The sequence below is a fragment of the Rhineura floridana genome, chromosome 5 (assembly GCF_030035675.1).
Source record: "Rhineura floridana isolate rRhiFlo1 chromosome 5, rRhiFlo1.hap2, whole genome shotgun sequence".
Lineage (NCBI taxonomy): Eukaryota > Metazoa > Chordata > Lepidosauria > Squamata > Rhineuridae > Rhineura > Rhineura floridana.
The window spans coordinates 19,977,767-20,049,855 of NC_084484.1; positions in this window are offsets into that span (position 1 = coordinate 19,977,767).

The window sequence follows — 72,089 nt, forward strand, 5'->3', positions numbered from 1 at the left end:
GCACAGTATATGTTTTGTTTCTGTTATTTGGGCTGATTGCAGGTGTTGCCAGAACTCACCATATGCTCAGAGGCACATGTTACCAAATTCTTCCAAGCTGCACAGGAAGTGGATTGGACTGTGAAAGACCAACCCAAATTGTCTTTGCATTTTTACAAATTTGTAGAGCCTCGGAATATCTCAGAGAGGAGGTCAAGTCTCCTGCTCCCCTGGTGCATTCGCTATAGCTGCCAAATTTCCCTGCTTTTTAAAGTTTGATAGAAATATATGTTGGCTATAGGTACATTCTTAAATGGCAAGGTGGTTTTTTTTTTGCCTGTTAGTGAATTTAAATAAATGTAGTAAACTACTATTATTCCCATTCATAGTTTTAGGGATATATGCACATTTATTGGACTGAATTTTAACATTTTATAAACATGTCCTTTTGTATGTCTCTTCATATTGTAATGGTCATTGGTTTAAAACAACAGTAAAGAAAGAAGAATACAAACAGATCTTTTGAATGAAACTTCGTGCTATTATCCTGAAAAACCAACAGTAGTACCATAAGTGCGGTGGGAGTATTTGTTGACCTGTCATGAGGTCAACCTCGTGGAAGACATTCTTTCAAAAATGCTGCAGTACCTGACAAGTCCAGCACATGTGATAATGGGTTCCAGACTCACCACACTCTCTCCAACATTGAGACGAGGTTGAACAAGTGATTCTAAAGAGAGCATGCAGAGTCAAATATAACCTGTGGACGGGTTTGTAAATGTTTTCCCTTAATTTTGCAGGCGCAGGACATAGAAACTTGCCCTAAATCCTGTCCCTTTTGACTGGTTCAATTTCCTTACCTATATCCATTTCTCAAATATGTCGTAAACTATCCAAATTTCCCATAGTTTCTTTTAGCAACGATTTATACTATGACAACTGCCCCTCATCCGTATAAATAGTTTTTGAATGGTGTCAACAGCTTTGTTCCCTACACTATTACAGATGGAATCCAAAGGAAATGGTGCACCTGGTGAACCTGATCCCAACCACAAGCAAATGGTTGCAATTTGTCCTGAATTTTCTGCAAGTGGGGAGGAAATAAAAAACAAGTCTCTGAGAATATACAACCGCCGTAGACTCCCAGTCATGGAAATCTTTAAATAAATTTGTATAATAAAATAATGGATAGTGATGGAAAGACATAATTGTGGAATCCAAGGAGATTAGTTGCCTCTTCCAATTCCTCCTCCATAAAGGGGTTATTTAGCAAGCAGAGATTTTTTTACATTTTATTTTAAAGGGAAGAGCCCTAATTTTTGAGTCCCAATGGTAAGCAGTAAAGTTTGCCATCTTAATTTCTCTGGTGGTATAGCAATTGGTATAGTTCTGAACAACAAAAGTAACTTTAGCAGGAACATCATTTTTGTGGGCTCCACTCACCCTAACCACGTTGTTTCCACTCTATGAGGAGCTGTTTTATTCTTTTAATTACAGGATCATAATTAAGGAACTGTTTTGGGTGTAGACTTTCTTGGGATCACAACCCCTACATACTTGAAGTAACCAGGATTTAGTTTCAGATACATCTGTTTTTGAATTATTGTTTGCAAATTTGGGGCCAAATTCAAGTACATCATTTCAGACTTATCAAAATCAATCTATAGACCAACCAAATTTCCATACTCTGTAATGATTTCAATTAGCTTTCGGATTGCTTGAACAGGATTAGTAACCATCGCTGCAATGTCATCCACAAAGAAGTTTAATAGATGAATCACACCCCTCATACACAATAGATACTTCACTTCTCAGAATACATCCCAAAGGTTCCATTGCCAGGGCAAAAAACAGAGGCGACAATGGACATCCCTGCTTGGTGTGCTTGGTGCTCTGCCTGATGTCCAACCACAAGGAGTTCTCCCCATTAACGCCAACACAACCTCAAGGACCCTTATACCTTGAATTGTGGTGACAAACTGTTTACCCAAGTTCATTTTATGAAGCACAGAAAACAAAAATCCCCAGAAGAGTCCATCAAAGGTCTTACTTGCACTAAGAGGCCCCTGCTGGGAGGAAGGGAGGGATATAAATCAAATAATAAATAAATAAAGAGAAAGAATTGCCAGGGGTTGCTTCACACATTTGCTGTAGCGGATTGCATTGAACAAACACCATGCTCTGGTAACCTCACGTTTGGACTACTGCAACGCGCTCTACGTAGGGCTACCTCTGAAGACGGTTTGGAAGCTACAGCTAGTGCAAAATGCGGTGGCCAGACTGCTAACAAGAACCAAGAGGTTTGAGCATATAACACCTGTTCTGGCTCGCCTGCACTGGCTTCCAATATGCTTCCGGGCCAGATTGAAAGTGTTGGTACTAACCTATAAAGCCTTATACGGTGCGGGACCACGATATCTGCTGGAACGCCTCTTCCGATACGAACCGGCTCGTACACTATGGTCTACTACGAAGGTCCTCCTCCGGGTCCCGACCCATAGGGAGGCCCGGAGGGTAGTAACAAGATCTAGGGCCTTCTCAGTGGTGGCCCCCAAATTGTGGAATAGTCTCCCCGAGGAGGTATGCCTGGCGCTGACACTATTATCCTTTCGGCGCCAGGTTAAAACCTTTCTCTTCTCTGAGGCATTTTAATCTAAGTTAATTTGAGTAAATGTTGTAATTTTATTTTAGATGGCGTACTTTTATATACTTGTTGTATTAGATCCTCTAATTTTATTATTGTATATGTTTTTATGTTCACCGCCCAGAGAGCTGTTTGCTAGTCGGGCGGTATATAAGCTTAATAAAATAAATAAAATAAAAAATAAAATAGTTCTCCTTATGCAACCAACTTGATCTGGATGCAAGTACTTGGACACCATCTCTTTGCTAATACTGCTGTAAACAATTTTGCCTCACTGTTAATTAAAGAGATTTGTCAATATGACCCTACCACTTCTCCATCCTTAGGTTTAAGGACAACTGCTATTTAAGGACTGTTTCCAAGTATCCGGAGTGGGACCTCCCACCAAAATATCATTAAATAGCATCAGCAAAAATGGAGTCAACTCAACACAGAATGTTTTATATATATATATATATATATATATAAAGTAATGTAGCCATCAGTTCCAACTGATTTTCCAAGCTTTCAATTTTTTATTACCTCCTCAATTTCTTCAGCTGTGATTGGTTCGATAAGCATTCTTGTGTGCTCTACCAAGACAGCTCCCATTTGTGCTGTCTCTGAATAATCCCATATACATTCTGAAGGTACAATGAAGCATGCAATGATGTATAGAAATCCTGGAAGCATCACCTTACTGCATCTCTAGCAAAAGTTCTACTTCCGCCCCATCAGTTATGACAGAGGAGACCACATTTAGTCTCTTTTGTTTCTAGTCTATTGGCAAGGTTTAGAATTTTTATTATCAAATTCATAATAATATTGATTATTGAACTGTAAAGAGGTAAGAAAGACTCGTACTTAGAGCCTGATATTCTGCCTTTTTCCATGTCAAAATCCTGTAGACCCTATTGCTATTGCTTCATTTAAATCTCGGTTCTAAACAAGATATTTCTTCTAAAAACAGGTTTTGAGTCTCTCTTAATAGTTTTAAGCCTATTTCAGTTTTAAGCCTATTTCAGATATAAAGGAAACCCCAAGGACTGCCTCTAAAGTACATCAAGGCAAGGCAGATGAGCATCAATTTGTATAATTTACTACAGAAAATGAACTGTTTGTACCCTGCATTTTGTCCCTAGAGTGTTCTCCGACAATAAAGGGTTCAAATGCCATATATAGGATTGTGGCTTAGATGGTGACAGTTCTAAAGCTATATGTACCGGAGCATGATCTGAATTTAAGATCAGTCCTATATCAGCAAATTTCAAAAACAAAGTAAAAGAATCATAGAGTAGAGTTGGAAGAGGCCTATAAGGCCATTGAGTCCAATCCCCTGCTCAATGCAGGAATCAAAGCCTACCCAACAGGTGGCTGTCCAGATGTCTCTTGAATGCCTCCAGTGTTGGAGATCCCACCACCTCCCTAGGTAATTGGTTCCATTGTCATACTGCTCTAACAGGAGTTTTTTCCCCTAGTGTTCAGTTGAAATGTGGCTTCCTGTAAGTTGAACCCATTATTCCATGTCCTGCACTCTGGGATGATCGATAAGAGTTCCTGGCCCTCTTCAAAGTGACAACCTTTCAAATACTTAAAGAGTGCTATCATATCTCTCCTAAGTCTTCTCTTCTCAAAGCTAAACATGTCCAGTTCTTTCAGTCTCTCCTCATAGGCTTTTTTCTCAGTCCCATGATCATCCTGGTTGCCCTCCTCTGAACCTGTTCCAGTTTGTCATGAATTGTCTTCAGCATGGAAGATATTAAGACATAATCTGTTCTAATATGAACTGTTTTTCACTGTGAAATGTGTGATCTTTATCATTGATCTAGATACCAAGCATCAATATAGTCATATTCTGAAAAAAGAGTTGTAAAGTTAAGTCCTAGTGAATAAGATTTTTTAAATCCATTTTCCATATCAATTTGGATAAGTGTTAAGTTAAAGCCACCCCAAGTTAAAATGAACTCTTCTTAAAATCATTTAGTTCTTTGAAGAGTTTTCACAGAAAATACAATTGATTAATATTTGTAGAATAAATTGTTCCCAAAGTATATGCTGACCTCCCCAACTAAAAGAGCATTTTAAGATAAGGTGCCTCCCTTGTGGAACCTTCAAAGTATCTTTCAGTACAAAGTCCAACTCATTATTAACACATGTAGCTATTGCAGTGCATAGCCGGGAAATGAAGAGGCAAGACAAAATGAAGTGTGGGTAAATCAAGGGCCACATTTATTTAAATAAAGGCAATTAAATGCTTGATTGCATAATAAATGATCTGCAGAGACAAGTGCGGAACCTAACTCTTACCCAATCGGGCGAGGGCACCCTGCCATGGGAAAGGGGGTGGTCCAAGCCCAATCGCCTCTTCCAGACCCCATCCCCGCAGAGTGGTTAGGGAGGCCTTCCTGCTCCACTCCCCCCAGGGGCACACAACCTCTGAGTGGGTGTTACAGGTTAGCCCCAAAGGTGAACCTTATCCTGCCAACTGGCTGCACAACCTGGAAGGCAGGCTTCAGAACCCACCGATCACCTTAAAGGGTGCCTAAGGGTGGTCACCAAACCCTATCCTGTGAAATTCCTGCACCTATTCGCCAAACGTGACCAGATGAACCTATTTACAATATTAAACTACCAGGCCAGGCAACAAATTAGCCGAATAACATTAAGCCAGAATAGCCAAATAAGCAAGAGCCAATCAGCCGAATTAGAACAACAGTACAGGGTAGGCAAAAACCTTGTCAGCAAACAAAGGCTGACGAGCTAAAAATTCCTACCCAGCCCCAAGGCGACCAGTCAAACTTGTACTGCCCTAAGGGAGGGAGGGTGGGAGTCGTGTCAGGACAGAAAGAGGCCAAGGGGAGGTGGAGCAGGGCTTAAATAGCCACCCTGCTCCACTCCCTATGTGACATGCATGTGTGGCCATGCCACACCCAAAAGGGGAGGGGCGTTGAAGCCATGCCAGGTCTTCCCCAGCATGACTGCAAAGGCCCACCATTGCCAGAGCTCTTGGGTCTGACAATGGTGGGAATTCCCTTAGATTATGATGTTCCAGGTGCTTCATATCATTGCAGCCCTAACAGCAACAATAAACTGTGCCTTATTTTTCTGATGTGTCTCCTGTACAAAATTAATGTTGCAATTTCTATGTTTAAGGAGTTCCCAACGTTTCTACATTTTATAGCCATACCTAGCCCCCTGACATTCCATGTGATCATCCGCAATTCAGGAATTGTCATAGTTTTCAAAAATCAAGTAATTTTCTAGAGATATCTCATCATGGTGTTGAGTGAGAATTTGGTAAGTATTCATGTGCAACCTTAGCAATCCATAGGGAAAATGTAAAAAGAAAAACATATCAAAAGAATCAGAACCAAAAAGACCATAAGGACAATCACATCCAAAAAATAAATACACATCACATCTTCAGAGTATTTTGAAAAGGGGTGGCCCCACATGGAGTATTATACTCATCTCCACCAAGAAGGACATGAAACCAGGTAGGTGAATTCCTAACCCCCCTCCTCCCCACAAGCCAACTCTACCTCTTAGCATTAGATTACATCCAACCTAACTGTTATTAATAAAACAAATAGTAACATTAATAAAACACAACATTAAACAAGCACACTTATCCCATCTCTGTGGTTAAGGTTTCTTAAGGTTTCCTAATGATTATTTATTTATTTGCTAATTAGATTTATATCCCTCCCTTTCTCCCAGTAGGATTCCAATTCTTCATTGACTTCTTAGCTGAATTTCTTCAGTTCTTGTGCAATTTGCAAATTTATCACCTTAAGTTCCTCTGACATAGGGTGGCCACTTGCGGCCGAGGGTTGAAATAATAGATAGACACAGCAAGCTGGGTTGAACAAAGAGCCACTTTAGACTTCAAACAAACCCCTTAAACTAAACCTGCAATGGGGAAACATAGGTGTGGGAACTGTCTATAAGCAATCAGTTGCAATACAGCTATCAGGTGACCAGCCCCTGCTGGGGCAAGGGCAAGCCATTCTGCTTACACCACACCCTGTAGGTGAGCAGAGGTGCCTTCCCATGTCACCACCCCCTGGGCCCTACAGCTCCAGACAGATAAGGTAAGTTGGCCCCAAAAGCAGCCCATATACTGTCCCCAGGCCCTACAGCCCTGGCTTGCAGGCCTCCGGATCCACCAATCATCTCGAAAGGTGCTTAAAGAGGGCATCTAGCTGTCCTTACCTACTTCCCTTTCCGCACCTTGCCACCCAAGTGACCAGACAGCCTAAACCAATTCAGGGAATTAACCTTAACATTGTTGAATTAGCCAAATTAGCCAAAATAACCACTGTGCCCCCTAACCTAGTTCCATCCAACAGCCTTAGTGAGGAGTAGGCAAAATCTGCCCACTGACAAGGGTAAGCAGGATAAAAACTCCTACTCGGCCCCGAAGTGACCTGATCACATCATAGCATCAGGAGGGCAGGGTGGGCATCATGCACCAAAATCAAGCTTAGAGGGGGCACTGTGGGCTTAAATAAGCCCCGACGCCCTGCCCCCATGTGCCCAGGACAGATTTAAGGTTACGGGCCATGAAGGCAAACCATGGCCCAGTGTATGGGATCTGAATACCAAAAGAAAAACCCTGCAACAAAAAAGTGCCTCCCCAGAAGCTGGGTAACCTGTAAGTAGGGTCTGTAATACCTCCAGTTTAACCAGGTAGGGACCCTTTTCCTTGACCAGCTGTTGGGGGCTGCTTCTTACCCCCTTGGTGGTCCCTGATTCCACCCCTGAGTGGCCTGCCCTGAGGGCAGTTAGTGCACAAGTGCAAGAAACCACATATGGAGCACTCATACCTGAAATAGCAGAAGCCCCTGGAGCTAAATTCCCAGCATAGCAGCTAATGCTGAACAGGGGAAGGGCAGCTGTTGACTGCCTGCTCAATAAATGCCCGCTGTCACTCCTATCTCCCCTTATGGCCTGGACCGTTGCCATAAACTGCAGCCATAACTCCAGTTCCTTTTTGTCCTATGGCAGGACTCTATCAAATGCTGCCCTCATATGGAAGACCTCATCATATGATATCTATTCCAGGCCAGAAAACTCTGTGTAACCCCTGTATACTATGTCTAAGTATTTCAAAAGCAGTGCACCCCTCCATTTTCCATTATGTTTTTTTTCCATTATGACCCCCGCATAAATCAAGTAGGCCAGCAACCAATTGGCCCATGTCCGCTCAACTTTCTTGCACCTGGGGCTATCCTGACCCTTATCATCTCCCTTCTCCTTATTCTTTTTTGGGGGTTACCGATAAAGGAGGGAAAACAAAACCATGTACTCCCCACTCCAAATTTTCACTTTTCTCGCAGGGAGTAGATAGAAGCCAAGCATGGCTGACATTTCCCTGAAGGGGCTGGCATTCGCAGCAATTGTCTCCTGGTGGAGACAACCACTGCTGCCAAAACAGTCTCAGTAGATGCCGCTGGCGCTGTGGGATGACCTGCATCTGTGGCAGCTACAGCCTCTGACCAGATACCAGGGGCTGCCAAACTTGGTCACATGCTGGCAGAAGTGGATGCTGGTGATTGCATAGGTAACCTGCAGCTCCCTGCCCCACCCTAGTGCCAAAATTGCTTCCACTCCAAAGACCTGGAAAAATGGCCACTCCTGGCTTGGAGCCTAAAACCCCCAAGGTGACATTCTCCAACCTGTTCATCCACTCCACTAAGTGAGCAATACAAACTCACTCGCCACAGCAGTCTGCCCCCAAATCTCCACAGTCCATCCATCCATCCATAGCCAGTGTCATCCTCATCTCTCCATTAGGCGCGGGAACATCCACCTCCCTCTGTGGAGCCACCAATGGAGCTGAGCTATTTCTGGCCTCCAGGGCATCCAACTAGGCTAGAATCAAAGCAACAGCACTCTGGTTAGCACTCTTTCCACTGCCCCATAATTTCCATGGCCCCACTGGTGATGTGGGATGCAATTGGTCCTGCCCTCCAGAGTGGGCCCATCACTGCTCCAGTTCATCTATGCTCTACAAATTTAAAGACCCCAGGGGGGAGAGAAATAAGAGGACTGAAAATGGTTATAAAGGCCCTAAGGTGATTATGCATCCCAGGGGGGAGGTGGGAAGGGAAGAAAGTGAAAGGTCCGAAGGCCTAGACCTCCATGTAAAGGTCACTCCAAATGCCTGCTGCCCCCAAGGCTGCAATCCCCCAAGGGAGGCCTAAAACATCAGGCCACGATCATGAAAGGGAGGCCTGACATCCAAACTTTCCCCAGCCATGCAACCCACCAAGCTGTCAAACGTGGGGCTGCAGAGAGGCAAGCCACTAATTAACAGATACCAGCCGCAGGCCAGACCATAAATCTGCCAGAGAGCATGTTACCATTTGGGAAGTGCCAAAGGGGAATGCAGAGAGTCAAGTCCTTAAGGTAGTCCAATGTTCATAAACCAAGAGATTCCAATCAGGCAGGGCAGGGTCCAAAAGTACGGCTTGCCAGGAGAGCTAGAGTAATGTCTGCAGCAAGGCTTGATGTTGACTCTAGCAAGGAGTCTCCCTTTCCTTCCAGTCTTATACTTTTCAGGCTTACAAGGCCCAGGTGCTCACAATCAGCCTGTGTTCTTGCAAGCTCAACTGCTCCTTAATCACGCAGATTGCCTTTGTTGCTGCAACACCTGTTGGTATCTTCTCTCTGCTGGGGAAGGGGCAGCCTCTTGGTCACTTCCTGACTCTGACAGGTGGGCTCCCTCAGGGGCTTGTCCCTGGTCTGGCAAAACGTCCTGGGCTATCTCCCTGCTTGTCCCCTCTCCTGGGTCTGCAGTCTCCCATTCCTCTTCCTCCTTGGATGAGTGCCTGATGGCACCGAACCCCAAAACCCTGGACAACTTCTCCCAGCAGTTTCATGTAGATGTTGAATAACATGGGGGACAAAACGGAACCCTGAGGGACCCCATAGGTCAATGGCGAAGGGGTTGAGCAGGAGTCCCCCAGTACCACCTTCTGGGTTCGGTCCTCCAGGAAAGATTGGAGCCACTGTAACACAGTGCCCCCAAGTCCCATCTCGGCAAGGCGGCCCAGAAGGATACCATGATCGATGGTATCGAAAGCCACTGAAAGGTCCAGTAGAACCAGCAGAGACACACTCCCCCTGTCCAGTTCTCTGCGTAGGTCATCCACCAAGGCGACCAAAGCCGTCTCTGTCCCATAGCCAGGCCTGAAACCAGATTGAAATGGATCCAGATAATCCATATCATCCAGGAATCTCTGGAGTTGGGTGACCACCACACGCTCTATTATCTTGCTTAAAAATGGAATATTGGAGACTGGCTGGTAGTTACCTAGTAAAGAGGGATCCAGGGAGGGCTTTTTCAGCAGTGGTCTTATAACTGCCTCCTTTAAGCATGATGGAATTCTGCCTTGTTGTAGAGAGGCATTAACTACTCCCCTGACCCAATCGACCAGTCCCCCTCCGGTACTTCTAATGAGGCAGGAAGGGCAAGGGTCCAGTACACACGTGGTGGCATGTGCCGCTCCAAGGATCTTGTCCACATCCTCGGGTAGAACAAGTTGAAAATAATCCATTTTAATTGGACAAACAGGCGCCGAAGTTACATCCTCAGAGACTGTATCAATTTTAGCATCCAAGTTACAGCGAATCTGAGTGACTTTGTCCACAAAGTGCCGTGCAAATTCTTGACAGCGGTCTGCTGAGTGGTCAGAATTACCCTCAAGGGGGCTGGAACTTAAAAGCCCCCTAACCACTCGAAACAGTTCCGCTGGACGGCTCCCACCAGATGCAATGGAGGCCAAGAAGAAAGATTTCTTCTTAACCCGTACTGCCTCGGAGTAGGCCTTCAAATAGGCTCTAGCCCAAGATCGATCAGCTTCGCTCCGAGTCTTCTGCGAATGTTGCTCTAGTCCCCATCTGACACACTTCATCACCACCAGCTCCTTGGAAAACCATGGAGCCGGTTTGGCTCCACTCCGAAAGAGGGGATGCTTGGGAGTGATCGTGTCCACCGCCCTGGTCATTTCTCTATTCCAGAGATCAACCAGGGCTTTGACAGGATCGCCTGCCAAGGTGACAGGAAAATCTCCAAGAGCCATTAGGAAACCATCCGGATCCATCAGCCTCTCGGGACGGACCATTCTAATTGGTCCCCCACCCCTGCAGAGGGTCTGAGTCCCAGTGAGTCTAAACCCGACCAGGTAGTGATCAGTCCATGACAACGGAACCACCGCAAGTTCTTCCACACCAAGATCACCGTCATCCCGACCAACACAGAAAACAAGGTCGAGGGTGTGACCAGCAACATGAGTGGGGCCAGATACTACTTGGACCCATGGTTGTCATGGAGGCCATGAAGTCCTGAGCCACTCCCAACAGAGCAGTCTCAGCGTGGATGTTGAAGTCACCCAATACCACAAGCCGAGGGGACTCCAACACCAACACCGAGACTACCCCAGTTAGCTCAGGTAGGGAGACTGTGGAGCAGCGGGTTGGGCGGTACACCAACAGAATCCCTATTCTGTCCTGGCCACCTAACTTCAAGTACACACACTCGAACCCTGAGAACTGTGGGAGAGGGCACCTGGTCAGGGGGATAGTATCACGATAGACCACTGTGACCCCACCTCCCCGTCCCCCAGGTCTCGGCTGCTGCTGTACTGAAAAACCAGGTGGACAAAGCTGGGAGAGATTAACCCCCCCAGGTTCATCCAACCAGGTTTCCGTAATACAGGCCAGGTCAGCATGCTCATCGAGGACCAAATCCTGAATGAGCATCGATTTTCCATTCACCGACCTGGCATTCACCAGCAGCAGTTTTAACCCAGGGGGACTGTCACCGAGGCCATCCAGGTTGTTTGAGTGGGAAGACAGCTTGGGGGTTATCAACAGTCGGTTACACTCTACCCTCCCTTGATAGCATGGCTGTCTCCCTACTTCATATCTCCCTCTGCCTTCAACAACATTAATGGCAGCCCCTTGGATTCCCTCCTTCACCCCATGGATCCCCTCCTTTGCCCACTTATCCACAAACTTAAATGACCATTTTAAACCAGGGGAGTGGGTCAGAGGCAGTCAGGGAGAAGGAAAGGTATGTGTCAGCCTACAAACATTAGAGGGAGAACACTTCAGAGGAGCTAGCAAATTTAACGGAACCAGTCCTCAACAACTAGCTGACGACCCCTGTTCTGTATTCTCCAAGTCAGACCAAGATGAGTTGAAACTGGTGTTCAAAGATACCCTATGAGAACAGACACTAGACAGGGTAGGGGTGGAATGAGCAGTCTCAATATAGTTCTCAGATGAAAAAGGATTAGTCAAGTTCGTAAGGGTAGTTTTCAAGGATGACAGCCGTGACAGGATCTCACGTTGTTCCTGTTCGGGAAGCGCACCAAAGCTGTCAATGAGCAGAAGTTCTTCGGGATAAAAATTCCCAGAGCCGAGGATCGACACACTCTCAAGATGGCTCTCTCTGCCTTGCTCGGCCCTGAAGTTCAGAGATCCTATATTATCTGGGCCAGAGTTAACTGCTGGTGATTTCAGGGGTAAGTTAAAACTAGGCACGGAGACTCCTATATTGGACTTCTCCGATCTTAAAATTGAAGAGGCAGAGCGTTCCCTCATGCTACGTGTGACCAAAGGCACGGGAGGAGGAACGTCTCTAAAGTGTCTTTTAACCTCTATTCCTTTGCCTAGAAACACCTCCTTACACGAGTAAACAAAGTCCACAATAGAGGCTGAGGCAAACGTTACCAGGGCACGGGCCGTGTTTGAATTGTAAAAAAGATATTCAATCTTCGAGAATGCGTCAAGTTTCAAGGAAGGCTTGACCATAGAGGACAGTAACTTTAATAGATGTATTTTGTGATCCCTCTGTGACAACCAACCGTATGGTTTGGGGTAGTTGGTAAAAACCAAAACCCTATCTTCTAGCTGGAGGCACCACCTTTTACTTTCCAGAGTTGGTGGCTGCAAGTCCTCTTTATACATCTCTACTCAGAAGTAAGTTTCTTTGTGTTCGACTTGGCCTACTTCCAGTAGGTAGGTGGGAGAAGCCCCTAGTGTTGCTATACTTTTGTACGCTGCCTTGGGATTTCATATGAAAGGTGGTATAAAAATAGCTAAATAAATAAATAAACTGAGATCAAATACTACACTATTTTCAGTATTTCCTTCAATTTAGATATAAAACCAGGTATGGCTTCTCAGACATCTACAGTGAAGGTAAGGTGACTGAAGGTTTTGAACAGCTGAGCCTCCACCAACCCGTACATAGTTCTCACCTGGTAGAACAGAGCCTCATTTCCTCCCATCCTGCCAATTTACTTTACATCATTTTGAAACTTTGACCTTACAGAACTTGTAATCTTTATAGTGATGACATAATGCTTTCTTTCTGTAGAGAGAATTTTAATGAGATAAACAAATGATGGGTATTGCCTGCCACAACTGAGGCATAAAAAATCAGTAATAAATGGAAATAATCACATGTACTATATATTTTGAAAAATGAGCTTCAACAAGCCCTTTAATAAAGTCATTATTCCCCCTTTCCATAAATCACAAAAGCTTATTTTTGTCCAGTAGATTTGAAGCAGTCAAGGACAACTCTTTTAAATTTGTCCTTGTATATAATCTATGGCACTAGAAGTGTCTTCCAATTTTTCATTAAAGAAGATATGAATAATATGTGTGTTCTATGTTGTTATTATCATGTGTAAATGCTTTTTATAGGATACAAAGTTGTAGCTCCTTATGTAGAAAAGAATGCCCTATTTAATTGCCAGCCTAGTAATGGTGCTAAAATACCATGAGGTGTTTTTTTCCCCAGTGGTGGATGCACATACAGTAGGGCCCCGCTTTATGGCGTTTCGCTTTACAGTGCTTTGCTAATGCGGCAGTCTCAATTAGATGCAATTAGACTAAAGCCCCACTCATACGGTGCTTGTTCTGCTTTTATGGCTGTTTTCGGGTGTCGTGAGCCATTCTATTCAATGAGTTCCACTTTTCAGCGGGGGTCCGGAACGTAACCCGCCATATGAGTGGGGCTCTACTGTATAGAAAAATAATAAAAACAGCTCTCCAGTCAGGCATCCTGCAGCCCACATAGTGTTCTTGCAGTGCTGGGTGATGGTAAGAGGGCATGGACATGGATGTACACATATTACTGAGCACCTTTTAAATGTTTGAGATTGATCTGTGTCTCTTAAGAATGGAACACATACATTCTTATGGACATTCTACATGGCTGACCCAGAATTATGGAAATTCTTTCCCCAGCAGATTTGCCGAAGTCTTATCCTGAGAATCTTCTGAAAACACATCTGGCTGGATTTAACAGAATGTGTTAACTCTAGAGTGTGTTATTCTATGCCCTTGAATAGCCTAACCAGAGGATGCCTTTCCAGTTATGGTTCATAAGATGCAATGTTATCTGTTCTTATTTAGGCCTGTGTCATTTATTTCTGCCTAACATCTGAAATTCCGCCCACCGTATCTACTCTGAGAACCACAATTGAGAAATGGCACTTAAAAAGTAGGGTTAAGAGGCTAGGCTAGCAACATAGCTACTTTTGAGGCAAAAAGGAAACCAAGGGAACATTTGGCTCCACTTTAGTTACCCTACTTCTCTGTGATGTCAGTGGGATATCAAATTTTGTGCCAATGTGCCTCATGATACAGCCATTCCAAGCACTTATATATTGGCAGATGAAATCTAAGTTCAGGTTGTGAGTGTGTTGTTATGAAGAACACACTTCCAAACACAAAAGAATATATGGGGTGAAGTCAAAAGTAACCTCTCCTGTTCTTCAAGCTGTACATATCACAATCTAATAATTTATAGCAAGAATATGAATTAAATCAAAATTATGTAAAATATTAAGCAGAGAACAAAGAAAAAGATCCATCTTGGAATGCATGTCTTATATAAATTATCATAATGTGCAGGTTTTAGCACGTGGTTTCATCCAAGTTTCTTGTGACAGGCAGGCAGGCAGGCAGGCAAGATAGATAGATAGATAGATAGATAGATAGATAGATAGATAAGCTGTGGGACATAATTAAATGTTTATTCCTAATTTTCCAGGACATAATAATTGTCTGTAGAATATGCTACGTCTCACTACAAACAAATCTTTCTGATTATGAAAGTTCATATCATGAGCTATGAAAACAGGCCATTATTGAATCTCTGAGGGTTGTTTCTTTCAGTTAATATAGAATCCCAAGTACAAAACAACCCTCACTCTGTAAACTTGTGAACAACAGCTATGTACCTCAATAACTTATAATAATAAACTTTAATTTGTTAGTCGCCTATCTGTCCAATTTTTGGACACTCTAGGCGACTTACAGCAGCAACAAATACAATATACAATTCAATAAATACATTACACACTACAATAAATAACCATATTCATCAATTTAAAACTAGCATCAAAACATCAGTTAAAACATTACAACTAATCTAGCTCGAATTCATGTAGGCCTGCCTGAAGAGCCAGGTCTTTAACGCTCGTCGAAAGCTCATCAGGGAGGAGGCATGTCGAAGATCGTAGGGGAGGGAATTCCAGAGGGTGGGAGCCACTACTGAGAATGCCCTCTCTCTGGTCCGCACCAGCCGAGCTGTTTTGGCCGGTGGGACCGAGAGGAGATCCTGCGTGGCTGATCTTGTAAGGCGGCTCAATTGGTGATACTGGAGGCGGTCCTTTAGATAAACAGGGCCGAAATCATATAGGGTTTTAAAGGTCAATACCAACACCTTGAATTGGTATTGAACTTCCCTTTAAGATGCATAGAAAAGGTAACAAGGAAAAGATTGCTAGTTCACATCCATGTATTTTAAAGCGGTGTGTGCTTTAGAAAACAATGAGGGATTTCAGTTCTTCAGCAAATAGTGCAGAATCCTAAATGGCTCTGGAACAGATCAGGTCCAAACACAGCACCCAGTGAGAGCACATCATAATTGGGGTATCACCATCTAAAAGCCCCATATTGTCAACTTTCCTCATCCCTTCGGACTGGGAAGCCTGGAGAAGGGCCTCTGTCTTAAGGCATATATGATATATGGGACAAGGTAATCCTTCAGATAACCATTTACCTCCAAGCCATTTATTAGGCCTTTGAAGGTTAATACTTTGAATAGGCCTGGAGATGGACTAGAAGTCAATGCAGGTGACAAAGAACTGGAGTGATACTCTCATATCTACTGGCCCCGATTGTTGCCCTATTTTTGGCCAGCTGGCATTTCTGGACTGTTTTTAAAGGCAGCCCCACATACAACACATTACTGTAATCCATTTGGGAGATTATCAGAACACGGATAACTGTCATAAGGTTATCTCTGTCCAGATAGGATTGCAGTTGGTACATCAACCAAAGTTGATAAAGGACACTTATGCCACTGAGGCTACCTGTGCCCCCAGTTACAATGCTAGATCTAGCAGCATTCACCAAATATGAACCTACTCTTTTAGGGAGATTGCAACCCCAGCCAAAACAGGCTAAAAACTAACTACCCACAAACAGTAACTGCCTTGTCTGAACTGAACACAGTTTACTGGCCTCCATCTGGTGCATTACTGAGTGCAAGTTTAGAACATCCACTGTCTCATTTCAACTTGATGAAAAGGAAAAGCAGATATGAACATCATCCTGTGATTAATCCAGAACAGTTACTACTCTATCTCCATGGAATCCCATTTCAAGCACAAACATGTTTTTTGACCTCCTATATATTTCAGGTTCTTAACTGGAGTGATAAAATATGCAAACCCCTCCCCCAACTTGCATCAGGACAGTCCATGCATTCACTTATAATAAAGAACTCATTTGTATTTGTGTGTTTGTGTGTGTGTGTGTGAATGCTTCATTTTGAAGATTTCACACAATTAGACCTGAATTAAACAGAAATAAAACACTTTTAACTGTACAACATCTACTTTAAGTTGATGCAGCAGTTAAGGTAAGGAGCTGTTAAGCATTCAGTACTTTTATCTGCACCTCTGGGAGATTTTGTGTTGAAGAAAAAGATGTGTGAATACGATACCACAAGAATTAACATTAAGCTTCATTACAGATGCAAGATACATTCTTGTATGCTTGTATTCCTTGTCTATAAACAATCATTGTTACTAACATTTAATATATTTAAACTGGAGTCATTGTCAAATACATCAAATCTGTTTTTAAAAGTATTTGAAATTATGACTAACTTGGGATCCATTAGACCTCAATATCCTATTTTACACTCACCAAAAAAGGTTTAAAGTACAATTCTATATCTGTCTACTTAGAAGTAAATCCCACTGAGTTTAGTGGAACATAGGATTGAAGCCTAAGAACCGGGCAATCTGTGTAGCCTTTTAAAATTCTTAAACTCAGTTCATATGTTACAGAGAATGAAATATACTATGATGTACAGTAACATACGGTAATGTATAGAGTTTCTCATCATGACATTCTTTTCCACAGCACCGACACCAGCAGGGTGAGGAAGAAGCATACAAATAAAAGAAATAAAACTCTGCCATTGGCTTACATTAGACTGGCAAAGAACTACTTTAACTCCATTTCAGTTAATACTCTTGTCTTTTCTATGCTATTATGAAGAACAGGAAATAAAAATTTGCTCATATCAGGTTTTGTAGCCAAAATTGCATATCCAAATAAGGATTCATATTTCAGGTGCCAGGATGCAAGGAAGGCAGCCCCCTTGGACTACAGTTCGGAAACTACAGCTAGTGCAAAACGCAGCAGCTAGACTGTTGACGAGGACTAGGCGGTCCACACATATAACACCTGTTCTGGCTCATCTGCACTGGCTACCTATCTGTTTCCGGGCCAAATTCAAAGTGCTAGTTTTGACTTATAAAGCCTTACACGGCGCGGGACCACAATACCTAGCGGAACGCCTCTCCCGATATGAACCTACCTGTTCACTACATTCAACATCTAAGGCCCTCCTCCGAGTTCCGACTCACAAAGAAGCTCGGAGGGTCGTAACAAGATCTAGGGCCTTTTCGGTGGTTGCCCCCGAATTATGGAACAGGCTCTCCGATGAGGTGCGCCTGGCGCCTACACTTTTATCTTTTTGGTGCCAGGTTAAAACCTTTTTATTCTCCCAGGCATTTTAATTCTATCTTTTAGCTTTTAATGTATATCAGGTTGTTTAATTGTTTAATATGTATGCTTTTACTGTTTTTGTGATTCTATTGTATTTTATCTATGTTGTGCACCGCCTTGAGAGCCTTCAGGCTGTGGGCGGTATAGAAATCGAATAAAATAAATAAATAAATAAATACACATCTTCATTTTCATCTTCATATTTTTTCCTATTGTTGTTATTGTTGTTACACAGCTAGGTGCTGTACAAAATTACCGCCCCCCAAAAAAGGGGGTATGCCCAAAATAGGGTTGCCAGGCTCAGGGCCTGAGACTGATCCTGTATCTTTAGGAGAAGAGAAAGTCAGTCAAGTGCAGGTGTTCTTGCAACCCTGTAATGGGAAAAACCACAAGGTGGAATTCTCCCTTCCCCCTGCAGAACTTTTAAAGATACAGAAGAAGTTGCCAGGCCCAGCCTCCGAGAGGTCTTCTGTATCTTTAAAAGTTGTGCAGGGGGAAGGGAGAATTCCACCTTGTGGTTTTTCCCATTACAGGGTTGCAAGAATACCTGCACTTGGCTGACTTTCTCTTCTCCTAAAGATACAGGATCAGTCTCAGGCCCTGCACCTGGCAACCCTAGCCTAAAAGCTTTAAACTGAATAAATAACATAATATAAAAAGAGACAGAAAAGGAGGTATGGAAAATGAAAATAGGAGAAAGATCTTCTCTCAGATATAAATAACTGAAACAAATGCATTCTAAAATGTTTCTTAAAGGCAGATGTGCCAGGTTTTATTTGCAGCATACTGAAAACAAACAGAAAACAAAACAAAGAGATTGTGGAGGAGAATACCACAAAAACAGAGAAGATACAAGGGAGCCACGGAATGGATCCCCTTCAACTTTAATAATCACATGTTGATCTGAATATGGAAGGGACATGGCAGCCAACGAAAAGAATGCAGCAAAAGCATGATAGGTGCACACCACATAAGCAAACAGAAAAGCAAAAAACAGAAATAAGAAACCTAAGATGAGATAAAAGCAAGCTAATGTGCAAAGAACTGAAATAACTCTACTGATTTTTTTTTAAAAAAAATCAAACACTGATGAGCACTGTCAACAAAAAGCAAACAACAAATCTTACAGATTAAGGACCTAAAAATAACAGCAATGGGATTTTATGGGCTGAAAACGAAAGGGAAGAATGTAATTAGTTTACCCAAATTTCTAGCAGAGGAAGAAAGGTACTAGTAGCCAACAGCGGAACAGGAAAGTGCAGACAAAAATGACTGTCACAGCTAAATTAAGTTTCAGAAAATGAGAAGACAACCAAGAGGGAACAGGCAAGCAGAAAGATTAGTAAATGATGCAGGAGAGGTAAGAGGGAGAGAGAAGTCTCACTCGATGTCTTTAGCCTACAGGCATTAATCAAAACCAAAAGGAGGACCAAGAAGATGAAGATACAAAATAAACAACTGGGAACCAAGAACTCAAGACTAACACAGAAAGCAGAGAACAGAGTTGAGAAGGAATGCCATCTGTAAATATATGAAATATGAAACCAGGGTGATGAGAATAAAATCAAGAATGAATAGGACTAGGGGTATGCATTTGGGAAATCCAAAAGGAAAATAAATACACAAGAGACCCCGTTGTTAGAGATGTAAGAAGGCATCTATTTTCATCCCAACCTATGTTTGTTGCATGCAGTGCTGTTTCAATTTCGCTGCTGTTTGACTTATTTGTCTTGCTGTCCGCTGTGGTGGAATTTTACATTATTATCATGTTATTACTACATTATTACAGACCATTCATTTCAGTACAAAAGTAACACAATGCAGATGGGGGAGTCATCAGTTAGGGATCATTTGTGAACTGAAAACAACACTAAATACCTATAATATTTGCAGAATTGATTTCCATTCCTGACATGGAACAAATATGCAAACATCAACAATTTCTGCTCCCCGTTCGATTGGAATTCTCTGGCATCTCTACCTATTGGTATTTATTTCAGATTTAATAAATGTGAAGTAAAAGTTCTCCAAATTAATGAATATCAAATGAATTGTTTCTTTCTTTTGGGTTTCTCTTTCTTTTGGATTTATTTAGTTTTGCACACACTTCACATTTTGGAGACAGGCAGCTGCATATTTTCATGGTTGACAAATTGAAACTATGGGCTGTATTCAATGTAGCGCAATGGTACACTTCACCTCCTCCTGCCCCCATTCTGCGGTTTTCCCCAACTGGAGCAGATTTGGGGATGGCAGGGGGCAGAGGAGGGGGAGGAGAAGGGGAGAAAGTCATGTTGCATATGTGGAAGAGTCTGCTCACGCAGCTGTTTAGTTAAATACCACCCTATGTGGCCAATTTTCAGTGAGAGGAAGTTAAAAACTCAACAAACAATCTTCATTGGTTTCCAATGGGGAAAAGAAGAAGGGTGTGCAGGAAAATGATTGGAGGGGAAGAAATTACATCCTTTGTCAAGAGCCTTTGGGGTAACAGGGACCAAGCTGGAGTGAGTTCTTGCTTGTGGGGTCCTTTTTCTATCCATCAGCTGATGAGGGTCTGCAGGCTTTAAAAAAGAGCTTATGCGGCCCTGGGCTTCTCTGGGGGAAAGAACATTACTCTTATTATTACTATTATTTTAATGAAAAAGGCATCTGCTTATTTGCATAGGGGTAGTTACAGCATCAAAATTGTCTGTAAGGAGGGAAATCTCCATTCCCCACCAAGGAGTCTTGGGACAAAAGGGTCCTTGTTCGGGTGTGATATTTCCCTCTACCACCCAATTTTGGAGTGCAGCTTTCCTTCTCTGTAATGAAACACAAATTGAAATCCAAACTTTGAATGAACTGAATATAAATTTTAAAAATATAGATAAAAGTTTTCAAAGGAAATAAATTAGGAAAATAATATGAAATCCAAAGCACAGAAAAAATGCATTTTTTCTTTTTACATTCCTAAATAGGACCAGAAAACCTTAACATCAGATAGGGGGAAAAAAGAGTGTGAACAACACTATCAAATGCAAACAAAAGATCAAGAAAAACAAGAAAAGATAAATTAGGTCGCATATTTATTAAGTGTCATCCTTGTCTCCTTCTGGGAGGAATGGCTTTCCCACCTTAGAGTGGGTGTGGGTTTCCCCTCACCCCATATGGTTGGAGAAGGCTCCGGAGGTCTACTCCCGATTGGTTGAGGGAGTGGGGTGAGGCCATGTCATGCCTCAGTGGGAGAGAGGGGAGTGGTAGTATTTAATACCGCTCCGCCTCCCTAACTCTTGTCCTCGTGTTTGTTGGCGGCGAGTGAGTGTGTGTGCGAACAAGGTGTACACAAGGCTGGTGCTGGGTCTGCGTTGTGTGATTGATGGTGGTGGCAGCGGCGGCAGTGGCAGCAGCGGTGGCAGGCTTCCTACCCTGTGGCTCAGCTGGTTTGCGGTTGGGCGGCACTTGCCTCCCCCTCTCTTCCATTTTGTTGCCCAGGTGCTCCCCCCCCATTTGACACACATGGCTCAGCTGGTTGGAGGTGAGGTGGCACTTGTCCCCCCCCATTTCCGTGCTAGCCAAGTGCTTTCCCCCATTCTTGCTGAACAGCTGGTTCGCGGTGGGGGATGCGATCTTTGGGCAGCCTCCCCCCCCGCGTTCTGGCATTTGTTGAGCCCGGGCCCTCTCCCGATTCGGCGCTTGTCCCACCTGTTTCTCCTTCGGCCTAGTAGCATTGGGGGTTTGGGTGACCTCACCCTTGTGGGGCCCTGCCTGTCATGCACACCCAGCTCACATGCACGCACATTTCTCAGGCTTGACCTTTTAGGTCACATCACACCTCTTTGGTTACCCCCTTCATTGTTGGGTTGTGGCTTCTGGGGGTCATTGTGTCACCCCCCTGTTGTCCCCCCTCCTTCCCCAGCACAGCTTTCAAGTGGGTAGCCTGTTGTCATTGGGCCTCTCAGGCCTGTTACATGTGGCCTTAATAATAAATAAATAAATAAATATTAAAAAGAGGCTGTGACATGCTTCTAGAGTCCTCCTCCCCTTGTGCTTCAGCCTGTTGCTGGTTAGCCCAGTTTATTTGTGCCCCTGGTATATCCTTGAGCCCCCCCTTTAAAAAAAGTTTCTTTTGCTGTTCCCCTTATTGAAGTTTAAAAGATATTCTGTCAAGTGTTGACTGGTTGATTTGCCATCTGTTTTTCATTTTGCAGGTGTCCTGTGTTATTGATCATGCCTCCTAGGAAGGCCAAACAGAAGAAAGGTGTTCAGGCGGTTAAGCGGCCTGCCATGCACCCACCCAGAGCCTCACTCTTCAGATGAAGAGTCAGATATGGGCTCCATGTGGGCACTTATTGCCAGGATTAAGGCTTTAGAGCAGCAACACTCAGCCCCAAATGATCCAGGCTCTGGCCCTAGTGTGCCTACTCCACACGAAAGGTCAGCTAGGCTGATGTCCAAAGCTAATCTTATGGGCTCTTTCCTGGCTAGGGTCTGTGCTGTGGAAACAGGTGCTGCCAGCTCCTGCCACTGTGTTTCGACTCCTCCTGTTTATCTGGCTCCTGTTCCAGCAGTAGGATCAGCTGGGTTGGTCAAAGAAGTGCAGTCTGCACCCACACCATTGGTGCCCTTGGCGATTCCGATGCCTTCCACCTCAGCTGCAGACCCATTAGCCCCACAAGATCCGGCGGTCATTGTTTCCCCATCGGTTTTTCCAGGTGAGTCAGCCAGCACACAGGTTCCAGGGCCCCTAGGGGTGGCTTCTGAGACTCCTGGTGCTACCACATCCTCTTCACATTACACTTATATGGGGGGAGTTTTGGTGTCAACCTGGCCACAACTTCCTTGGCAGGCAGCAACTATCGCCCCCTGGCAGCCATCAGGTCCTAATTCCTCTTCTGCAGATGCCTTGCCTCTCCCCCAGGGTGTTTATCCCCAAGGTGATAGTTCTCTCCCTCTCGGGGATCATTTCCTCCAGTCTACTAAAGAGAAGATTTGAAGGGGTGAATACGCACATATATTCACTCTCTTGTTTCGTGAACCCGAGTCCAAGGATAAAAACGGGAAAGTGGCTAAGGATATGGAGGCCGCAAAAAAGAAAAAGGTGGATATGGTTTGGCCTAATTGGTTAAACACCTTACGGTTTATGTCGGCGTAATGACTCCGGCCTACTCTTCAAGGACAATGTCCATGATTAAATATCAGGACATCATACATAGGGCCTTTAAGGATTTTGCCGGAATGGCATGGCTGCACTGTGATGAAAATTTTTGCCAGTGGGTGGCCCTCAATCCCACCATGCATTGGGATGTGAAACATCAGGACATGTGGCTTTGCTGTATGACTCTGGTCTGGCCACTTCAGGGGGAAAGGATGGACAGTGGCCACCTTTTGTCCAAGGTGCAGGTGACAGCTTCAGTAGCCAGGGGCCACAGTGGGTTCATTCCCACCAGGTGTGTTGGGCTATAATAGCTGTAGATGCTGCACCCGGTGTCCATGCCATTTCAAACACACCTGTGGGACATGTGGTGGTGGGCATCCCAGCTCAGCCTGTTCTAGAGTACAACAGGGCAAACCCAATGGCCCGGATCAGCAACAGCCCCATAGGTCAGCAAGTGGCGGACATGGTGCGCCACAAGGCCAATAGACCAGTTTGTGTTGCCCCATTGGCACACCTTTTGGCTAGATATCCAAACAGGGATGCTGTTGCTTACCTCCTTGTGGGTTTTAAGGAGGGATTTAGGATCCCTTATGAGGGACCCAGGGTTTCCACGTGGGCACCTAACCAGGCTTCAGTACGAATCTTGGATGAGGTGGTGGCCAGGAAGCTAGACAAAGAGATAGCTGCAGGCAGGATTTCTGGTCCCTTTTCTTCCCCCCTTGCCAGACCTCCGCATTTCACCCCTTGGCATAGTACCCCAAAAAAAGCAAGGTGAGTACCGGCTCATTCATAATCTCTCCTTTCCAAAGGAGAGTTCTGTGAATAACAGCATCCCCCCAGACATTGCCTCGGTAGGGTACACTTCTTTTGACGAAGCTGTCAGGGTGGTGAGAAGAGCCGGAAAGGGGGCCTTGATGGCAAAGTGCAGCATCAAGTCGGCCTTTTGTCTCCTGCCTGTTAACCCAAGGGACATTGACCTTTTAGGATTTCAGTTTCACGGTCAATACTATGTGGATCGGGTTATGCCTATGGGCTGTTCCATATCATGTTCCACTTTTGAAGTGTTCAGTACCTTCTTAGAGTGGGCCGTTAGGGACAGGACTGGTTCTGCTTTAACGGCCCATTACTTGGATGATTTTCTGTTCATTGGCTCTCCTGATTCTGGGTGCTGTGCCTGTTTAGTGTCAGCCTTCACACCTCTATCAAATTATTTGGGGGTCCCTCTGGCCCCTCTACTTGCCTTACTTTTTGGGGTATTGAACTGGACACTGACGCTCAGTATTCCAGGCTCCCGCTCCTGAAAATCCAGGCACTGAGGGACAGGCTGTGGGCAGCTGTGAGTCTGAAGAAACTCATGTTGCTCCAATTACAGGAGATTGTAGGCCATTTGGTCTTCGCCTCTAAGGTAATCTTGCCTGGCAGGGCGTTCCTTAGGTGCCTCTGTGATGCCATGAAGGGCTTTAAGTGTAGATTCCATTAAGTCAGGATGTCTGCCGGCATGAGAGCAGACCTCCAGACTTGGCTGCCTTTCCTTGACGATTTCAACAGGGTCTCATTTTGGCGTCAGGAGATGCTATTGGAGGCAGAGCTCCAGGTCCATTCTGACGCAGCCGGTGGCTCGGAATTTGGGCTCATGTTCCTCAATGAATGGTGTGCTGAGAGGTGGCCCGCAGACTGGCATGAGAAGGGGGTTACATCTGATTTAAGTTTCTTGGAATTTTTCCCCATGGTAGTGGCAATTCACATTTGGCCTCTTGCATTCTGGGACTGCACAGTGCGGTTTTGGTGTGACAATCAGGCTACCATGCAGGTTATTAACTCTCAGACTTCTCTGTCGGCATGGGTGATGTGTCTGGTGCTGGTCTGGTGCTGGTCTGGTGTTTTGCAGTGCTTACGTTTTAACATTCTTTTTGTGGCCAGGTATGCTCCTGGCCTGCAGAATAGCATTGCTGATGCGCTTTCTTGCTTCCAGATGTAGCATTTCTGGAAGTTGGTTCCCGGTGCTTCACCTGTGCCGACACAGATTCCCCCCAGTCTTTGGAGCCTTGGCAGTTAGAAGCAAGTGTTGCTATGGCTTCAGCATTGGCACCCAGCACCCAGAAGGCATATCAGTATGATGGTACTGACATCTGGAAATTTTGAGTGGATGCCGGCCTACCACTTTTTGGTTGCTTTGCGGGCTACAGGTAAGGTGGTCAGCACTCTTACTGGCCAGTTGTCGGCTCTGGCCTTTCAGTCCAAAGCCAGGGGCCTTCCTGAGTTCACAGCAGACTTCTGAATATGGAAGATGCTAGCGGGTTGGGCCAGAATCTCCCCCATGATACCTGATAGGAGGCAGCCATTTACCCCAGATCTGATTGGGCAGTTGCTCCTGCAATTTCAGGGCCTTTGTTCCTCTTCATTTGAGGTGACACTATTCACTGCTGTTGTTCTTGTCACCTTTTATAGTGCATTTTGCCCTAGTGAGCTGTTGGCTGCCTCGAAGGGTGACTGTTCTGTCAGGGCCCTGCAGTTCATGGACTGTGTTCTATCAGAATTAGCAGCCTGTATTATGCTACGACTCTCCAAGACGGATCAGAAGGCCAAGGGAAAAAAGGTCATGTTAGGCCCTTGCCCTATTCCTCATTTGTGCCCTGTTGCTGCATTGCGGGCTTCTTTGGCACTCCGCCCCGAAGGGATTAGCTACCTCTTTATTCATGACGATGGGTCCTCCCTCCCTCAGTTTCAATTCTGGGCAGTGGTCAAAAGGGCTTTGTTGTCATCAGGCCATGACCCAGCGGTCTTTGGCCTTCATTCTTTCCAAATAGAGGTGGCTACTGCGGCGGCACGGATGGGCTTTTCATCACCTGATATACAGTCTATTGACAGATGGTGATCTGCAGCATTTAAAGCATACATACGGTACTGATGGTGTTGCATCTAAGCTGGAGTGCATATACGGCACCCAGGGACAGATAGCGACCTGCAATTGTTTGCACAGTTTGCAGTTGGAGTGCATGTACAGCACCCAAGGACAGATAGTGATCTGCATGGTCGTGCTGGTTGTTAGTTACAGTTACAGTTGGTCTGTCATTAATTGTTTCTTCTTCCCTTCCCCAGGTATCGGGATGTGACCGGAACCAGCAAGCATCTTGCTATGTGGGCATTCCATCCTGTTTCGGACTCTGAGGAGGGTGTCCTCCACTGATATGGGGACTCAGCTTCATCTTTCTGCCAGGGCCACTTTGCATTGGCGGGCTAGAAGGAGCATGTTATGGGGTGAACTTCTTCCTATCCTATGCTGGGAATTTTTGGCTGGCCCTCCTGCCCACATCCTAGTAGTTCACTTGCATGAGAATGACCTCATCCAGTGCCCTGGTTTGGATCCATTTTATAGAGTGGTGAGAGATTGAGAGTGGGTCAGAAGTACTTTCCCCCATCTTCTAGTTGTTTGGTCTGCCCTATTGGAGCAGTGAGTTTGGAGAGGAGAGGTTCACCCTACTAAATTTGATAGAGCCAGGTGTGGGGTGAACCGGAGGATCATGAAGTTTGTACTGAGAATGGGTGGGGCTACATTCCGCATCCGAGGACTGGTGTTGGTTCTCCTCACCTCTTTAAGGAGGATGGTGTTCACCTCTCTGAACTTGGGTGTGACATGTTCTTAGAGGATCTACAGAAGGGGCTGGCAGAGTTGTTGGAGTTTGTGGGGCGAGGTGTATAAGCATGAGCTATACACCTCTTGTGGCATTGAGTTCAAGCAGGTGAGGAATTTGGTGGAGGGCAAGGTAGGTATTCTAAGGCATTATTGGATAAGGACGCACCTCAGGAATCATGCAGGACTCCGGTCTGCAGATGACTGGCGGGTGCCAGTGTGGATTGTCATGCACATTGGGGTGAACGCATGTACAGTGGGGCCAGAATGCACAAGGCAAACCACTCCCAAGGTTCACTGGACAAGGAGGGAGTCTTACCCCATATCCTTGCATGTGAACCCACAGCTATCAGCTGTGTTACATGCCCAGGAAACTGGGAGGATTCCATGCCCACCAGAATAGTGCAATTTCTCACCTGCCTGCAGGTTATAAGCAATTATCAATTACGATTGGATATGTTTGAATTCTGATTTGAATTATGTTATATTTATTAAATATAACATTTAAACCAATGCCACGTCTCACAAGCCTTCTTGGTGGGTGTGGGGGCAATGGTGAGATATAAATTTAATAAATAAATAAATAATAAGTCCCATTTAGTGCACCTTACTCCTTAGTGCACCTTACTCCCAGGTAAATGAGGCTTGGATTTCAGCCGGGCAGTAAGGGATCCCCATAGGCCACCATGGGAATATATTTACTGCTCCAGCATATTACCCAGCAGAATTCTCATGGGGATTGGGACCCAGCGGAGTGCTCTGAGTGGGACTTGGAAGTCACATATGTCCCCCCATGGCTCCTCCCCTGCCATGCCTCTGGAACACCCTGTGTTGTGGGCTGCTGCTGGTTTCTGATGGCTCTCTGTCTGCAGGGCTGACTGTTCTTGGTGGATCCCTGGTGGTGCCAGCAGGGTGATGGTGGTGCAGTGGCTCAGTCATGGCAGGGGGCTTCTGTTGGTGAGCCTGTCAGCGCCAGGAGCCTGCCAGCTTAGCTGGGGGTCCGCTGCATCCAACTCCCCACATCTCATCAGAAATATCAGTTGCATTGTGCCCTTAGTGAATGAAAGTAAAGCCGTCTCCTTGGATTGAAAAGAATGAGCACCCCGTTGAAAAGGGTCAAGATCAGTGTTAGTAGATCTGAGAAAAGACAAACCATTCTAAAAGCTAAAAAGGGAAGGAAAGAAGAGAAACTGGATTAAAAATGTGTATGATAAAAAGGTATGGAAAATTAGAAGAAGAAGTAGCAGGAAGTAGCAAATGTGATCACCATTCATCTAGTGGATTTACATTTTTGTCCTGTTTTAGATAGAGGAAAGAAACTCATGACTAGAGAGAGAAACAAAGGGCAGATTATCATTGCACTGCTGCCAAAACTGGGACCCATTTCTCAGTTCTCTATTCCCCCTCCTTTAATGTTTACTTATTTTGTGGTATCATCTTGCTGCTTGTTTTCCTTCTGTCATGAACAGCATGATGGGGTGATCTTCCATCCTCTAAAACAGGGCCAGTATATGAGAGCACTGAGTCACAGCAGCATCATGCAAGGAGGTGAGCTAACAATACCTGTTGCATGTCACAAAAGTTCCTTTGCATTTTGATGGTTTCCTAGTAGGGAAGGAAAGATATTGAGAATGTCTTCTCTCCCCTAAAAGGCAGTCTGGTGCTTTTGACAGCCCACTCATAAACTGTGTGGCAACTGGATAATCCAGCATAATATAGCAAAGGGTTTGATAAACACTTTGAATTATGGAGTGACTACTTTTGTAAAGGACTTAGCAGGCAGACAGGCATTCCTATCTCTTCCTATAGTTTTTTGTATTTCTGAAATAGTTTGGGAATGATTAAGAATGTACAGAACTACTAATCATCATAGCAGATATTGATTACAAGTAGATTGTCATTGCCCTCAAGTAGGATGGGAGAGAAAGATGATGCAGTTTGTATTGAAAGGCATGTTATCTACTTCACTCTTTCCGAAACAATATGAGAACCAAAACACAGCCATCCTTTGAAATTCCCAGTTCCCTGAATTTTGCAATGCAATTCTCCAACCAAGTAATGTGTATAAAAGTACATATACTAGGGCAAAGTGAGTATAAAATGCATATATTAGTGAAAATAACAAACCAAAGTACATTATATTAGTGAAAATTGCTTTGCAAAAATGTGTATATTGGTGAAAATTGCATACAAAAATATGTATATTAGGAGGAGTTCACCTGAAAATACAGATGAACTTTCATGAGGACTTAAAACACAAACACAAACTGATGTGGAAATGTTGAGAACTTCATTTAAGATTGAAAAATGAGAAACTGAGAGAAAGCAGAATTGCCATGTTTGCCCAGTGTTGTTGCCAAAAATGGGAGCTCTGTGTTCAGTTCTCCCCCCAATCCCATGTAATGTTTAGATTCGTGTACCTATGTTGTGATATCATATTGTGCATTTTCCTTCTCTAATCAACAGCAACTAATTATATGGAATAGGAATGAAGAAAAACCCATTGTGATACTATCATAACACACACAGAAAGCATCCCTGAACATTATAGAACAGAACAGAAGGGAGAATATGACATGAGGCTGCCATTTTCTGCAGCATCCCTGTGGCAAATGTAACACTGTGGCAGGCACAATACAGGCATACCCCACTTAACGTTGCTTCACTTAACGTCTCCTCGCTATAACGTACATGCTCCATATGTCCCCATACCCAGCTTAAAGTTTGAGCGCTTCACAATAACGTGCATTTTATTGGCATGATGCCGCTGCCATCTAGTGGTGATTGTGTGCAGTACAAGTGAAGACAATTGCTTCACTTAAAGTATACTCTCCGGTCCCATTGCAAACGTTAAAGCGGGGTATGCCTGTATCTAGTTCTGCCATTACTTTTGCCCCACTTATTCATCATATTGGCATTATGAATGGATGAACTGAAGATGGACATAAGTGAACACATTGAGGCAATCAGGACAAGAAGAACGTTATGTTGGAGGATGTTGTTGATGTAATCTAATTTCCCACTTTTGAGTGAATCTCAGGCCTGTGTTACGCATGCAGCAGAATGATGTATATGACATAGCCTGCTATGCTATGTCTGGTTGTTTTTAACACCGGGAAGCATTCAAAAATGTTACCCCACCTGCCTTATGAAATGGTGTAGTCCATTCTATCACCACCTGATTTTACCACTTCATTTATCAGCATGTGCAATCCAGCTCTTATATGCACTTTCTGGTTTACTGGACTATGCACTTTAGGGATGCTTCTAGACACTCAGCTGTTTCAGGATTCCGAGATGTAGAGGTTGTTGTACAAAAGAAAACTCCTTTCCAATAGAAGATGAATATGGAAATTGTTTTCCTTTCAGATGTAAACATCCAAGAAAACTTCAGCATGACAGCAAAGGTCTGTTCTTATTGTTAGACATCCTTAGATTGTGAGCTTCACAGGTAAAAACTATATAAATGTTTGACTTTGTATACTGTTTCGACATAATTTTGTCGGCTTCAGATGCTTCAAAATAAAGAAAGCTTTTGAGGTTTCATAAGCAGTGCTACAGGATTGTAAATGCTTTTCTCTATTAAAATGAAAATAGGCAGAGATGCCATAATTTGTGTTTCATAAAGTGCACAATTTCAGACTAATTCAACTTCTAAATGTACCAAGTGGCACAGTCACAGTCATCTAGATCTCTTGATATACAAGCTGAAAGTAATTAAGCTATCTATCTATCATGTTATGAATAGAGAAATACAAAGACAAGGATTGACTACTCTGAATTACCTTACAGTTCAATACCAAACAACAGCACTAATACAAAATTTAAGTGTTACCTGGCAGGTATTGTTGCTGCCACTTCCATATTTCCTTTCATGCTACTCCAGTCATATGCTAAACTTCCACATATATGGAATGACACAATGGTAGTTTATTTCCTTATCTACCAGGAGTGTGGAACCTTTGGACCTCCAGATATTGCTGAACTACAACTCCCATCAGCCCCAGCAAGCATGGCCAATGCCCTGGAATTATAGGAGTTGTAGTTCAGCAACATCTGGAGGGCCAAAGGTTCCCCACACCAGTTATACACCATACTTCCAGGAGCCATCAAATTGGTGGATATGATATCCAACTATAGAATCTTTCCTAACCACATGGGTAGAAGGTTTCCACATTACAAAATAGTGTGGGGAAAAACCCAGAAGGTAGCTGCAACACTACTTGTTAATCCCTTCATAGAAGGCTCTCCAATTCCTTATACACGCAGTCAATCACTGCACTGTGCTGGTAAGGGCCTTCTGCAGATACCATCTCATCAGGCGGTCTGTTCTGCACAATAGGAAATGGACCTTTAGTGTTGTGGCATCACCCATTGGAATTCCCTCCATTTAAACAGTAGACAGGCACTGCCTCAGCTGTCTTTTGGGCAGCTATTGAAGACCTTCTTCTTTTAACAAGCTTTTTAAGTAGAGACCTTATCCCAGTCTGCATCCATTTTGTAATTGTTCCGCAGATGTTTTGTTTTTACGATTTTTTTATTGAGTGTTTTATCATGGTTTTTTGCCATCCTAGGCTCCCTTTGAGAGGAAGGGCAGGATATAAGTTTAATAAATAAACCTAGATACCGCTTTATATCTTGGATAATGGTATGTTTGAGGTGGAAATGTGGTTGATACACTGTTGTCTCTCACTTGGCTCACAAACTACATATTCTGGAGCAGTCTAGTTGATTTTTCTTAGTCTGTTCAAAACTGCATTCATACACAATAAAAAAGAGATATAGCTGATGTTTGGCCTTCATCTCTCTTGCACACATCTGTCTATCTTGGATATTGAGGCTCGAGTTGAGCCAAAGTTTCTCAAAAGACCATTTTTTTCTGAGACAATACCTGCGATTTCTTCTTTTTCTGAGCCCCTTGAAAAAAGACTAATTGCAGTCTTTTTGTAGTATCTGCCATTTTTCCTTCACCCACCCCCCACCAAACACACACAATGCCCCAGAACAGCAATAGATCTGGGACATCATGGAGGATGCAAAATGATGGTCAGACCATCAGCACAGTGCTGCTGTCAGCTGCTGCTTTGCAGCAAAACAAAGAAAAAACCCCGAACCTTAAAAATAATAAAGAAGCTATGCTACTACTCATAGTAAACCCTGCCCCTGTGGAAAAGTTGGAGAAATTCTGCACATCCCAGAAAAATTTGATGAAATGATCCTGCTAATTCCTTTGTCCACAAAAAGGGTGGAACATTTTGGCAGACTATTTGCACACAGCTCTAACAAAGAATAATTTCCCACAGGAAGGGAGCAGGGTAAAACAAAGACCATCCCATCCCTGTGCCTGTATGAACTGACCATATAGTTTAATTCAAAACTTTAAGTGAGCTGAAAGTTTGATTATTTTATTTCTTCATCCTCCCCCTAGTTATTGAGAATTCCATATACCCCTGGATAATATCAATTCAAAATGACTGCCATCTAGGGTTGCCAGGTTCATGGCCTGAGACTGATCCTGTATCTTTATAAGAAGAGAAAGTCAGCCACATGCAGCTGTTCTTGCAACACTGTAATGAGAAAAACCACAAGGTGGAATTCTCCCTCCCCCCTGCACAACTTTTAAAGATACAGAAGACCTCTTGGAGGCTGGGCCTGGCAACCAAGAGGTCTTCTGTATCTTTAAAAGTTGTGCAGGGGGGAGGGAGAATTCCACCTTGTGGTTTTTCCCATAATAGTGTTGCAAGAACACCTGCACTTGGCTGACTTTCTCTCCTCCTAAAGATACAGGATCAGTCTCAGGCCATGAACCTGGCAACCCTACTGCCATCCCTCCAGCTTAGTTGCCTGTACCTGGTATGGAGAATTTTGGGAGGCCATCTACATTCAACCCTAGCTTCAGCCAGTGGGCTATTACATAAGTGGGCATTACATAAGATGTATCACACCACCAACCCAGCAATGATCTTATGGGAAAAGAATGAGAAAAGATAAAAGACAGAAGTGTGTGTGTGTGTGTGTGTGTGTGTGTAAGACACACACACACACACACACACACAGAGAAGGAATGATCTCTATAGACATAGTAAGTGATTAGATGAGGCTGCAATAAGTGTGAATTCCATAAGATTGTACTTGTAGAAAAACAGGAAGCTGCTGGATTAAATAATGAACAACACACCCAAAGGTGTCCATGGGGGGGGGATTGTCCCCTTTGAATTCTATATGTAATGGTGTGTCAGTGGGTTGTAAGTAGGGATGGAAAGTTCTGTCAATTTCTGTTCTCTCAGTTTCTCATTTTTCCAATCTTAAATTCACTTCTTGACATTTCTGCAGCAATTTATTATTTTTTAAAAAAATAATCCTCATGAAAATTCTTCAGCATTTTAGTGCGAATTTCTCCTAATAAACACATTTTTGGAGGAAGTTTTGACTAATGTACACATTTTTGCAAATGATTCCTCATCATATACTGAATTTGTGTATATTATTTTCACTCGTATATTCATTTTTATGCACACTTCCCCTAGCATATACATTTTTGTAAACATTGTTCGGTTGGTGAACTGCAATGCAAAATTTGATTAAGTGCAAATTGTGGAGGATGGCCATGTTTCAGTTCTCATATTGTATCGGAAACTGAAAGTTCAGCTTGAAATGTGAAGTGCATCTAATTTCTCGCCCATCCCTAGTTGCCAGTGACCTGTAGTAACAATTCATAGACCAATATTTGTGTGGACACTCTTGATCACATCTTAAGTGCCAGTCACTGTCTGAATCATGGAGTCACTTTGCAAGTTTGTTGACCCACAGAAACATGAAGAGGAATATTACAGGCATAACATCACAGAGGGAAGAGAAGCTGAATGTTAGATAACAAAACAGTAGTTCCCAGTTAATAATGTTTGTGGGGCAAAGCAGAACCACATGGACTGAATTTCCCCAGACTTCACTGCACCACCAGCCTCTGACTTGTACTGGTGATTTATCTCCATTATTTGACTCTTTTGGAGCACTGGCCTGAAGGAAAGCTAAGGTCTATGCTGCAGGGTGTTAATGCAGTTGAATGCCCATACCGCCACTATTCCTGCTGACTGATAACTGCTGCACCTGTGACTCTTGAAATTAGTCACAGCTGGGCTGGATGGGGCTTAATAGCAGCCAATTGTCCAAAAGTAGCTGACACATCCAGTCGCTCTTTCTCTCTCTCTCTGGATCAAATTGGAAAGGGACCAGATACAATTCTTGCATCTGTTCCTTCAGGCAAATTCTTCCAGAGTCACCTTCTTTAGAAAGAAAAACAAAAGCATAGCAAATATAGGATTTATGTTTTTAGGTGATGCTAAGTTCTTCCAATAATAGCTAAATCGTGTCAACTTGTATCACTCAATTAACACCTTAAATATGGCTCTCAAGCTAATGTGTTTATTTTCATCTAAATTAGCATAACCTGAGAAGGAAATATGAGGAACAGTTTGAAATACCATGAACAATATACAGAATGTATGATGTGTGTGGTTTTCATGTTATGGTTAATATCACCCCTGAACACATTACACATTCAGCCATAGCTCAGCGGTACAGCAAGTACTTTGTACGCAAAAGGCCCAAGGTTCAATTATTATTATTTACTGAGATAATTTAGATCCTATCTTTCCACTGTAACATAGTGATCAAGAAGGGTAACAACAACAGAAATACATTGAAACAATTATAAAGCTTTATAAAAATTAAAACCTGAAAAGAAGATACTATGGCAGGCAATTAAAACATGAGAACATTTTTTAAAACAATAACAACAACCCCCACCAAGGCTAATATGCAAAGCCAAAACAAACCTCTCTTCACTAGATGGTGGAAACTAAAAAGAGATGAAAGATGAGCCTCCCACAGGAGAGAATTCCATACGTGGGGTGAGGTTCAGGCATCTTTAGGTCAGGCTGGGAAAGATTTCTATCTGAAACCATGGATAGCCACTGCCAGACAGTGTAGACCAGCCTTTCCCAATGAGTGTGCCTCCAGATGTTGTTGGACCACAATTCCCAGCTCTCCTGACCATTGGCAATGCTGGCTGAGGCTGATGGGAGTTGTGGTCCAACAACATCTGGAGGCACACTCGTTGGGAAAGGCTGGTGTAGACAATACTGAGCTAGGTGGACCAGTGGTTCGACATGGAATAAGGCATAACCATAAAAAGCAAGGGCTTTGAAGGTGCCCATCAACAGGTAGCACCTGAACAGCAAACAAAGTAGGCACACAGGTCACAATCTATCTTCCCCCTTATGATGAGATTAATTGCATTTAATCATAGTGATTATTTGTAAATAAGCATCTAAATATATACATTAACCTATGTAAATCTTTTTGGTGATACATTTTCTCTTTTTTTGCAATACATAAGTCCCTCTCCGCCCGCCCGAGCACAGCCTGGGTGGGCAGGGCATAGTTGGCCAGGGGTTGAAGCCCCGGCTGCCATTTTGGAGGTGGGCAGCAGTCATGCGTTGCGTGTGGAGGGCACGTGTGGCCTGACTGCATGGGGGTGGGGCATTGGGGCTTATTTATTGGCACGCAATGGATCGGCTCAGAGGAGAATGGATACAGCAACAAGCGGCAGCCATTTTGTTGGCAACACATGGACGGCACTATTTTGTTCAGTGCCACAGCTGCAGGCTTGGTGTTAGGCGTCCCCTTGGGGACCACAGCTTGTGTCATGCCCCATGCTGTATGCTGATGACACTCAACTCTATTTATCTTTTCCACCTGAAGCCAAGGAAGCCCTAAACCAGTGTCTGGCATCAGTGATGGACTGGATGAGGGCAAACAAGTTGAGATTAAATCCTGACAAAACAGAGGTACTCCTGGTCAGTCGGAGGGCATATCAGGGAATAGGGATTCAACCGGTGCTGGATGGGGTCGCACTCCCCCTGAAGTCTCAGGTTCGCAGTTTGGGTGTACTCCTGGACTCAGCTTTGAATTTGGAGGCCCAGATTGCTGCTGTATCCAGGAGCGCATTTGCCCAATTAAAACTGGTGCGCCAGCTGCGCCCGTTCCTGGATCTGATCTGACTAGGGTGATGCATGCCTTGGTTACATCCCACTTAGACTACTGTAATGCACTCTACGTGGGGCTGCCTTTGAAGACTTTTCAGAAACTTAAATTGGTACAAAGAGCTGCAGCCAGAGTGCTAACCGGGGCTGGTTACAGGGACCATACAACTCCCCTGTTACAACAGCTCCACTGGGTGCCAATTTGTTTCCGGTCACAATTCAAAGTGTTGGTTTTGACCTACAAAGCCCTATACGGCTCAGGTCCAGACTATTTGACAGATTGTATCTCCCTACATGAACCTGTCCGGGATTTGAGATCTTCAGGTGAGGCCCTTCTTGTGTTCCCCACACCTTCACAAGCACATATGATGCAGACACGAGATAGGGCCTTTTCGGTGGCCGCCCCTAGGCTGTGGAACTCCCTTTTGAGTGAGGTGCGATCAGCTCCCTCCTTGCCGTCTTTCCGGCGACAAGTAAAGACTGTTTTATTTCAATGGGCATTTGGGATAGAGAACGACCAGGATTAAGTGTCATAGGTTTGGTGATTACATTATATGATTTTATTATTTTAAATTGTCCGCTGTCTTTAACCTATATTTTATGGTTCTAATTTTTCTCATAGTTTAATTCTTTTTTAATAATATACTCTGTATGTTTTAATGGTGTTGTTTTTAGTTGTAAGCCACTCTGAGTCCTATTGGAAAAAGGGCGGGGTAGAAATAAAGTTTATTATTATTATTATTATTACCACTGTACTGTAAGTTAACTGTACAGTGAATTCTTAAATGAGTACCTGGTCTTTAGCTCCTGCAAAGCAGGAGACATGCCTAAGCCTCTTTACAAAGTTTTCATTTTGGCGGGGGAGAGGGATTCTTTAACATTCACCCACACTTATTGTGTCATAGTAATTTCTATGGATTACTTTAACTCAGGTGAACCCAGCACAGGAAAGATGCATCCTGATTTCTAGGGGAAAAGGAAGAGCAAACTATGGAGATTCCAAAGACTAGAAAAACAGACAGAAGCAGAAAAAGTGCACTAAAAGGGAGGCAAAAGAACAGCTATTTAGGATCCCAGGAATTCCTATTGCCTAAACTAACTTATCAAGTATAGCTCAGGCTTCATTCATTAGTTAATAATGTTGACATGCAGGAGCTGCCAAGTTGGCTCATTTCACAGAAATTGCTTAGAAGGGTACCTGCACATTTTGCTCCATAATTATCTTTCTAGGAAGGCTAGAGACTAACTTTTAAAAAAATGAAAACTCAGATTCTGGGCTACCCTCCAGGGGCACCACCGAAGCCCTTCATAGCCACCATGGTACCTGCAGGTGATGGGTTGGTGATCCTCAAGCTAACCAGTTAGCTTGCCTGCTAAACATATTAAACTCATGCCCATAGAATGAACAGCATCTTAAGATCTTACATGCAGTATATGGATTTGTGAAACATTTATGCAGATTTTGCTTCCCACATCCAAATTCGGGCGAACCACTAAAGGCCTTTGTGGGCACCATGGTGCCTTTGGATGACAGATTGGCAATCCCTGTACTATAGTTCGTTTCATTTCATTTCTGAATAAACATGTTTAGGATTGTACTGACTGTAGTAGAAAATACTCTGTGATCTTGCAGTCTTTCCACATACTTAATACTTTCCATAATACTTTAAACACTTACATTTAATTATTTTAGCTGGGTTTTAAATGTTTTTAGAATGAATATTTGCTGCTTGTGCTGGTTTTTATGTGAATATTGTATTGATTTCAAATTATAAAAGTGGGGAAGATGGGGAAGATGGGATGTCATAAAATGTTTGACATAATGTAGTCACATGAAATGATAATGTTACATGGAGTAAACGTGTTTTCTATCAAAAGCCAAGATGCAGTGCTTTTTATAGGTGAGGTTCTGGTCATCCAAACATAACTGGCACTTGATACTATTTGTGTAACAACAAAAGCCATAAGGTTAGGCTCTTCTCCTTCTGGTATTTAGTAGGAAGTGATTACTCAGGTGTTGTTGATCACCATTTGCCTGCCCCACTGCAGCATAGGCTAAAAGCCACAATGCTATCAAGGTCCCATGGGAATGGTTGTGAAGTCACAACCAGCACAGCAAAATAGAACTTCTGGATAGTGCCCTGCAGTTATTATAGTTAGTACAGTTTGTATGTTCACTTTCACTTTGTTGTTATGTGCCTTTAAGTTGATTATGACTTACGGAGACCCTATGAATCAGTGACCTCCAAAAGCATCTGTCATGAACCACCCTGTTCAGATCTTGTAAGTTCAGATCTGTGGCTTCCTTTATGGAATCAATCCATCTCTTGTTTGGCTTACATGTCCAATATTACAATAAACCTTAACCTCTAACTGCCCAACAATCTAGATCAAGCCTGTACATTTTGTGATCCCTCAAGTTGAATGCAGCCCACCAGGGGCTGGATGAACATTTTGGCTGCCTGGAACTACAGAAACAGGTCATGCACCTGTTTTTGACCACAATACGTGGCTGGTGTGCTGTCTTTGGTTCAGTGGGTTAAAGAGCTGCTTTAAGATATCTTTTTTTAAAAACCTCTTGTTAGTGGTCAGTCTGTAAAAAGAATAAAAAGAGAGTTCTGTTCCCTGAATGAGTTGTGTCCAAATTCAGACTTGCTCTCAAAGTAGTCTTTCTGTCCTCCAGCATTAAAGCATTAATACTCTACAGAAAAGAATACTGAAAAGAGTGAATTGTGCACTAGTTTCTAAAGTAATGAAGCAGTAAGTCTTAATGAAGCAACATCTTCACAGTACGCAACCAAGGCCTTGCCAGTACGTCCTTCTTTTCCATTTCGAAGCTGAGAAGCACAAATAAGAATGTCCTTGGTAACACAGTCATTATGTAGTTACCATTGAAAAGCATAATGTATGGTGATGTTTTTTTAATGTACCCTGTCAAAACAGAAAATGTAGTCTGCTGTAAAGCACACATTTCATTTCAGCTAGACTATCCAAAAGTCCATTGAATGAACTGATGGTTTTATATTCCCCACAACAAAGTAAGGCTTTTGGAGTGGCTTTTGACAAAATTCTGATTGTATAACTGGAACATTTCAGTGTTTTAATTCTACAAATGGCAGAGGACTGGATATGTCTTTGCTCTTGTCTCTACCACAACACTCCACATGAATAATCTGTCAGCTAGATACCCAATTCGCATGATTCTTTATTTAAAAAGGGGGTGTAAATAGGAGTGTTGTTAGGCATTCATGTGAAGCATCCATCTCTCACATAATGTTGTCATCTGTTGGAGGCATGTGAGGCATGCCTGCTCTTCAACTGTGTACAGACTTTCTCAAACCTACTGAATACGTGAACCAGGCTGCATTTTCAACATCCACTCAGCCTATATCTGAGGTAGTTAATTGCAGCTCATAACTGGGAAATGAAGAGGCATGACAAGATGAAGTTCTCCAGGCCCCATCCCCGCAGGGTGGTTAGGGAGGCCTTCCTGCTTCACCCCACCTCAGGGCCACACAACCTCTGAATGGGTGGTACAGGTTAGCCCCAAAGGTGAGCCTTATCCTGCCAACAAGCCACACAACCAGGAAGGCAGGCCTCGGAACCCACCAGTCACCTTAAATGATGCCTGGTGGTCACCAAACCCTATCCTGTGAAATTCCTCACATATCCACCACAGAAGACAAGCCTCTGCTTAGTCCCTCTTCCCCCACCTGTGGCAAATTATTTCATGCAGGGCACTCTGCAAATCAGAAAGAAACAGATCATTACCCAGGTCAGACGTATGAACACCATCTGGCCAGTAAAGATCAGCCCTGTCACACTTCACCTCTGGATGAAGTATTACCTTGCCCTGCTGATCAGCAAGGGCAAGCCAGACTTCCCTATTTACCTTTTGACTAGCCTTGTTCAGGCCTCTGGGATCAATCCCACCCCTCCAAATACTCCTAGGGAGGATATCGGACCAAACAATCACTGTCCCAGGCCACCTCCTGTGTATGGCTGCAAAGTCCAGGAAAGCCCGAATGATAAGGGCTTTCCCCTTCAACATTCCCAGGTCATTGCCTCCCAAATGTATAATCAAAACCTGTGGAGGCTGCTGCACCAATGAAGCATCAAACAGCGTTGGCAGGAGACGTTCCCACAGCATGCCACATCTACCCAGCCACTGGACTGAAGCACAATGGCTAAGCCCCAACTGGGTTCCGTGCCTGGTCTGTGATGTCCTCCTCTTGGCCCAGAATACCATGCTGTGGCCACAAATGAGTACCTTGACTCTCTCTAGCACCCTCCAACCTGTTAAAACAGAAACAACAATTAGCAATATGCTCATTAGTGCAGCAAGCAAAGTGGGCCCTTGACTGGACTAACACATGCACGGAAAGCACCCGATCTCCAGCGCCCCACCACCTGAATTGCTGTACTTCCAAATCCCAAAGTAGCTGCTGTGGAAGCAAGTGTTGTTGTTTAGAAGATACATGGTAAGTGGAGTGAAAGAGGGGGAGTGAATGGGCAGTAGAATGCGAGATGATTGGCTGAGTGTTTAAAATGGCTGAACGTATAAAAGGAAGAGTGAGAGTGGAATCTGGGGGGAGAAGAGAAAGAGTGGATTGCTTGGTGGGGTTTGAGAGAGTTGTTTGCCAGGAGAGAGTGAAGAAGGAGGGGGGTGGAAGAAATCTTGTTAATCTTGTTAGCTTTGTTATCTGTAATAAATACTTAATTTGGTTTACCAAAGGCCTGATCCTTGGCTGGGGTTTCACAGACCAGAAGGGAGGGTAAGGTAATGACCAAGGCTGAAGGGGAACTGTAACAAATGGTGGCAGCGGTGAAGAGAATTACAATACCAGTATTCAGAGTCTCTGGGAATACTAGTATTAGGACGTGACTGGTGGTTGCCTAGCAGGGGGATCTGTTGAGATCTGTGCTAGAGCGGGGAGAGAAACCATAAGAGAGAGGACAGTCCGGACTGGTGGAGTCCCTGGTGGTGCCTAGTGACAGGCAGTAGCCACGCGCAGGTAGGAACCTGACAGGGAGAGCCAGGGAATCGGGGGGGGAGAAGAGAACTGAGTGGTTTGCTTGGTGGGGTTTAGAGAGTTGTTTGCCAGGAGGGAGGTGGAGTTCGGATTAGTATTGAGTAAAACCATATGCTTATGTGCCTTAAGGAGAAATCTTGTTAATCTTGTTAGCTTTGTTATCTGTAATAAATACTTAATTTGGTTTACCAAAGGCCTGATCCTAAATCCTTCTAAATATTTGTTAAATCCTAAAGGAGTGCATACCAAACAGCCCAGAGTCCAGACCTAAACATGACAAAGCCCGTCTGGTGATGGACCAAAACTGAAACTTAGTCAAAGGCTGACTATCCTGATGACATAACAGGAAACCCACAGCCTCACCCATGACTCGCAAAAACAAACTCAAAGTCTGAACTGGGCAAAGTCCAGTTACCGAGGAAGAGGCCAACATAATAACAGCTCCTTGCCCCCTCTGGTCAGTCTTTCACCTGCGCAGATGAATCTGCATGCCACTATCCTCTACCATCACATCACCTACCTCCATCGCCCGACCAGACCTGTCAGTCCTCGAAGAAGCAAGCAACTCTCGCATGTGAAAAGCCCCCCAAAATGCTAGAACAGCAACTGCATGAAATAAAGCCACCTCATAACTAGAACTACATAAGGACAGCCAAAGCCCATGAAAACCCAACAGAATCTCAGGTGTAATGGGGCTACGAGTGTCTGGTGCAGGAGCATGGGCCCTGGACCACCCCTCCAACATCTTCCTTATCCTAAAGTCCCTGGAGGAATCAGTCACACCCCTCAGTTTAGCCAGGAATCCAAAGCCCGCTAACATACCCCTAATTGTCTTCGCTGAAAGTCCCTAGTGGTGCAGAGCCATGCAAAATTCCATCAACCGGTCCACAGGTATGGGCCAGAGAAGAGAATACTCTCTGCTACGACAAAAACTATCAAACTCCCTACCTGCTCTCAAATAGGAGTTTCTTGTGCTGGTGGCAAGGGACATCATTGTGACCTCCTCAGCTTGAAGCTGCCAAGATCCCACAATGCTACCAGCACTGGCTCCGGTTGAAGCCTGGCCAAAGGGGCCAACTCCCCAAAACGTGTCATCTGATGGCAAGACAGGGCATCATGCTATGCCGTTGTCCAGACCAGGAACATGGTGAGCAAGAAAAAGAATATTAAATGTAAGGCACTGAGTTAGAAAGGCACACACCTAAACCATCACTCTAGCATTCCTAGAAGTAAGAGAGTTGATAACGCGTACTGTGGCCTGGTTATCACACCAGAAATGCACCACAGAGTTAGCTAACTCAGCCGCCCATAGGTGCACAGCAACCACTATTGGGAAAAACTCCAAAAAAGTCAAATTCCTAGTGATGCTAGCCTCTGGCCATGCCCCTGGCCATGCCTCAGCACACCACCTATCCCTGAAAATAAGCCCAAAGCCCCAGAGGCATCAGAGTGAACTTGCAACTCCACCTCCAACAGCAAATCCCTACGCCAAAATGAAATCCCATTAAACCTCCAAAAAATGCCACCAAACTAGCAAATCCTCCCTCATGTCCCTAGTAACTCTGACCCGATGATGAGGCCTGCTGAGGCCCTTCATCAGGTCACAAATCCTGTGCAGAAATGCTCTGCCAGGTGCTATGACTCTGCATGCAAAGTTCAAATGCCCAACCAGCTCCTGAAGCTCCCCAAGTGTAATCTTCCTTGCTTCCCGCATGCTATCGACCCTACACTTCAAACCCCGTAGCTTGACTGCTGGTAAACGACAAGCCTGTGCCACCGAGTCAAGCTCAATACCCAAAAAGGTGAGCACAGGAGATGGACCCTCAGTTTTTTCCTTGGCCAAAGCCACACCTAACTCCTCTGTCAACTGCCCAAACATTCCCATCAGCTGGCTGCACTGCTGAGAACCAACAGAAATCATCTAAACAATGCACTACTGCATCACAGCCAGCTCGCCTCCTGACAGCCCACTCAAGGAGTGTATTAAATTGTTCAAAAGCTGAACACGAAATAGAACACCCCCTGGGCAAAGTTTGATCCACATAAAACAACCCTTGAAAGAAAATCCCAAGAGATCAAAGTCCAAAGGGTGGACTGGCAAGAGGCAAAATGCTGACTGAATATCACACTTACCCATGACAGAGCCCTGGCCAAAACGCCGGACCATCAAAACTGTTCTTTCAAAGGAAGCGTAATGCACCAAACACAAATGTTCAGGAATAGCATCTTTCACCGACTGCCCCCTAGAGTAAGACAGGTGATGAATGAGCCTAAACTGTCCAGGATCTTTCTTAGGAACAATGCCCAAGGGGGAAACCCTTAGCATGGTCATGGGAGGGTGATCAAATGGGCCCAAGACCCATCCCTCAGCCACTTCCTTATTAAGTTTCTCCTGCACCACTAACTCCATTCCCACTACAGACTTAAGATTCCCTGACATATGAGGCCTATGCTCCCCAAGAACCTGAATCCTGAAACCACAATGAAAATCTTCCCTCAAATAAGCTGCATCTGCTTTTCTGGGATAATACCAGAGCAAACGCATAAACTGTGGGATTTTAATGGTGTGGGGCCCCTTTCCTAGAGGCTGTCCTCTAGCCCTTGGTTTTTCCCCCCTTTGAAAACCCTTAAATCCTCGAGCCCCAGGACAACTGGCGAAGGGATGGGAGCCAGCACAAATGGAACACTCGTGTCTAAATTTACACGGGTTCCTGTTACAAAAGCCCTTGGTGCTAAACTCCCAACAGAGCAGGTGGGATTGAAGCCTCTGCCTCGTGAACCCACAGGGAGGAGCCATACTGGCAGACTTACCAAGCAAATGCCCGCTATCTGCCTTGTCACCCTGCACGGGTCGAGTTGCAGTCATAAACTGCAATCACAACTCAGGGTCCTTCCTGTCCCACTGCAGGTGATGGTCCACTGCCGCCCTCATCCTAAAGGATTTATCATAGGCCAGCCGCGTTGACCCCATGAATTCTGTATGCACTCTAAAAACTATATTAAGGTACTTCACCAAGCCTGCAGCCCTCATAGGCTGGCACTGGATCACCACCCCCATATAGATCAAAAACCCTGTCAACCAATTGCCCCAGGTCCTATTTACCTTTTTCTTTTAAAAATTCTCATTATCCCATTCCTCCTACCTATCCTTCTCCTTCTGTTCGGGCTCTCGGTATAATGAGAAAAACACATCAACGTATCCCCCTTTCCATACACACTCCTTCATTGCTAGCAACAAAGGAGCCCCCAGGGAAGTGGATGTCTCCACAAATGGCAAAGTGCCAGCCCGAACATAAGCCAAGGGATCAGCAGACAGCTGAGCCAGCCCCATAGAAGGACCACCCATAGAAGTCCAAACCTGCCCGCAAGCTTCACTCGCAGGCTGCCGTTGGACCAGAGGAGACATTCCCCTTTCATACCTAGGAGGCGCCGCACCTACATAAGGAGGATAAGGCCACCCTTGATGCATTCCCCAAGGCATGCCCCCTGGCCCCATCCCAGAGCACCCAGGCATTCCCCACACATTACCTGCATGTGTAGACTCAACATAACCCAGATGAACCACAGCCTTCTCCACCGCAGCACTCTCAGGATCCACCGCCTCCACCTCAGGAGCTGAACAAGGAGGTGCGAACCGACCTGACGAGCCCTCCAGTACCGCCAATCAGCCTAAAACAGAATCCCAATCAGTGCCACACTGACTTTTCTTATTCTGCGCCCCCTTAGCTGCTTTAACCCTAGCCCCACTAACTTCCTGAGGCCACCTATTCCACCTCTCCAGTGACTCAATGCGAGCCAATACAGAAGCCATATCAGGCCCCTCATCCTCCGAGGATGAGGATTTCTGAGGTGGTGTCAGCGGCCTCGGAGCCGGCCACTTCATGGCTTTCTCCTTCTCCTTTGAGCCCCTGGCACTCTTCTTGGGAGGCATATCAGGTAAATCAATATAGTGTCCCAAAATGGCCACCACACACAAAGCAGAAAAGTATCCAAAATGGCTGCCCACACTAAGGAGCAAAATGTGCTCCAAAATGGCCACCACACAAAATGTGTTGAAAATGGTTGCCCCCACGAAGGAGCAACATTTGCTCCAACATGGCCACCGCACAAAATGTGTTCAAAGTGACTACTCATGCAAAGGAGCAAAATGTGCTCCAAAATGTAACCAAAATGGCTGCCACTCCTAAGGATATGGCAACTCCCCTACGCCAAATTGGTGGGAAATATCCTAATGGCCAGGAGTAGCAGAAGACAACTTCCAATAATCGCAAGCCCTTAGTAGCAGGGGCCAAATGCCACCCCTAGCCCCCTCAGGAATGCAGCTAGGCCCCAACAGCCCTCAAACAACCCCTGGGCCTAGGTCCAACCACTGCCCATCAAACCACACAGGCCCGAAGGCCCACAAGGAGTCCCCTGCTGAAACTCCACAGCTGCTGCTGCTCCTCACATGCTGCCGCTACTCTGGTCTCGCCACCACTGCCACTGCCGCTGCACTGGCGCACCACACATGCAGCCCACACTGCTTCACTGCCATCGCTCAGCCTTGCTGGCTGCCTCATCCCATGCTCCAGCTGATCGTCGCCGTGCTCCAGCTGATTGCAGCCTGTGCTTATGCACTGCGGCTGCTCAGCTGATTGTGCTTCCAAGCCCCATGCTCCAGCTGATTGCTCAGCCCTTTGAAGCCCCACGCTCCAGCTGATCAGGCCAAAAACCCGAAAGTGGGTCATGACCTGCTCAGCTGTCACTTAAGGCTGAAAAGAGGCCCAGGGGAGATGGTCCAGGGCTTAATAGCCACATCGCACCAAAGGTAAGGGGACTTTGAAGCCATGCCAGGTCTTCCCCGGCATGGCTTCAAAGGCCCACCATCGCCATTCCATCTGACGATGGTGGGAATTATAATCAGGAGGCATAGAATAAAATGAAGCAAGCCCGTCTCGGTGCTATACACCAGGAATTGATGCCACACAAATACACATTTATATTAAAAGCCACAAGCGGCATGGAGAAAATGTTTCCATCAAAAGCAAGAACAAAAGTTTCATGAACATGATATACCAGAGCTGACATTTAGAGTATTTATTAAGGATATGAATGTTAGGTAGTTGTTTCATACACCTTCAAGTGAATTCTGAAAGCCCTTTATGTGGTCTTTGAGCCACATCAGCGATACTATTCTTCAGTGATGTGCTGTTGTTGGGCTTAAGGAACTCAAGCCACAACAGACTATACTGAAACAATACAAATACACACAGAGTAATGCTGTACTTTTGACAAATAAAATTCAAGGTCTCTTCTTGCATTCCTGATTGTCTGAGAGCTTTTCTCCCAGCTGTAAGAAGACCATCATTTATCTGATTCAGAGGGGTTTTCCCATTATTCAGACATAATGAATATTCCATTTAAAAAGTCATGATATTTAATCAAATAAAAGTTTGTGAGCCCTATTCTAGACTTTTCATGTTAAGAGAATGTAAACATTTGGAAAAAGTTGAAGAAATAACAAAATAAAATATGGTAAGTAGTTTGTGGCCATGGAATTATTTACACAACACATTTAAATGACATTTCTCCTGTGCCTTCATTTTTAACCTGCTAGTAGGGCCAAACTACACACACACACACACACACACACACAGAGAGAGAGAGAGAGAGAGAGAGAGAGAGAGAGAGAGAGAGAGAGAGGGCTCCTTGCTTTTTATATTTGCATAAGGGGCAAAATGATTACTAGGTAAATGAGGCACAATTTAGGGAGTTTTTAGACAAGAAATGATTCTTAGAAAACTGCCTTTGTATGGAATCAGATCTTTGGTCCATGTACCTCAGTATTGTCTTCACTGATTAGCAAAGTCTTTCCAAGATTTCAGGCAGCGGCATTTCCCAGGCTTGTCTGGAAATGACAGAGATTAAATTGGAGCCTTCTGAATGCAAAACATGTGATCTCCCACTGAGCTATGGTGTTTCAGATTCTGCCTGTGTCCCTGGTAGGGATGGAATCCTCTTCTTTCTTATGTTCAGTTTTTAAGTGTGGCCCCCTGATGGTTGTTAAGGATTAGGTTCATATCTATCTATCTATCTATCTATCTATCTATCTATCTATCTATCTATCTATCTATCTATCTATCTATCTATCTATCTATCTATCTATCTATCTATCTATGAATTCATACACATACACAAACGTAATTGTGATTAACAAACCAGAGGTTTTTATTGTATTACCAAAATGTTTCAGCTTCCGCCTTCATCAGCTGCTAACATACAAATGCTGTTGCCAAGGTGGCAGTTATTAAGCTTTGAGGATGGAATGCTCAGAGGGGCTTCATTTGCAGGTAGGACATAGTACATCAAACAGAACATCACCTGCAGGTCCTGCAATATAATTTATGTCATCGACTGCAAAAGACCAGGATGTCACATCCAATACATAGGAAAAACCACAACTGACCTATGCACATGCTTCAGAAACCACAAATTGGCAATCTTAACAAAAAAAGTGGAGCAACCAGTTGCAAAACATTTCAACATTGAGGGTCACAGCCTGCTGGACTTTTCTATAACAGCTAAAGAGATGCCAACAGTTCCAGCAGCATTGACTAAAGGGGAGAACTTTTGGATTTACTCTCTGGACACATTGGCACCACATGGCCTGAACCTGGAGGACAGTACCAGAATTACTTAGCTTCTGCAAGTGAAGCCCCTCTGAGCATTCCATCCTCAAAGCTCTATAACTGCCACCTTGGTAACAGCATTTGTATGTTGGCAGCTGATGAAGGAGGAAGCTGAAACATTTTGGTAATACAATAAAAACCTCTGGTTTGTTAATCACAATTACATGTTCTGTTTGTTCTTTCAAAACTCTCTCTCTCTCTCTGCTTTATAGAGAATTGTCTATATTATAATCACTATTTATTCACTAGTCCCCACTGGTATCGATCTTTATTCTGAACTCTGTAATTATTGCCTGTTTACATTCCTTTTCAAGTGCATTGCAGAGCAGATTAAGGCAGATAGTCAAGTCAGTGTCTTCCCCCCCCCCGATGCTTACAATCAACACCTCATTTCCTCTGCTGCTTTCTATCAGTTACAATCAACACTTCATTGACATCAGTGAAGGGAATACACATTTGAAGAGCTCACATAGAAAGTACATCAATGAAAGTATCACTCACACTATTGCTGATTTCAAAACAATAAAAAAAAATTGGAAAAGAAGAAAAAGAATGAATCGGAAATCAGACATGGAGAATTGCTGCTTCAAAATTCTCTACACAAAAATAGAGAATATCAGAAATAATAATCCAATGGCAAATCCGATTACTGCAGAAACAGAGCCCATTGCTAGTTCCTGGTAATAATAATAATAATAATAATAATAATAATAATAATAATAATTTAATTTTTAGGCCACCTATCTGGCCGAAGCCACTCTAGGCGGCATACATATCATAATCATGCGGTAAAGAAAAGAAACCACAACTACTCTTCTTTTTTTGAGTTTCATCTTAAATGTGTCCAAGAACAGTCCTTTGCAATCCTCCCCATGCCTTTCCTTTCCACCTGTGATGTCAGAGATACAAAAGAGAAGTGCGGGGAGGTCTGCAAAGGAATTTGAAGCTCACAAATGGCTTCCAAGGGCAGTGCTTAGAGGGACAAGCTGTTTCCACTGAATGGAAAACACTTCCCCCTCGAGTAAGGCATACTCCTACAGTCCATCAGCTGATGGTTGGTTGGGAATGTGCCTTGCTCCAGCAAAGGAACAATCAAGAACTCACTTTAAGCTTGTTTCTTTTAAGACCTGCCGTTAACTGCCCCACACTTAAGGTGTAGGGAGGGTAGGTGTGGTTTCTGTCAATTGGCCATTTGGGGGTGTGGTTTCCCCAAAATGGCCTCATCAAATGGGAAGGCCTGGTGTGGCAAGTTTGGCTTACAGGCCAGAGGTTCCCTACGCCTCTTCTAAGGGGTGCTGCCTTTTATTCCTAGGTCTCTCTGATGCCTTCTACAGCAGGCCCACAAAAAAGCAAACAAAGGGTGAAGTTTTTCTATACACCTAACTTTACTTAAATAAATGCCCCTTTGCAGACATTGTCCACATTCAGTTTGTTGATGTTGGGGGCAGGATCAGTGAGAGGTGAATTATCAATGGCAGGGCCAGAACTGTATCCCTGTTATCTGCATATAGCTTCTGCACATGAATAATGTCTGAATAGGATTGTCATTATGGATCATTAGGAACAGGTGGTGAGAATTGCCTTTTCTTTCTCCTCACTTTCCCTGTATGTTACTGGTGCTGGGAAGGGGGGAGGGTGCACCACACCAATTTCCCCCTGTGCTACACAGCAAAAATGCCATCTGTCAAGATGCAAAAATTCAACATTGCCCAACCTTGTCAGTAGGACTTTGCCTAACAAGGGCTGGATGACCCAGAATAGCATTTCCATGTTGAGAGAGAAAACTTCACTTGTTGAATTTCTGCCTGTTAGGTAGGCCACAAAGGCCCAGATTCCTTTCCAGAAAAAGGTGACAGTTTTCATAATAGTTTAGAAGGTTTTTTTTTAAAAAAAGGAATCCAGAAGAGTTTTTATGTGATAATTTTGAGAATCAATTCTTTTGAATTAGAAAAAATACTCAACATGTTGCAATGAATCAGAGAGACTTCTTGTAGTTTGACTGGGTAAGAAATTCACAGATTTGTTGTTTTCTCAGAACAATGGAAATTCAGGGTGGATTATTCCCCTTACTTTAATTAGCTATAAAGGAAGTTACAAGTAGATTCCAGATATACTGCTGGAAGAATTATATGCTATAAGAGAAACTCATTGTGCACTTAAAAAACAAAACAAATAACAAACCTTTAATCATACATGAAATAAGATACTGATATATATATATATATATATATATATATATATATATATATATATATATATATATATATATATATATATATATCCAATAGTACTTTATCCTTAACTGTCAATTACGCAGTATTAAGACTTATTTTTTTCTATCCATGAGAGATGTTTTAATATATGTAATTGATGATTTTGGTGAACTTCACCTCTCAAGACTTTCTTAAACAAGTAACAGGGTGAGGTTTTTGTTGTTATCATTGTTCTGTTCATTAACAATTAACGCTGCGAGCTTTGGTAAGAATGTGAACTGCCAGCAAATAACGCATAGAATTTCTGAACTTGAGCACTGAAGATCTATTCTACTCCCTGCTTATTCACATAATGATGACATGCAAATCTTATTGATTTCTATCCAAATGTAAGGAAAGAAATTGGAATCAAAGTAAGTTAGAAAAGAAAAAATGCTTGGCAGCTGAAGCTTGACTTGTCCAATTCCAGGACAAACAGAGATGAGTACAGGAAAACTCCAGTTTATGAACCTGTCCCTTCAATGAAGTAGAACCAAGGCAGGCAATTGATCAATAATCTGGGGTTGGCAACTGCTCACCCACAGCACGTCCATCTTGTCAGGATTCAGTTTATTGGCCCTCATCCAGCCCACCATTGAGTCGAGGCACCAACCCAGAGCTTGCACAGCCTCTCCTGATTCAGGTGCTAGAGAAAAACAGAGTTGAGTATCATCAGCATACTGATGGCACCTTGCCCCAAGTCTCCTGATGCTGGCTCCCAACAGCTTCATTTGATTTTCATCATTCATTGGCAATCACTCGTGGCTGAGTAAGATTGTCTTCCAAGATAAGGTCTTTAACAGTGGGTCCATAAGTGACTGGGGAGACCAATTCTGCATCCACACAGCCTCTCACAGTGAGGACATAGGTTTCCAGATGAAAGATGGTCGCAATGAGGATTTGTTTGACGTGCCTTCTGCTTGGCTTGTTTGTCCCATTTGCCCTATATTCATGCGTCTTCGAAGTCCATAGCAGCTTTGATAATAGCTGATCTCCATTTGGGACGTTCACGGGCCAAGACTTCCCAGTTCTCGATGTTCATGTTACATTTTTTTAGATTAGCTTTAAGAACATCTTTAAACCTCTTTTGCTGTCCACCAGTATTCCATTTTCCATCCTTAAGTTGGGAGTAAAGTAGCTGCTTTGGAAGATGGTGATCAGGCATTCGAACAACATGGCCAGTCCAGTGAAGTTGATGTTGAAGGATCATTGTTTCAACACTGGTAGTCTTTGTTTCTTCCAAAACACTAACATTAGTCCGTCTGTCTTCCCAAGTAATTTGCAGAATTTTCTGGAGGCAGCGTTGGTGGAATCTTTCAAGAAGTTGGGAGTGGCATTGATAGATGGTCCATGTTTCACAGGCGTACAGTAAGATTGGTAGTACAATGGCTTTGTAAATAAACATTTTGGTCTCCGTATGAATATCCCAATCCTCCAACACTCTATGCTTTATTCGGGAGAATGCGGCACTCACAGAGCTCAGACGATGTTGAATTTCAGCATCGATGTCAGCTTTTACAGAGAGATGGCTGCCAAGATAGGGAAAGTGATCAACATTCTCCAGCGTCACACCATTAAGCTGGAATGATGGTACCCATACTATGCCACAGAACAACTGCCAGAGGTCAAGAAATAATCACCCAATGCTATTATCTGAAAATGACTCTGGACATTGGACCAGAACCACTATAAAACAGTGCCCCAAATGCTTATCTCCAATTCAGGAGGATACCAGTGGTATCTAAAGCCATTGAGAGCTCAATTAAGAATAACAAGGTTGCACCTCCCTTGTCTTTCTCTCAATATAGGCCACCCATCAGGGGTGATTCAGTCCCATAACCAAGCCTGAACCCTAATTGGAATGGGTTAAGATAATTGGTTCCACCCAAAAGTACTTTCAACTGTTGTGCCCAAACCCTCTCAATGACCTTCCCCAATATGGGGTATTTGTGACCTGGCAGTAGTTATCACAAACCAGTGGGTCCAGGGTAGGCTTTTTCAGGAGTGATTGAATCACTGTTTCTTTCAAGATTCCTGGGACCACTTCCTGCCACAAAGATGCAATGACCACACCCTAGGTCCACCTGCCCCCTTGGCAAGCTTGAATAAGCTGGTGGGGGGCAAGGGGATGTGTGGTTGGTTGCATCATCACAAGTATCTTGTCCACATCATCAGGCCCCATCAACTAAAACCAACCTCACTCTGCTGTAGTAGACTTTGCACTGGACACCTCACTGGAGACCGAGAGCTCTGCCATCACTTCTTTCATGTTGCCAGCCAAACAGCAAGCAACATGATATTAAATTTCCACCACTGCCAGAAAATGGCAACCACGTCCTCTATAACATTTAATAACTTTCACAGCTCACTCTAAAAATATTGCCAAAATGCACCTGCATTTCCACTGCCACTGAGTGGTGTAAAAGAGCCCTAACTTTAATCTAAGCTGGAAAAGAATTCAATTTATCTCCCTCCCTCTCATTGAACCTCCAAGTCCCCCCAAACACAAACCAATACTCCCACTTTCCCCCCTGCATCCACTCATCTGACTGCTGCTGCCTTTGTAGTGGCAAAAAGAGGCAGATTGCTCCATCCTTTGCCTTTCCAGTGTATTTTGTTCTGGAATGCAGCAACAAAGTGTAAATTATACTGAGAAATGTTGCTTTGCAAAGGGCTACTGACACCCTACCTGGAGATGTCTGGGATCTTCTGCATGGAAAGCATGTTCTCTACCTCTGAGCTATGATTCTTCTTGTTCCTTCCAGTGCTATGATGCTATAATTACACAATCCAAACCATTTGTATCACAGAATAGTAGAGTTGGAAGGGGCCTACAAGAATGCAGGAATCCAACTTAAAGCATACCCAATAGGTATATTACTGCATCCTGAATACTGGTTTAAGATCATACCCCCACTGTTAATTTTCTTAAGGTCTTTATGCGTTGAAGACTTACCAGCGCATCAGGATTGAAGCACACCCATTGCAGAGTGCTGATGGGGATATAATCATGATGCCATTAACACATGATCAATACTGCTGTCACCATGTATTAAAGGAGAGGCCATCATATCAGTGCTGATTGGAGCCTTTTACTTTTTCTTATCATAGCTGGAAATGTCCCACTAGGTATTCCATTTGATTAATATAGTATCAAAATTATATCTTCAAAAGTGCAAAAAGAAATGGTGAGGAAATGGTCCAGGCACAGGTATCATTGTTGTTGTTGTTGTTTTAAAAACACTGCAAGTTTAAAACTAGTGTTTTAAATATAGTGTGTCTTCTACAGCAGAGAAAGGTAATCTTGCTGGCCTGCAGCATCTCTGCGTCTCTGGTTGCTCTACTCCTTTAGATTCAAGCCACCCAGAGCTTGGAAAGGCATTCCAGGTAGAGCTGAGCACTCGCAGATCCAAGAAGCCACTCTTTCAAAAGGTGCCCCTGCCTAAGTGAGGAAAGGGCCACTCCTTCCCGCCTGAGCAAGGAGAAGAGAGTGCCTTGAAAGCAGAGCTTGGAAAAGTTACTTTTTTGAACTATAACTCCCATCAGCCCCAGCCAGCATGGCCACTGGATCGGGCTGATAGGAGTTGTAGTTCAAAAAAGTAACTTTTCCAAGCTCTGCTTGAAAGTACAGAGCTTTCCAGCTCTGAAGAGGCGACTCTATCCCTGCCTGAGTACGGAGAGAACAGTCTGTGTGTGTGTGTGTGTGTGTGTGTGTGTGTAGTTGAGGGATGTGTGATAAAGAAAGAATGTGTGGGGTTGTGATGATCTTAATGTTTTAAGATCATTGCCTCACTGTATTTTCTCTCTCTTAAGTATGAGAGAGAGAAAGAGAGAGAGAGAGAGAGAGAGAGAGAGAGAGAGAGAGAGAGAGAGAGAGAGAGAGAGAGAGACCCATTGCTGCTTCGGGCTTCCCCCCCAGTAGATGTTTTTCTGAGGAACATGACACTTAATAGTAAAAATACTGCATTTTAATCAATTACAATTTTTATTAACTACAATTTTTTATCATCGCTGACCATTGGCCATGCTGGCTGGGGCTGATGGGAGGTGGAATACATTATCTAGAGGGCACCATATTGACTAACCATGACATAGAAAGCTAGAATCCTACCAATGAGCCATTGGGAAAGAGGGAAGTCTGAACCAGACCCCAACTCCCTGCTGAATAGCTTATTGGTACAACTCTGGCCTTCTAAAAAGGATTATTCATCACCCAGCCCCAGGTGCTACATTCACGGGTGTTGATCAGGGCCAGGATCATTCATTCCTCTGACCCCCCCCTTTGATGTGATCATTTTTTAAGAGCGTGCAAAGCTCTTTCTGACACATGTAAGATGAAGACAACGTAGAGGCCTCTCTTATTCAGTCACAAGTAATATCACTCTAGTGGAAAGGTATATTTTCAATCTATTTGGTAAAAATCAGAGAGAAAGAGTGCAATTTGAAGCCCTTTGTTTCTTAACTGCAAGGCACTGAAAATTGAATTCTACACAGAATGAAATATGTTGATTATGTGGAGTGGCAAGAAAGAGGTTGAGCATTTAGTTGTGCTAGGCGCCTGATAATGCAGCAGTAATTTCCCCTCTCTTTTTTGATTGTAGTTCTAGAGCTGTCCTATTGAAGTAAAAACAGTCAACAATGGCTATTGCTCATTTGGTTTCCATTTAATATCTGACCAGGAATTCTGCTCTCTCCATGCACACTAAAAGCAGGGGGGATAATTTGGCTTTGCAAAGAAAGTGCCCTAAGCCAAAGATAAACAGCAAAATGGCAGCTCTTCAGTTATCACTCAATGTCATTTCTGCTTTGGCTGCAACCTCACACTATAAGTCAGAAAAATTATTGTCCAGTTTTACTTCAGTGGCTGGAAAATAAATTACTTGTACATCTCTTGTGAATTAAGTTATCCCTGTGCATGCATATAAATCATATAGAAAGGAAGGAAATTATCCCCAAAATGTTCATAGACCCATATTCTTCTTTCATAATAACACACATTTCATCTACTGGAATTTAAAATTGTAGTTCAGTTAATATGTTTCCAAGATGACCTTTATAATACTCTGGATTATTAACTGCATAAAATCCAGGCACTGATATGAGGCTGCCAAGCTATATATAAAAATCTAAAATCTGTATGATATCATTTCAATGCAGAAGGAAAAAACTTTCTGATATACCCGATTCATTTTGATGAGGATTTGCCTTCTGTCTTTCTCCACTGCTTTGCCTTGATCAGTAACTCATAAATGAAGTAGAGAAACCCAAGCAAATAGTGGTTGTCAAGAGAATCTTCAAAAGTATTGATTACATTATTTCAATTTCAGATTCAATATAACTAATCCCCTGGACACAATCTACTGAAGTCAGTGGAATTACAAATGTAATCTGAAGCGCATTTTCAAATGTAGAAAATACTTCTTTATAGGAAATTGCATGTATCTCATGCACACACTTCTATGTTGTGAAACATTTTTTCAATATATATTTACTGTATGCATATACCATGGAAAGCAATTGCCAGCTGAGACTTGCACATGCTGAAACAGACATGCATGCCTCTATCACATTTGCTGTTATTTAGAGCTGAAATGAATTTCTGTCCCCCACAAAGCTTCTCCTTTGCATATACTGATGACTGAGATTTTCTCAATGTTCAAATAGTTACTAAGTATTGGTTATCTGTTTTATGTCTGATTATATCTGATATTTGGCAGGTGATACCTAGTATTATTTAGTGACAATGGTGTTTAATATTTTATTATATTTAATATGAATATTTGCTACAAAATATTGTCAGTTTATAGGCTTTCATATTTGATTCCTGCCAAAATCAAAGCAATCAAAATATGCCAACAAGTCTCATAGCACTTGAACTGAGATAGAAAATGTCAGTTTTGAAAAGCAAATGCACATTTCAATTTTTGCATTTATTAATTTAACTACAAACATTTGAAAACATTGTTTTTGATCTAGTATGCCTGCAGGTTACATCTACCTACCTAAATGGAAGTGATATCCATGCAGGAAGTTGGCAAGGTGTGAAATGGCTCCTAAAACCCCTGGTCATGGAACAGCCTTCTCAGGGAAGTGAGCTTGGTGCCACCTTTGTATTTAATGACTCTCTCTCTCTCTCTCTCTCTCTCTCTCTCTCTCTCTGTAAGCCACCTGGAGAACTTTATGCATGCTGGTGAAAATGCATACATGCCAAGGATTTACTATATGTTTTACTCATAGCAACCTCCAAGCCAGCCCCCAAAACAACTTTTTAGAGACAGGGGAATTTAGCAATCATAATTTAGTGAGAGAAAGTATTGCAGAGAAAACTGATAGAACAATCAGCAGAAAAACTCCAGATGCATTCTATATTTATGGGCCTCCACCAATATTATTTGAACCATAAGGAAGGCTGTTGAGCAGTGGCCCTACTTCAATTTGTGGCATGCCGAGGTAATATCAATTTCTTGCCACACTGCTTTCAGATAGGGATGGATGAAACCTCGTCAAAACATCAAATTATAGTAGATTTCTGCAGAATTTAGAAACCTCCATGATTTCACCTGAAATTAGAGTTGAACTGGGGAAAGCCCTTAATCATGTCTTTGCAGAGGCCTTTTATACATGATGTGTAGGGATGTACTGATGAGGAGAAAGCACTGGTGCTAGCCTGGAATGCTCTGCTGGAAAACTGCACATAATGCATAAAGCTGACACCATCATAGTGGTACCTTCTCCATGCCACACCAAGCTCCTGATTTTAAAGTCCAGGGGTTGTATTCAGTGTAGCATTAAGATGAATGTTCTGTCAACACAATGATTTTTCACTGCACAGTAGAACATTCTGTCCCTCTCCCCACTCCTGTGACCCCCTAAGTCTGTTCTTGGGGCTCCTTTAACCCTCCAGAGCAGATTTGGGGATGGTGCAGGGGAGGAGGAGGGAGCAAATCCTCTTCTGCTAGTGCAATAATTTAGTTGAATACCTCCCCAGGACAAGATATTCTGAGTAATGTTTGCCAAAATGTCCTTACATTTCACCCAATTTTTTCTGCCTGAGCTTCATAATCAGGCTAGCCTTACATTTCCAGTTGGGACCAGTCTTCAGCACTCATTCTTAGATGATCCTAAAATGAGTGAACGTAACAGCTCATCCCTCATTGCCCATTTCCGCCCATCTATTTGTTGTACAGAAACAAGAGGTACAAGACACTTGTGCTATCTCTTTCTGCCACAACCACTCAATAGTGCAATCCTATAAATAATCACTCAAAAGTAAGACTGATTGGGTGGAATCCAACATTGCACAAATGCACTTCTGTTTGTGTAATGGGACTTTACCTTCCTATTCTATGTGCAGCACCCTCAAAATCTTCTCCAGAGAGTTGGAGGACTCTATAGAGCAGATTTCGAGGATGTGGGGGAGGCTGTAAGGGAGAGGAAAGGATGACCAAGTTCCATTGCACAGGCCTGTGCTGTTCATGTACACAGACAATTTTGGATACAACCCACTGAGTTCAATTGGGCTCACCTCCTCACCAAAATTCAGGAAATGGTACCTATCAAAACCAAAAAGTAAAGTTAGTTACGATAAATTATTATATCCTTATTTTAGTATGGAGCAGATATTTATTTTGGAATAATTTATTGGAATGATTAGAAGCTGTAATACAGTGGTTCCCAACTTTTTATGAGTATGGGACCCCCTCTGTAAACTCCAAAGATTTTGTGACCCCCCACCCCCACACACTAATTGTAATTTTAGTCTCTGTTAATTGAAAAAATGGTGCTTGGCAAAATCACATCTCCAAACATCCCTTTCCATAACAAGCTCCCTGCAGACAGGGAAGTGTTGCTTTCTTTTCTTAGTGCAAAGGTCCAATCAAATTGGTATCCCCTTCCCACACACAGTCCTGTACAGTCCTGTCGCCCAACACCGGTAGGTTACAGTGTTGGACCAAGATACACGTTCAAATCCCCACCCAGTCAGGAAGCCCATTGGGTGGCCTTGGACCAGACACAGTCTCCCAGCCTGACCTATCTCACAGAGGTGGTGTAAGGATAAAATGGAAAGAGGAGGAACCATGTGCACCACCTTGAGCAACTTGGAGGAAAGGTGGGATATAAATGCAATAATAATCAAGTAAATATATTTCAGCTGAAGTATGTGGACCCCAGCCTCAGCCAACCTGCTGACCTTTTAAAAAAAATAATCAAGAAGCAGCAATGTAGACGTGGTGGGGATGCTTGTTGGCCACTGTGAGAACAGGATGCTGGACTAGTTGGGCCACTGGCCTGATTCAGCAGGCTCTTCTTATTATACAGCCACGAGAGTGGCTGTATACTATAGCTAGCATGGATTTTTCACATTCCGCAATGTTAAATGGAAAATACCCCTGCATGCCATTCTGATGCTCAGAGGCACATGTTGCCAAATTCTTCCAAGCTACACAGCAAGTGGATTGGACTGTGAAAGACCAACCCAAATTGTGTTTGCATTTTGACAACTTTGTAGGGCAGTACAATATCTCAGAGAGGAGGTCAGGTCTCCTGCTCCCCTGGTGCATTCATTATAGCTGCCCAATTTCCCTGCTTTTTAAAGTTTGGTAGAAATATCTGTGGGCTATAGGTACATTCTTAAACTGCAAGTTTTTTTTGCGTATTAGTGAATATTCTTATGTTCTTATGCTAGATTGTGAAGGCAAAAGGGTAGATAGATTGAGGAGGGGGGTTAGCGCTTTTAGGCCTTGGGATTATCATCAGAACTGATTATTTGGTGAGCGTGCACTTGGAGAATGAGAGTGGAGCAGAAGACAGATCAGCACACCTACCCACACACACACACACACACACACACACACACACCTGGCTACCAGGAAGGAAGGGGGAAATCACAATTACGTTCATATATCACCAATCCAGGGTCTCATTCTTGTCACTCCAAATGCTGTATCACCTGTGTGTACCTCAGGGAGACAGCCACTTTTACAAGCACTAGGACAGGCAGGACATATTACATCAAACAGAACATCACCTGCAGGTCCTGCAATATAGTTTACATCATCGAGTGCAAAAGACCAGGATGTCATATCCAATATGTAGGAAAGACCACAACTGACCTACGCACGTGCTTCAGGAACCACAAGTCAGCAATCTTGACAAAAAAAGTGGAGCAACCAGTTGCAAAGCATTTTAACATCGAGGGTCACAGCCTGTTGGACTTTTCCATTACAGCGATAGAGATGCCAGCAGATCCAGCAGCATTGACTAAAGGGGAGAACTTTTGGATTTACTCTCTGGACACATTGGCACCACATGGCCTGAACCTGGAGGACAGTACCACCACTACTTAGCTTCTGCAAGTGAAGCCCCTCTGAGCATTCCATCCTCAAAGCTCTATAACTGCCACCTTGATAACAGCATTTGTATGTTAGCAGCTCATGAAGGCGGAAGCTGAAACGTTTTGTTAATACAATAAAAAACCTCTGTTTGGTTAATCACAATTACATTCATATATATAAGGTCCATCTAGTTCAGTATTCTGTTTCCAACAGTGGGCAGGCATCCTAGGACCACTGGGAAGCATGTCATTTTCTTCTAGTTGCTCTATCAAAGGAATTAATAGCAGCCACTACTCTAATATATCTGTGGGTAACATGACTATTTATTGCATAGTGTCTATAGACATGTGATGGGACATAACTGAAATTAACCTTTTTATGCATGCTTGTTTATGGAGGATGTTCCCTCTCCCCCCAAAAAACTAAAGGTTTTATCACTTAAAAAACAATGTGCAATTCCCCTTTGGTTAATATTTGCTGCTTAAAAAGTTTTCCAGGCCAATGCAGTCTTTTCTACTGATTTAAACTCATGGGGGGGAAATTTATTTGCTTCAGTGACCAGATTATTGCCTTTACCCCTATGCCTCATTAAAATGTCTGGATTTGAGTCACACACAGCTGATGAGCCAACATTGATTTTCTCTAGTTTACAACATGAATGAACATTTTTTATTTGGTAACTGATGTATTTTTAAAAGCCTATGGATTGCACAGAGGAACAGGCTTCTCTTAAACTCTCTTCTTAATTTGGATCCACATCTCTAGCATTAACAATTCAGTGCAATTTGTCTTATAACGCTAGGTTGAGATACTTAAAATGCAGGTCTGCAATATATTTAGAAAATCTACTTTGTGACCCAGAATACACACCTGTGAAAGATCAAAGTTACATAGCTTTGCTCATTTTGGTAGCATGATTTAACATGTCAATGGGGATTTTACTTCTACTATTGGATATGCACAGCATGGGGATTGACCAAAAAATTCCGATTTTGAATTCTTTTCCCTGTAATGTGCAGGATCAGTTATTCTGTTTTATGATGTTATCGTACTGTGCATATTCCCATAGTCTCCAGTGGAACACAATGCAATAATGCCAATGTAACAAGTGGAGAGGAATGCCATTTGGGGTTAATAACCATGTCACTCATAACTTTAATTCCAGCCATAGACATAATGGTACAGTGAAATGTAATCTGAACCTAGAGATGAGCCTATGGTTATTTTATTGCTTTGTGGGTTCACTCTGTGTCAACAGAGGCTGGCAGGGAAGGGCAGTACCATAGATCTGGCCTCTTGGCAACAGCATCTGTGCCACATACCATGATGGGGAAGTCAGGGTGGTTCATGTACTCCAATGGGAATGCTGGATTGGTTCTGCCAGTGCACCCTAACCTCCTAACCACCCTGCTCTGCCCTCTCACCATATGCTGCAGCAATACCACTGTTGGGGGGGAGTAGGTTTGTAGCACCACGCCTCCCCACCAGACCATCCTGCTCTGTGTTTCATTCCACTTGAATTCCAGTTTAACTAGAAGTTCTAAATTTCATTACAGAACTAGACCATGCTCACAGTTTACTATTCATTTTCTTCTGTTCATTGGTGTTTGCCCTCTCTCGCTCTCTCTGTTGTAGTATTTTATTAAAATATATGAATGCATCAGTAATATAGATGCATAATGTAATATAGATGTAACAAAAAGTACAAATGAACTAAAGGAACTGAAAGTTATGGCAAACCACACATTCTCTCTGTTGATAATTAGGAAATAAATAACAGAACAATGAAGGACTCTAATGTATTTGTTCCATTTTGGAAACAAAGTCAGGTAACTAGAATGCCAAACACTGGAGAACTTCAAATTAGGAGAATTTTGGAAGCATAATCCTACCTGATCCTAGCCTTGTGCAGTTGCAGATGGGTTGCTTGTCTTCTCAAAGTTGTACTATGGGAAAATTTATTTATAGGCATTCATAGCCTACCCATCACATGTGGTCCCAGGGTGCGTTGATTGCAGTTTAATATAATTAAACCATGTAAAATCTTCCAACCACAAATGGCAGTGCAAAAAGGGGCACCTGGACCTGATGTTAAAATGTATACAGTGACAAGGTCTGACACACTGCAGAAGAGAGGGCATTTCACAGTCTGGGGGCCACCACAGAAAACACCTACTCATGCACTGCCATCCCACAAACTTCACATTGCAGCAGAATGGCAAGCAGGGCCTTCCCCAGTAATCTCAGCACCTTGGCAGGTCTATATGGCAGGAGGCACTCCTTCAGGTATTAGAGATGGAGGTGCAGCTCGAAATGCCATCATCACTCCTTTTAATAGCAGACTCATGTGGTGTGTACAGACAGGATTGGAACCAAAATGGGAGATGGGGAGGAATATCCCATAGAAGACAATGGCTGCCTGGAACCCAGAACAGAAGCACTCCTGTTGGGAGACAATGATACACCCATGTACATGCTCATATCTTATCAGACTCTTTTTTCCCTAGTATCTCTGCCTGTTGTCTTTGTTTTGTCTTTTGGGGGTATGTATTTTAAAAATTGGTTAACATGCACTCAAGTACTGTGGAAGTCTTCAGGTTTCAGCCATCTCTCGTGCACCTCTATAACGTAAATATTTGAGTTGCGGCAAAGGCAACCCCCCCCTTATTATTGCATATGCCTATATATGTACCTGCATGGACACAACATTCCAAGGCATTCCTTCCCATTCATTTCCTTCATAACTCATTGTGTTTGAGTAGCATCTGTTCTATCATAAATCAAACCAGATCCATTCTGAGATGAAATATTCCTTTTTTTTAGAAAGGAAACTGCTATGCTTACTTATTAGCATAGTCACCTTCAGAAGCCTGTGCAATATGGGTCATAGATGAGTAAAGGATAAGACATACAGAGGTAGAAAATAGCCTTCGGCAGTATGCAAAGGGGAGTGTGGCCAGATGCAAAAGAGGACAAGCAACTCCTGATGAAATTTTATTTATTTATTTAAGACAATTATATATCTCTTAATCATTCACATTTTTAAGCAATATAAAAAACATTTTCCTCTTCTACACAACTGTTAAAAGTGCAAGAGCCTTGTGCTCTTGTTTACCAAGTCACCCCTGCAAGGGGACTTAGTTGGTGATCTTTAGTGTGAGAATTGCTGCTGTCTACATATACTGCACAATACTATGCATGTGTCTACCCAGAATAACTCCCACTGAGTTCAATGAGACTTATTCTCAGGTAAGTGGCCATAGGGGTACTGCCACAAACACAAAGTTCCTTATTTTCATTTGTGAAATGTTGTACTGTATACTTTGTTCATATTCCCTGAGGGGAGGCAGTGTTTATCTGTCCTTTTGGCATGGGCATCGCTACAGGTTACCTAGAGATGGAAGGGTGAGTTGGTAAGAAGGTCAGTGCAGTGCAGTTGTTCTGGTGGAGCTAGGGATGGGGTTTGCTGACTAGTTCTGATCTGCTTGAATTCTGAGAATCCGGCTTTCATTGCCGATCTGCCCTTTTTTTTGGTTCCCATTTGCTTTCACGATTGCCAATCCACAGATTTTTTAAAGTGAAAAAATAATGTAAATTTTAATGAAAATGCTTATTCTGTTCTACCTTTTCCCCATTTATTTATCAATTAGGCAGATAATAGCCTAAAATAGGAGGGAAGTTAATGGATGTAAATGGCAATTGTTATCACCTAGACAGCAACTAAGAAAGCATCAACTTAGAGGAAAGCCAGTTATGAAGACAATAATGTAAACTTCAGAGCTGATTTTTCTTTTAAAAAAAAACCATGTCGATGACAACCACGACCTGCCGCAACAAATCAATGCTGGTCTGAAATGACAGCAGATTGTTGGATTATGTTGAAATCCAGTACTAAGTCTGATTTAGTGGATATTCTCCCCTATCCCTAGGTGGAGCCAATCTGATGCTCCCACTAATGCATTCACACCACATCAGCCTCTACATTGCCTCCCCTCTCTCCCTCCTGGTAAGCCAAAGTGATGTCCATACTGGGAGGACAGGTAAGTGTTGTCGCCCCCACCACCCTGGCAAGCCAGCCATTCCTGCTTTTAAGTGAAGACTTAAAACTTTGGGCTGTTGCTTTTGTTAGCCTCCTTGCTGTGGAACAGATGTTTGGATGGGATAAAATATAATAATTTCAAAGTTTAGGGCCTTGGCGGGAAAGATGGCCCTTAAAGGGCTTATGGGAAACAGCTGGTTCTAATTTAGCAGCTGAGCTGAGATCATTAGCCAGGAAATATCCAGAAGGAAAGGAGGTAGACAGCTAGGGGTATGCTTAATTCTCTCTCTCTCTCTCTCTCTCTCTCTCTCTCTCTCTCCCATTATTTTAGCAGATATTTTTCTTTGGAAACTCAACTCTGAAGAGTTAACCCCTAAGGGGACACTCTGTGTGACCCTCTCACAAAGCAGAGGAACTTGTGATGCATGGACAGGAGCTTTTGAGCTGTTTGCATTTATTTTGCTTCTTGTAGCCAGAAATTCAAAGCACTCTGCTGATGCAAAAAGCCAAACAAAAAAACATTGGAATGAGCAAGGCTTCTGCCAGCCCTGCAAAGCTCAACTCAACATGATGTTGCTTGCTGGTTCATTAGAGGGTTAAATCAGCCATCTGCACCTACTTCATTTCCCCTGCCCCACTTTCCTATGCTTTGCAGAACAGTTTTGGTAGGGTTTGAATAGTATCTGATAACCATACAAAAAGCACAAAACGTAACAAATGATGACACTTATGGAAGCTTCCCCATATGGGTAAAAAAAAATCCTCTATAAAGTGAAAAAGACACATGAAGATTCCTTTTATCTGTTTGCTTTTCATTTTTCCTTGATGAAATACACTTAATGAACTGTTTAATGCTGATGAGAGAGAGAGAACCAATTTAATTAGCTACCCTATCAGCACTGCACTTACAAAACCTTCCCTCTTGTAATTTGTAATCACTTCTGTGATTGTCTCCAAAGAAAGCACACTGTCATCCTTTCTTGGCTAACCTTTCTTGTCTGCTTCATCATGGACCAGTTATTTCTCATCATTCAACGTACAAATGGAGCATAATACCACTTCTGCTGCCTCATGCAACTTGTTTAAAAGCATGTTGTATAGCTGAATATAAACTTATAGCCCATGAGAATTGTCCTGTGGTGTCTAATTTAGCACTCTATTTCTACCACTAACCAGCTAGGAAGCTCACAGCAGGTCACAGGATGATAGCAATGTCCTCTTGTTTTCCTCAAGCATATACAAGTGGTACACTGCCTCTCAACTTGGAGGCTCTATTTGACTTGCCATGGCCAGTATTCATAGACATTTTTTTAAACTAGTATCCATTAGCATATGTCAGAGTAATAGGTTAATTATGTGTTGTGTGAAGAAACACTTCCTTCTGTCCTTCATCTACTCCCAGTCATGTCCCACATTCTAACAAAATGAGTTTAAAATGTTCCCCATTTACTCCCATGACACCAACCATAATCTTGTACAATGTCATATCCCCAGGTTTATGGTCAGTGTTGCAGGACTAAGGTTATTCCGTTTCTAAACTAAACAGCCCAGCCTCTTAATTTTTATTTGTTTTAACATTTGTACCACGTCTTTCTGTTTTATCAATGGACCTCTAGTTATTCCTCAAAAGGAAGATGCTCTCCTTTCACTCCCACCAGCATTTTTGCAACAGATTTTTGCAACAGGTTTTTGCTTACAGGTCTGAATTAAATGCTAAGATTCAGGGTTCTCTATGAGCCTGAAACTTCAGGGTCCCGACAGGCCTGCAATTCAATGCTTAATTCTTTATGATTATAAAACATATACCTTCTTAATATCTATATTATATATGTATGGATATATACAATTCCCCATTATCCCCCCTAGAGAAATTCTGTGGAATGTTCACCCCCAATATCTTTGCCCATCCAATAAATGCATTGGATAATTTCAAAAGGCCATTTTGCACAGAGCCCTGGGATAGATTGACCCTTGCCTTCATGCAAAAGAGCTCTCTGCTCTGTTCTTAAGTTAGATGGGGATGGCAAGAACTGTAAGCAACATTCCAAAAGCAGGCACATTAAATATTAATGTAATTGCATTGTGATTCTTGCTGTTGTATTGGCTAATGCAGGAGTTGCCAACCTTTTTAGAGCAGTGGGCAATTTCAATTTTTGAGAAAGTGCTGTGGGTGCCAGTTGCAAAATGGCTTCCGTGGGATAACACAAAATGGCTGTGCTGTGAGGGCATGGTAGAACATAAAATTAGGGAGAGTTCCATCATTGTTGCTCCCCCCCCCAAGCTCATGCTACCATGAGAAGTCGGTTATGTCTTGCTGGTCTTGATTTGTGGAGAGCACACAATATTGATGTCTCTGTCTCTCTCACACACACACACTCATACGCATATACACACACTGATGATGTTGCTGTTTGATATCAACATGGAACATTTCTCAGTATTAAGAAAAATATGCATAGTGTTTACACTGCTCTCTCTCTCTCACACACACACACACACTTCACATACGTACTGCTATACATTATCTCTCCCTCTCACATACACATAGACCACACATTTATCCATACCCCCTCTGCATTGTGAGAGCAGGGGCACAGGATATAAATTCAGAAGAGCAAAATTACCACAGGCCAAACCACAAGTGCCAAAGACACTTGAAGAGAGACACTGCTTACAAGTGCCTGTACTCTAATGCTAGGAGCCTGCGAACCAAGATGGGAGAACTGGAGTGCTTGGTCTTAGAGGAGAGCATTGATATAGTGAGCATAACGGAGACCTGGTGGAATGGAGAAAACCGGTGGGATACGGTTATCCCTGGATATAAACTATATCGGAAGGACAGGGAAGGACGTATTGGTGGCGGAGTCGCTCTATATGTGAAAGAAGGCATTGAATCCAGCAAGCTCGAAACCCAAAAAGAGACAGATTCCTCCACAGAATTGTTGTGGGTGGTGATACCATGCCCCAGGAGGGACTTAATACTGGGAACGATCTATCGTCCCCCTGATCAAAATGCTCAGGGAGAACTGGAGATGAGATATGAAATTGAGGAAGCATCCAAACTAGGAAATGTGGTAGTAATGGGTGACTTCAACTACCCGGACATAGACTGGCCGCATATGTGTTCCAGTCATGACAAAGAAGCAAAGTTTCTAGATATTCTAAATGACTATTCCCTAGACCAGTTGGTCATGGAACCGACCAGAGGGACGGCAACCCTGGACTTAATCCTCAGTGGGGACCGGGACCTGGTGCGAGATGTAAGTGTTGTTGAACCGATTGGGAGCAGTGACCACAGTGCTATTAAATTAAACATACATGTAAATGGCCAATTGCCAAGAAAATCCAACATGGTCACATTTGACTTCAAAAGAGGAAACTTCACAAAAATGAGGGGAATGGTAAAAAGAAAGCTGAAAAACAAAGTCCAGAGGGTCACATCACTCGAAAATGCTTGGAAGTTGTTTAAAAACACTATATTAGAAGCTCAACTGGAGTGCATACCGCAGATCAGAAAAGGTACCGCCAGGGCCAAGAAGATGCCAGCATGGTTAATGAGCAAAGTCAAGGAAGCTCTTAGAGGCAAAAAGTCTTCCTTCAGAAAATGGAAGTCTTGTCCGAATGAAGAAAATAAAAAAGAACACAAACTCTGGCAAAAGAAATGCAAGAAGACAATAAGGGATGCTAAAAAAGAATTTGAGGAGCACATTGCTAAGAACATAAAAACCAACAACAAAAAATTCTATAAATACATTCAAAGCAGGAGACCATCTAGGGAGACGATTGGACCCTTGGATGATAAGGGAGTCAAAGGTGTACTAAAGAACGATAAGGAGATTGCAGAGAAGCTAAATGAATTCTTTGCATCTGTCTTCACAGTGGAAGATATAGGGCAGATCCCTGAACCTGAAGTAACATTTTCAGGAAGGGATTCTGAGGAACTGAGACAAATAGTGGTAACGAGAGAGGAAGTTCTAAGCTTAATGGACAATATAAAAACTGACAAATCACCGGGCCCGGATGGCATCCACCCGAGAGTTCTCAAAGAACTCAAATGTGAAATTGCTGATCTGCTAACTAAAATATGTAACTTGTCCCTCGGGTCCTCCTCCGTGCCTGAGGACTGGAAAGTGGCAAATGTAACGCCAATCTTCAAAAAGGGATCCAGAGGGGATCCCGGAAATTACAGGCCAGTTAGCTTAACTTCTGTCCCTGGAAAACTGGTAGAAAGTATGATTAAAGCTAGATTAACTAAGCACATAGAAGAACAAGCCTTGCTGAAGCAGAGCCAGCATGGCTTCTGCAAGGGAAAGTCCTGTCTCAGTAACCTATTAGAATTCTTTGAGAATGTCAACAAGCATATAGATAGAGGTGATCCAGTGGACATAGTGTACTTAGACTTTCAAAAAGCGTTTGACAAGGTACCTCACCAAAGACTTCTGAGGAAGCTTAGCAGTCATGGAGTAAGAGGAGAGGTCCGCTTGTGGATAAGGAATTGGTTAAGAAGCAGAAAGCAGAGAGTAGGAATCAACGGACAGTTCTCCTAATGGAGGGCTGTAGAAAGTGGAGTCCCTCAAGGATCGGTATTGGGACCTGTACTTTTCAACTTGTTCATTAATGACCTAGAATTAGGAGTGAGCAGTGAAGTGGCCAAGTTTGCTGACAACACTAAATTGTTCAGGGTTGTTAAAACATAAAGGGATTGTGAAGAGCTCCAAAAAGATCTCTCCAAACTGAGTGAATGGGCAGAAAAATGGCAAATGCAATACAATATAAACAAGTGTAAAATTATGCATATTGGAGCAAAAAATCTGAATTTCACATATACGCTCATGGGGTCTGAACTGACGGTGTCTGACCAGGAGAGAGACCTCGGGGTTGTAGTGGACAGCACAATGAAAATGTCGACCCAGTGTGCGGCAGCTGTGAAAAAGGCAAATTCCATGCTAGCAATAATTAGGAAAGGTATTGAAAATAAAACAGCCGATATCATAATGCCGTTGTATAAATCTATGGTGCGGCCGCATTTGGAATACTGTGTACAGTTCTGGTCGCCTCATCTCAAAAAGGATATTATAGAGTTGGAAAAGGTTCAGAAGAGGGCAACCAGAATGATCAAGGGGATGGAGCGACTCCCTTACGAGGAAAGGTTGCAGCATTTGGGGCTTTTTAGTTTAGAGAAAAGGTGGGTCAGAGGAGACATGATAGAAGTGTATAAAATTATGCATGGCATTGAGAAAGTGGATAGAGAAAAGTTCTCCTTCTCTCATAATACTAGAACTCGTGGACATTCAAAGAAGCTGAATGTTGGAAGATTCAGGACAGACAAAAGGAAGTACTTCTTTACTCAGCGCATAGTTAAACTATGGAATTTGCTCCCACAAGAGGCAGTAATGGCCACCAGCTTGGACGGCTTTAAAAGAAGATTAGACAAATTCATGGAGGACAGGGCTATCAATGGCTACTAGCCGTGATGGCTGTGCTGTGCCACCCTAGTCAGAGGCAGCATGCTTCTGAAAACCAGTTGCCGGAAGCCTCAGGAGGGGAGAGTGTTCTTGCACTCGGGTCCTGCTTGCGGGCTTCCCCCAGACACCTGGCTGGCCACTGTGAGAACAGGATGCTGGACTAGATGGGCCACTGGCCTGATCCAGCAGGTTCTTCTTATGTTCTTATGTTCTTATGGGATGAAGCAAATGTCCACCGCCAGCTGTGAATGGCCAACAGGCAACAAACAAGCAAACAGGATATGTGAGCAGGGAAGCCATCTTTGGCAGTTGTTGTTGGCTCATGTTTAAGCTGAGCCGTTCCCCATGTTGGGAATGGGTTAAAAAAGTATCTAATTAGTCAAGGACACACAGCTGCAACTGATCTAAGGTGCTGGCTATAAATTAGAAGCTAAGAGAGCCAGGCTGTGTGGGGGGATAGTAGGAGCATGTAATGTTGGTGAATGTATTTGTTAACTGCACGTTGATAAAGATTTCTGTTACTGGCACGAAGCTGGACTGTGTCGGAGTTCTTCATTCCTGTTTGCTGCCTTACTGGAACTGTGTTGGCTGTAAACCTCTGTGTCCTGTGCAGCAAGCTAATTCTGCCTTGCCTGTGCAGACTAGAGCTCAACAAAAGGTTATGGGCCCAGTCATTGCAGCTGACACAACGATCCTGTGAGGTTGTGCAACAGGCAGAGAATTAGAAAGTGCAAAAGAACTGAACAGCCAAGAAGGGTGAAAAGGATGGCAGCGTTTGGAAGTGCGTCTTATCCCTTGGAAAGGCTGGGGAGCACCAACTACTCCTACTGGAAGATAAAGACTGAAATGCTGCTGGTGAAGGAGGGTGTCTGGCACACTGTTGCAGAAGACCCCCCAGCAGCCCCACCGGCAGAGTGGATAAGAGCAGCAGAGAAAGCTAAAGCTCTGCTTATCCTAGCTCTGGAGAATGAACAGTTAATACATGTCAGTGGCTTAAACACAGCAAAGGAAGTTTGGAATGTTTTACGTGCTGTACATGTGAGAAGAACTGCAGGCTCTAAAGTTTTACTTGCTAAAAGACTGTACCAGACCCGTTACAAAGAGGGAGAGTCCATGCAGAGGCATTTACAGAACTTACAACGTTTGTTTGCCGACCTGCACGAAATGGACATGCAGCATACACAGGAACAGATGGCATATATAACGCTGTCTACTCTAAATGATTCCTGGGAAGGAGTGATAAGTGCGTTAGAAAGTCTTCCGGACGCAGACCTCAGTATGACATACATCACAAACAAACTACTTCAAGAAGCAGAACGCCGACAAGAGAAAAGTAAACAGCAACAAAGAAAACCCGGAGCGGAATGCGCAAGGACCGAAGGCGTATGGAGTGAAACGTTGCTACAGATGTGGCTCCACAACTCATCTACGCAGTCAATGCCAGGCAGAGACGAAAAGAAGATTGCAACAAAGCGAGAAAGACCCGTTTAAAGTGCATGTCGTGGGCACTAAAGACAAGGACAATGAACTGCATAACACATTCTGGGCTGTCGACTCGGGAGCAAGTCATTTTCTAGTAAATAATGAAAAACAGTTTAAAATCCTGACCCCAACAAAGAACCAGAAAGTTTATTTGGCGGATGGAAGCTGTCGCGAAGTAAAAGGGGTAGGAGTAATATATTTAAAATGTTTAAAAACGCTAGTTACAAATGTGCTTTATGTTCCCAGTATGGACAGAAATATTATGTCAGTAGCCAAGTTAAATGCTATGAATTATGTTGTTAACTTTGACAAAGGGAAATGCACAATAGCTAAAGGGAATAAGATTTGTGTGATAGGAAAGTTCAAAGAAGCCTTGTTCATAGTAAATGATGAAGCCCCACAATGTGTAAACACAGTAAGAAACAAACAAAAGCATGAAAAATGTATACATTTGTATCATAGAAGATTGGGACATGTAAGTTATGCTACTCTACTAAAAACAATGAATCATAGTGCAGACTTACAGTTTAAACCTTGTAAGCAGTATGAGGACTGTGATGTTTGCAGTGAATGGAAATCAACTGCAGCTCCCATACACAAAGAAAGGCTAATTAGCACTCAAAGGCCATTTCAGTTAATCCACATGGATCTGGCCAGTCCCTTTAAACAGTCAAAAGGAAATGCAAAATTTTATTTTGTGTTGGTCGAAGACTATTCAAGATACGCTTTTGTTTACCTATTGAATAACAAAGCACAAGCCGCTGGGAAGTTACAGCATTTTGTGGAATGGGTAGAGGCGAGATTCAAAACCAGGATAGCTACACTCAGGTCGGATAGAGGAGGGGAATTTCTCTCCTCAACTCTGCAAAAATATCTGTACAGAAAAGGAATAAAACACAAATTAACAGCTCCTTTTGCGCCATATCAGGATGGTGTTGCAGAGAGATATCATAGATTTTTACAGGACACTGTGAGAGCAATGTTAGCAGACTCTAAACTTACCCGGGATTTCTGGGGTGAATGTGCAATTTATGCAAATTTTCTGTTGAACAGGGTATATAAAAGTACTGTGGATTGTACACCTTATCAAAATATGTTTAACAGAAAGCCTTATCTCAATCATGCAAAGAAATTTGGAGCAATATGTTGGGCACATATTCCCAAGCCTCAACGTAAAGGCAAACAAGGTCCGAGAGCGTTAAAGGGTTACTATCTCGGCTTTGAGGGTGCATATCACAGAGTCTGGTTAATGAAAGAAAAACATTTACATGTGTGTAGAAGTGTTAAAACACAGGAGCAAGACTGGGAAGACAGTACACAACATGTAGAAATAAACATAGATAGCACACAAGATGAGCAACAGGAAATAAACGTTAAACCTGATCCCCAGGAAGAGAGGGGAGGGGGAATTGTAGACACTGCAGAAACTGAAGTTAAACAAGAGGCAGAGGAAAGAACAGAGGAATGTCAGAATATTAAAGAGATAGAACAAAACATTGCACAGACAGAGAGTCCAGAAGTACCGATAGTAGAACCTACACCCATACCAAGGAGATCAAAAAGAGCAAATCTGGGGCAACCTCCAGAAAGATTTAAAGTGACGACTGTAAAAGTAAAACAGGAACACAAAACACCAGCAAAGTGTCAGAATGAGGAAGATGACTGGACCGAGCAGGATTTTCAAGAATGGTTTGCAATGCTGGATGGGGGTAGAGATTGGCGAGATAAGTTACATAACATAAATGCTGACCAAGACATGTAATAAACTGACATTAATGTTTAATGAATGAATAATTGAATGAATATCAAATATGAAAATGTAACTCAAATGGAACTGAGACTGTATGTATACAACTGTATTAAGTATGTGTTCTAAAACTAAATGTAAATGTAAAATGAAATGTAAAACAAAATTATGTAAAAATGTAAAACAAGAATTGCGGAGCAACAGCAACACCCAACATGTGGGATGAGGTGGGGGCTGTTGGCTCATGTTTAAGCTGAGCCGTTCCCCATGTTGGGAATGGGTTAAAAAAGTATCTAATTAGTCAAGGACACACAGCTGCAACTGATCTAAGGTGCTGGCTATAAATTAGAAGCTAAGAGAGCCAGGCTGTGTGGGGGGGATAGTAGGAGCATGTAATGTTGGTGAATGTATTTGTATTTGTTAACTGCATGTTGATAAAGATTTCTGTTACTGGCACGAAGCTGGACTGTGTTGGAGTTCTTCATTCCTGTTTGCTGCCTTACTGGAACTGTGTTGGCTGTAAACCTCTGTGTCCTGTGC